This window comes from Acomys russatus, chromosome 22 (assembly GCF_903995435.1).
Source record: "Acomys russatus chromosome 22, mAcoRus1.1, whole genome shotgun sequence".
NCBI classification, from domain to species: Eukaryota; Metazoa; Chordata; class Mammalia; order Rodentia; family Muridae; genus Acomys; species Acomys russatus.
Genome location: NC_067158.1, coordinates 42459254 through 42520201, shown reverse-complemented (window position 1 = coordinate 42520201; position 60948 = coordinate 42459254). Strand labels below are relative to the sequence as shown.

The 60948-nt window shown below is 44.2% G+C and overlaps 1 non-coding gene and 1 pseudogene across 1 annotated transcript; one reads left to right on the top strand and one right to left on the bottom strand.

Moving 5' to 3' along the window:
* Window positions 1–6681: 6681 nt before the first annotated feature.
* LOC127206095 (small nucleolar RNA SNORA70) lies at window positions 6682–6815 on the bottom strand. The gene has a single exon (XR_007832777.1). It is a non-coding gene; the product is annotated as a small nucleolar RNA SNORA70 (small nucleolar RNA).
* A 7601-nt stretch (window positions 6816–14416) lies between these two features.
* On the top strand, window positions 14417–15424 carry LOC127205744 (ATP synthase subunit d, mitochondrial-like; annotated as a pseudogene).
* Window positions 15425–60948: the final 45524 nt, after the last annotated feature.

Genomic DNA, 60948 nt, shown 5'->3' with positions numbered 1-60948 from the left:
GGATGTGTGGTCTTAGTAAAAGACCTCTTTTTGATGCATGGCTAAAATTTTGAATATATACAAAGTTGCGTTAAAAAAAGAAAGAAAGAAAAGTTGCCCTTGCCTTATCTTTCAGGTACCTTCTGTTCTCCAGAAACACTTTATCGGCTTCTATTGGTAGCCTGCCTGCGGTTTGAGGGTTTGTTTCGTCAATTGAGATGAAGTTCTTGCAACGTGCAATTCCTTTTTCTAAAGTGCTTGCGTAACATGGCCCCCGCCCTTTTCTCTAGTATCAAAATATTTTTATCACTCTGGAAATGAAACCACAGAAGCCAAAATTACCAGTTGGGTAATGGCTCCCTGTTGCTCCTCCTCCCCACTTCGGCCCACCTCTGCTTTCTTTCCCCCATGGCTCTGTCAGTGATGGGCTCACTGCATGGAAGCAGAGCTATGATAAGGGGCCTTTTGTGTCTAGATTGTTTCATCATCATCCATCCCCTCCCCAACCCTCGCTTTCCTCAGAGTAAAATGTTTCTTTGCCAAGTTGGTGCTGTTTGGTTTTGTATGTGTTGCTGATGATGGTTTTTGTTTTAAATGCATTCTTACTGGGCATGTTGGCCGGCCTTGAGGAAGCAGAGGCAGGTGGACCTTTTCGAGGAGAGCTTAGTTTTTATAGTGAGGACTAAGCCAGACCAGAACTTGTATCAAAAACAATATAAACAAACAAACAAACAATCCACTGATATACAGTTTCACTATGTAGTCCAGGCCGACTTTGAATTCACAACTTTGAATTCGAGATTTGTATTGCCTCAACCTGAGACTATAAATAGGCACACGCCACACCCAGTTCTTAACATGTTTTTGAGGGTCACTCAATTTGGAGCATTCATCAATACCTTACTCATTTTTATTAATATATTCTAATTAACATGGAGTAATTATGCATTTTACACAGTACGTGTGACATTTCAAGACATGGCTACAATGTATTACAATCAGATGAGGGCTATTAGCATACCTATCACCTCAGACACATGTCAGTGCTTTGTGTTGAGAGCATTCAAAGTCTTTCTTATTAGCTCTTTTGCAATATTTAATTGACTGTTGGCCACTGTAGCCACCCTCCTGTGGGATGGAACACTGGGTGTTATTCTTCTCTCCAACTGGGCCCACCTGTTGCCATGCATACCCTTTCCAGACTCAGGGAAACACTGTTCTAGCCTCTGTGTCTTTGAGATAAACTCTGGCTTCCTCATATAAATGAGTGCATGCAGTATTTGTCTTAGTGTGTCAGGCTTATTTCACCTGACACTTCCTTCCTTTACAGGGATGACTGACATTCAACTAGGCATGGGTACCACAATCTGCTCCTTCGTCCACTGGTGGACATTTTCACCCTGTCGCTGTTACGGATAATGCTTCCATAAGCACCTGTGTACAATTTTCTGCGTGACCAGAGAGTTGTGATTCTTATGATTATATATCTGTGAGGGGAATTTCTAGGTTATATGCTAATTTATGTTTGAATGTTAAGAAATGATGCTAGGTGTGGGTATGTGTTTGTTTTTGCAGTGCTCCGAGCCAGACCCAGGCTTCATGAATACCAACAGGACTTACCACCACTCACTCGCCTGTTTCCCCAGTACATATAATTGCCCCGTCTTACACATCTGCAGGCATACTCCACACCTCATGCTGTGCTTTGTTTTATTCGCCTGACAATATGGTTTAGCGTTCTTTGCGGTGGTGTGCTGGTAAATGTTTAACAACCTGCTTTTGTGAGGTGCAAATTCCTCTGGGAAAACTCCCGGTGTGGTGTGGCTACCTTCAAGCCATGCAAGACCACTGCTTGCAATGTTAGAAAGAGACGCTGGCAAAATATGCTCGTGAATGGATCCAAGCTGGCTGTGGCAAATGCTAGATCCTTCCATATCTGAGCAGGAGGAACTGCCTCATTCATTTTTATGAGTGCGTAGCACACACTTTAGGATGTACTATAACTCTTTAACCTATCCCTGATGGCAGACACTTAGCTAGCTTCTACTCTTTGCCTTCCACAAACTAGGCTTTAATGGATAACCTCGTGTGTGTATCATTTTGCTCATGTGCAAATATAGCGGTAGACCAGGCTTCATGACATCCTAAGGATCACCACGGGAAGGCGTTCTTAAAAGGCAATTTATTCCTTCCGTGGACTGCTCTGGCTCTTAGAACGAATGGATGCTGTGTGAAGCAGCGGCTGCTTCTGTCCCACTTTTCCTGTGAGTAAGGCTGATGTAAATTAACTAGCCACTTGCCTGCATCAAAGGATTGTCATCACACTTTGAAAGGAAAGAGAAAAGCACACTTTTCTTCTGGAAGATGGGAATTAGTGTTAGTATAAAGTACCATCAGAGCTTTTCTAGTACAACAATGGAAAAAAGTTCCTACCTGCTGTAGAGAGGTGGCAAGGTGAGCCTCCCAGCAGAGGGAAAGAAACAATGTGTTTTAGCTTTAGTTCTTATGCAGATTTTAGAATTCTAGACAAGGTTTCTCAGTGGTGCTTGTGCTTGAGGAAAAAATCTAGGAGGTCCTTAAAAATCCTGATTCCCAGACCCCACAGCCACAATTCAACCAACCAGGCTGTCCCCAGGTTAGGTAAGCACCTAGGCACCTGTGTGTTTCAGAAGGCCTGTGGAGGGTCCACTCAGGCAAAGGCTGAGAAGAAATGGAAAGCAAGGCTTACACATCTGTCAGGGTTAGCTGGGGCAACAGAACCAATTTTGAATGTGTGCATAGATATGAAAAGGGATTGATTTTTAAGGAGAGTTAGTTACTGTCAATTCCCAATTTTGCAGAGTAGGGCCACCACAGGGTGGTCATCTAGTGAGAACCAGTGCTGCAGTTCAAATAGAAAAGCCACTGCCAGCTCTAAGGAGAGAAGGCTCAGGCGTTAGCACACTTGTTATGTAAGAGTGAGGATCTGAGTTCAGATCTCTGGCACCCACACAAAAGCCTGGCAAGATTCTCCATACCTAGCTGAGGGGAGGAGGCAGGAGCCTTGCTGGGATTGTGAGCTTCAGATTCAGTGAGCAACTCTGTCACAAAGAGTAAGGTAGAGCAGTAGAGTAATAGAGGGCAGTTGATGCCCTTCCAGGTCTCTGTGCAAACCTGTGCAAGCATACACCTGTACCCCTGTCTCTGTCTGTGTGTCTCTCTCTGTCTTCTCCGTCTCTCTCTCTCTCTCTCTCTCTCTCTCTCTCTCTCTCTGTGTCTCTCTCTCTGTGTGCCCCCCCCCCCCATCACCCAGAGTAATTTTTGGCCAAGCATCTGAGCCCTGCGAGCCAGCCAACTGAACACATAACATTAATCACCACAATTTAGCAACTCTTTGGGAACATCCAGCGTCATCTTACTGGAGTAAATATGGTTTAGTTGTGTGGTCCCTGGGGCTTTGCGGCGGTTTCTCACTTGGTTACAAGTAAACTTTCTCGAAAATGTTTCAGCTGTTCCCTCAGGAGCAACCACTGACTTTGTCATCCGTAGCCCTGTTTCTGGATCCCACAGACTTCATTAAAATTAAGGACTATGAGAAGATAAAGTTGTTGTTAGTTTTTGCTTGTTTTAATTCCCATTGTCTCTGAAGTGGATGGTTTTATTAAACGATTACCAACTCTTTTTGGCCAGTATCAGTGAATGCCTTTGATCATATAGGAAGATTCACTAGGATAGATACGAAAAGGTTGACATTAAATTGTGACTATATGCTTTTAAGAAAATCTGGACCTGCAAGATGGCTAAGCAGAAAAGTGCCTGCTGCCAAGCCTGAAGACACAAGTTTGGTCCCCAAGACCCACAGAGTAGAAGGAGAGTGTTGGGTTCATAGGATGTCCTCTGACCAACATACATAAATCATAGTGTACACATACACACACACACACACACACACACACACACACACACACACTCAGATAAATGTAATGTAATTTTTAATGAAAAAAAAGAAAGCTCTAATTCCATTCATCCTCTTGAAGAATCCCCAGTATCTAAAATCAGCCTTAAAGAGAATGACAGTGAGCATCTTCCTGGCCTTACTTGAAAGGAGTCTATGGATTATTGAAAACCCCAAGAGCAGCCTGACATCCCCTCTCCACTAGGAGTGATATCTGTGAGCGACTTTCAATGTTCCTAGCAGTGGGGTTTGCTTTCTTCGATACCTAGTGGCAGTTTACTTTAGAGTCTGCTCGTCCTATGCTGCGGTCTACTACACTGAGTGAATATCCTGAAGAGTTTTGTCTCAAGTCACAGAAGAAGAACTGGAGACCATATCTCTGTTAGCTACTTTACTTATTGCTGTGATAAAATGCCTGTAGAAGACAATGGAAGGTTTTGAGGATAACAATCCATCGAGACAGGAGAGTGAGGCACATGGAGCTTGTGAGTTAGGCACAAAGCTAAGCTTGAAGGGCCTTGATGGCTCTCATGCTGCGCCAGACAGGTTCTTTAGAGGAAAAGAACAATAAAAACACATATGTATGTTATGAATGGGCATTTGTTGGGTTGGTTTCCATGACAGGATGACTGATAGACCAGCAATGGCTGTGTATATGTTGGAGACATGGAGACCACAGCAGATAATCTATGAAGCCATCTGCCTCAGCAGTTCTAATCCAGTGCTGAAACCCCTGGAAGCTTCCCAGAGAGGCCCTGGTATTAAATCCATGTTGAAAAGTCAAAGGAACTGGGGTCTAAAGCCTATGGACAGTGCCAGCTGCTGTAGGTGTGCACAGGAGGAAACGGGCTTGCACATGGCCTAACATCCAGCCCATTGGACGGTGTGACCCCTGCTCAGGTTGGGTTTCTCCCCATGCTCCGTCTTATGTGTTATCTTAGTTACTTTTCTATTGCTTTGAAAGATACCATGATCGAGACAACTTATAGAAGTAAAAGTTTATCTAGGGCTTACAGTTTCAGAGGGTTAGAATCCATGTCTATTATGTCAGGAGGCACGGGAGCAGGCAGGCAGGCATGGCACTGGAACATTTAAGCTGGGAGCTTACATCTTAATCCACAAGCACAAGGGGTGGGGGTGGGGGGAGAGACAGAGAGAGAGAAAGAGACAGACAGACAGACAGACAGACAGACAGAGAGACAGAGACAGACAGAGACAGAGACAGACAGAGACAGAGAGACGGAAAGACTGGTAAGGTCACAAACCTCAAGCCATCCCCCATTGGCCCTCTGCATTGGTGAGAAGCTACATCTGCAGCAGGTCCTTTGAGATCAGAGAATGTATTGTGAGAACCATCGTTCCCTTGGCTCCCAGCATTCCCCTCACTGCAGACATCCAGGAATTCCTCTACCATTTACTTTAAACCCACCCATGGCAATGTTGGGCCATCCCCGCTTATCTCTGCTGTGCAGAGACAGCGAGAAGCAAGCCGTTCTCACCCGAGAAACAAATCTTCATTCCTGCGAATTTCAATTAGGAGTCCTTTCAATGCTTCTTTCAATGGGCAAGAATACAAAAGTGTCTTTTCAAAAACTTTCTTATTGGTCCTCATGGAAGGCAGTTCTGTACAGACTGAATACCATCAACGCGTTCACGAGTTTGTAGGCTTACCTTTTCAGAGAGGACCATTGGTCTGCCTGCTATAGCCAAGAAAGAATTAAATGACATACAACACCTTGTGCTAGAAAACAGAGAAACGCTCAGTAGCTGCTGGGGGGCAACATCAAAGAGGTAGCAGGAGTGCCTTGGATGGCTGTGTGGGAGTTGGCTGCCATGGCAAAACACACAGATTAGATGGACGAAGCCAAGGAATTTATTTAGTCACAAGGAGGCTGGGAATCCAAGTGAGATGCCGGTAAAGCTGGTCCCTCCGGAGGTCTCACCCTAGCCTGTAGATATCTTCCTTCTAAGTGTCATTACATGGCCTGAGACAGAATGACAGATATTTTGACTGTCTTTTTGTAATTGTTAATTTTTTTATTAATTCATTCATATTACATCTCAATTGTTATCCCATCCCTTCAATCCTTCCATTCCTCCCTCCCTCCTGCTTTCCCCCTACTCCGCTCCCCTATGACTGTGACTGAGGGGGCCCTCCTCCCCCTGTATATGCTCATAGGGTATCAAGTCTCTTCGTGGTAGCCTGCTATCCTTCCTCTGAGTGCCACCAGGCCTCCCCATCAAGGGGACGTGGTCAAATTGTTTATATAAGCAGTAGGGGTTATTGGTGGGGGAAGGATGGGAAGCATAGAACCCCACGAGAGTGCAAGGCCACCCCTTTCCAGGGCACCATTCTTAGGAGCCAGCCTGGCCTTTCAAACACAGACATCCCAGAGCCACTCCTCAGCCGCCCTCTCCTTTGTTTGCTTGTTTGCTCTCCCTGAGACGGGAATCTAATCATTCATTCCAGGCTGGCTCAGAAGTCACCATCCACCCGTTCTCCTGTCTCCCAGGTGTTGATGTTACAGGTGTGTACTGTCCTCATCAGCATCCTTGGTAAAACCCCCACTCTGAGATGTGGAGACCTGAATCAGACCCCATGTGGAGCATCAGTAGTCCCTTCCTTCTTCTGTGGCTTTCTGGGGATGGGTGGGAGCAGAGGCCATCCTACTCAGGAGCTTCCCAGAGGCTCCCTGGCATACCACATACCTGCCAGAGCTTAGATTAGGAACAGCATGAGATCGGCTATGTGAGCATCCCCTGGAAAGGGCTGTCTCCAGGGTCGCTTGAGACAACCCCTACAAGTGGCAAGGTGGATGTATTGGTGAGCAGGCTGCTGTTTGCAGCTGTTGCACTCTGGCCTCCTACAAGGAAGGGACCTGGATGGTAAAAGGATCTGTTGCCTTTTCATCTTTTAACAATACCAGTGCTATTAGAGAAAGGTGCAAGGAATATACACACTCTTAACCTTAGTGACCTCTGACAATGCGTTACCTTCAAATAAGTCATATTTGGATGAGGATTTCCACCATTGTGAACACAGGGGCCACAGTGTAGCCTGTTATGTGCCTCTGTTCTGTGTTGCTACTCAGCACCTGCTATGTGAGCAAAACCAGGTCAATAAAGCACTCTGGATGTCACAGTATGGAGAGCAAAGTAGGTGAGGGTTGGCATATATAATGACACACATAGCTGGCTTGGATTCTTTGTTGCCTCAGGGGCTGAATGTAAGCACATTCTGTTCGGACAGGTTGGTCCCCCTGTCCAGTTTTATTGTTTGACCTATTTCTCCTGTTAATTGTTTCATAGAACAAACAGGACTGGAGGGCAGCAGAGTGTGACAATGCTTTGGAGGTCCTGACCCTGCAAGTAAGTTGATTCTACCTTTGGGCTTCTTCCCGACCCTGAAGGAGATGCTCTGTGAAGTGTGTCATAGCCCACAGTGCAACCCATCCCTGCTAGGGCCAGGGACGCCTCCATGTCCCAACAGGTGAATTCTCAGTGCTTCACGGCACCTCCAAAGCTGAATCCCCACAGCCAGCTTGAAAGGATTCTCACAGCTCCTAGACATAACACATAAAATAGAACCTGGGTGATAAATCAAAAATATAGAATTCCTAAGGCGTGCATTACCTTCCTTTTTAAAAATATATTATAAAACAAGCAGAGAAAATTATCTACAACAGAATAATTTTTTCTTTTTTCTTTTCTTTTTTTTTTCTTTCTCCCCCCCCCCCACTTTTGTCCATTGTTTCCTGTCCTCCTGCCCATAAGTATTATCATTTCAACACAGGGTACGTGAGATTCTATTCTGCTTATGGTCCTTGACCTTGGCTGTATGAACGCTTGAGGGGTGCTATGACTTGAGCGGTGAAATGACTTTGTGACCACTTTCTAACCAATACCACACAGCAGAGAGATGTCATTTAATTTTCAAAAGTAGGCCAGAAAGATGCCACCAAGTTTCAATCTGTTCTTCTGGGATGTTAGTTCCAGGGGAGACTAGTGCTAGCTAGCACTGTGGAAGAAGGCCAACTGCCCTGAGACTGCCCAGCCACAGAGCCCGCATGCTGGCATAGTGATGGGCAGCCCAGCCAGACTCCTAGCTGATAGCCAGCATCAAATCCAGACTGTAGGCACGAGCCATCGTACACGGCCAGTCCCATCAGCTCAGCTGATGTTTGCAGCCGCAGCTGACATCTTACCACCACTGCATGAATGACCTCAACGGAGTCTTGCCTGAAGCTCAAAATCGCCAACAAAATAAAATGGTTGTTCAAAGACACTTAGATTTTTTTTCACACAGAGATAATAACCAAAGTAAATTCTGGTGTCTGCAAATGAAGGGTTGCTATAGGAAACATTTAAAGCACGTGGCAGTGTCTTAGAGATCAGACTACAGACAAAGTCTGAAAGAACTGAAATCGGGGAGCAGTTGGGGTGGTTGTTAGCGAGGGCATCTGGGAAAGCCAGACAAACATCACAAGCATTGTAGGCAAAGGAGAGCTTTGTTATACAGCAGTGGAAAGTTCAGCCAAAGGCTCACCTGCAGTATGGGAAGGAGCAACTGTACCAGCTGAACTCCCTGATCTCCTCAAGGAAATTTCCAGGCAGTGTGTGGAAGACACCAATAATAAAAGAAGAAAGGAGAGGCCAGAGAGATACCTGAGTGGGTACAGATGCCTGCCACCAAGTCTGATGACCTGGATTTGATCCTTAGGACCCTGCAAGGTGGGAAGAGAGAACTAATTCCTTTGAGTTGCCCTCTGACCTCCACATGCACACCATACAATGTACATGCACGCAGACACACACACACACAATAAATAAATAAATAAATAAAAGTAAATAAATAAATAGCAAAGTAATAAAATTGAAGAAATAGAAGGGGGAGCTGCAAATAGAAAAGTTAAGAGGAAAAAGAAAAATTTCCTTTGCTTTCAGTTAAAACTTGTAAGAAATATGAGGCATTGCAGACTATTTTGCTTTGTGTGTGTGTGTGTGTGTGTGTGTGTGTGTGTGTGTGTGTACATATATATGTATACATGCATGCAGGTGCCCCGAGGAGGCCAGAAGAGAGTTTCAATTCTCCTAGACCTGGAGGTCCAGCTGTGAGCCACAGGATGCCTGTGCTGGGTTAGGAGTGGGAAGTATTTTTTCTGGGTTGAGCATCTCCCTAGCCCCCACTTCAGCAATCTTGCATTTCCTTGTCAGCCTTCCCATTGGCCACTGAAGTGTGCCCTCTTCTTGAGTTTTCCCTGGGCTTAGTGACACACGTGTGACCAGAAGAACATGTGGCAGAATATTCTAGATGAGATCACAAGCAGCCGTGATGTTCTTTGCCCTGGGAGAAACCAAATCTGGGTAAGTGGCCACGTCAGAGAGGCTGAAAGCAGGAGCTCTGGCCTACGCCTTAGCTAAGATCGCAGTTGACAGCTGTCCAACTGTAGGTGAGACACTGTGGACAGCTGGCCAGGTCAAGCCGCTGATGGCGTCCATGCTACAATCTAAGCACAGTTTTTGACTGCCTCCAAGCAGGAGCTTGGACTCTTTCTGAGTTCCTGTTCAAGACGAAAACAAAAACAAAAACTGCGACCAAAGCAAAATGATTACTTCAAGCTGCTGTGTTTTAAGGTAATTTTGTTATGTACGGAGCGACTGGGACATGATGCTACTACAGCTGCTTTTGGGGGAGGGGTTCCTTTCCAATATCGGTGACAAAAGCAATCGTCTCCTTCCTATTCCTTCAGTAAGGAAAATAAGGACAACATGAAAAAGAACAAATATTTTTATAACTTCTAATCCTTACCACCAAATTACTTTTGAGAAACACAGTGCGGGTTTGCCACGCTGAGCTTACAGGCACAGCAGTGTGATCACCACGTCGCCAGCTTTGGGTACTGTAATTTTAAGCCGTACTTAAAAGCATCACAAATTCAGAAGCTGTTCTTACGTCGCTGCTGTAAAATTCTATTACTACGATCCTAAGAGGGAATTCATTTAAACCATAGCCAGGGCCTCTCCAGCTCAGGCTGACCCCGTCCCCACCCCCGCCCCCCTTCCACCCTCCTCCCTTAAATCTGCTTAGTGCTTTGTTTCTGTCAACAGCATTTTTTCTGCTGCTTTTCCTGCCTATTCCCTGCAAGTCAGCCAAAGAGACATTGCTTTAACGTCTCCCACAAATAATCCTGACCTGTGTGTGTGGGTTTTTGTCCATCCTGACACCAGTTTACCATTGATCATGACAGATGGTCTCCTCGTTCATTCTCAGCAAGTTAGCTTTTGAAAGTGTATTCTCTCTCTCTCTCCACCCCCTTCCCGCCCTCCCTCCTCTCCTCTATGCATGTATGCATGCATGCATGTGTAGTGTATGCGCACATGTAGGGATAGGCAAGAGGTTGGCTTCAGGTGTCTCTCCCTCACTTGCTCTCCACCTTAGTTTTTGAGGCAGAGTCAGTCATTAAGCTCAAAGCTCTCTAGTCCCAGTGGCTAGACTGAGTAGCCCGTGAGCCTTTGCACCTATGCTTCTGCAGCACAGGGACTGCCGACCCACACGGCAGGCTTTCCTTAACAACGTGGATACTGGGGATAGGACTCAGGTCCACATGCCTGCCTGGCAAGGACTTTACCAACTGAGCCGCCTCCCGGGCCCGACAAGGTAGATTTGTATCCCCTATTTTGAAACGAAGCAACTAAACCTCAGCAATACAAAGCGACTAGGCCAGTGTCATGCCTTGTGACTGATGGGAACAGGGTCCGGCTCCTATTTTGACCCCTGGACTTTGCTTTTTATCTAGACCATGTGAGTCTCACTTACACTCCCAAGAAGAAACACGGACGTGCAGGAATTCCCTGTTGGCTCCTTTCAAATAGTGCCCTCTTCTTCTGGACACTGTCCGGACTTCAGTTCTTTAACCACTTTAATTCAAAACTCAATGTCTAAGCTATGACTGCTTCCATATTTCCATGTGACAATAGCATTAAAGTAGTCTTGATGGGTGCTTAGTTAGATAGTATTTGGAAGAAATAAGACTGTTTGTATTCATAATAACATTGTTAGGACAAATGTTTTGTGTGTGTGTGTGTGTGTGTGTGTGTGTGTGTGTAGATAGATAGATAGATAGATAGATAGATAGATAGATAGATAGATAGACAGACAGACAGATAGGTTTTTCCGAGACAGGGCTTCTCTATGAAACCTTGGTTGTCCTGGACTCACTTTGTAGACCAGGCTGGCCTCGAACTCACAGCAATCTGCTTGCCTCTGCCTCCCGAATGCTGTGAGTAAAGGCATGCACCACCATGGCTGCCTTGTATTTCTTAAGTAGCATGAGGAGAAAAATATTTTCAGTTTAAAGTTAAGTCTATGTTTCTCTTGCTCTTCATATTTCTTCTTCCTCAGAAAAAGACCAAAGTCCAAAGAAGACCTAGAGAGCAAGCTGGAAGCATGCCTTCGCTCCTCTACAGTGAGTTCAGGGCATCGAGGACTTTGTCCCTTGCTGTGTCCTTAATTCTCCAGCAGCACCAGGAACACATATTTGTGGAACGAATGCATGGTCTATCTAACTTCCTACCCAACAACCTCCTGATTTCTATAGCTAACATCATTTGTCCTGCAGCTCAGTGGGACCAATTGTAGGCTCTTAATAGTCAAAGCATGGCTGCCAGACTAGCCCCTGGGTACCACGGGCTGTGTGTCACAGCTATAGAACCAGATTCTGCGTTTTAATAGACTCTAACATTAAAGTTTTCACATAGCTGCCTAGGCTAGTGTGGACTCTGCATCAGCAGCAGCATCTGTATCCCTTGGGGACATGCTGGGATGTTGATTGCATCAAAGATTCTTGGCTCAGGTCCAGTGACACGTCCTTGTAGCCTCCAGGTGTTCTGATGCCTACTTATGTTTGCGGACTGCCTTCCCAAGTTCAATCTCAACCAGCTTGGCTCTGGTTTGGGCTTTTGGTTGCAGTAAGAGAGCTGTTTTCTTACCCCTCTAATATGGGGAAATCACTTCCCATTAAACCTTTCTACTCAAAATTTAAGAAGCTCTGAGAATTCTCCCTTGCTAATTGTATTCCATAGGTCATACTCCAAGCACAACAGGTCATCTCATTCTTCTAAGCTAAAGAGCCCCAACGTAGCCTTCTGGAGATGGATTCCAGAGCATATGGACAGATGGAGTCAATGTTATCAAAGGATGCGAATGTAGCCATTTCTTACTCCCCAAGCAGTTCACCTACAGAGCTTCACTGTGCAGGAGGGCGCCTGTTCCGAACTGACCTTGAGGGTCTTGTACCTGCCAGCTGTAGCTCTGACTCTCACCTCTGCAACTTACAATCACTTACATGGCTGTGCACTCTATGGTACTTCTCTCCAAGATTAGAACAGTGCATGTGGTTCTAGCACTTTCTATGCTGTGCCTGCCCATCTTAACTATGGCTGATGGATCAGGCTCTGCTACTGATTTGATTCTAACTGAGAGTCATAGGGTGGGCTGTTCTTCCTTCAAATGCCCAGACCTTCCTCCAGGCTTCACTCTCAGTTGTTAGCTATTTGCTCTCGACAGTTTTGTGAGTATATCTTCAAGCAGTGTTTTTTTTTTTTTTTTTTACAGTTTTCAGAAATATTTAATGCACTTACATTATTTACATGCTATCCCCTTAAAATATGTTGCAATTACTTCAAGTGCTTATCATACAAAGACTGAGTTGTTTGTAATATTTATTTTCCACTTTCTTGCCACCACAGAGAATGAAAGTGAAGTTCAGAAAGTTTGCAAGCCTGAAAGGTAAACCCTTCCTCACTTTTCTTTTCTTTTCTTTTTTTTTTAAATTTAATTAATGTATTCAGATTACAACTCAATTGTTATCCCATCATTTGTATCCTCCCGTTCCTCCCTCCCTCCCTCTTTCACCCTATTCTCCTGAGGGGGGAGACCTCGGGGGGAGGGACCGAGGGAGACCTCCTCCCCAACTATATGGTCATAGGTGGCACTCAAAGAAAGAATATGTCTTCAAGTTTTGAGAGCTTCGGAGTGTATCCATGTGCCGGGTCTAGCTCTGAATAATGACACGGAGACTTATATTTATTTAAAGATAGTTTTAGGCCTTAAGCTAGGCTGTCGTTCCCAACTAGCTGACACATTTGTCTTAATCTATGTTTAATCTATGCTCCACCACGTGGTGCTTCACCTCGCCTCTGTTTCATACACTTGGCTCCTTCGTATCGATGGCGACCCATCTCAAACCCCTTTCTTTCCAAGACTTCCCTCTCTCTGCCCAGAAGTAGGTCCACCTCCTAATCCTACCTCAGTTTATTGGCCACCAGATTTTTATTAAAGCCAATCAGAAGGTGATGGAGATCAATGTTTGCAAAACACGAAGACCAGGAGATGCTTCATAATAGTGACAGTGCCAAAGCCAGGCCTGTGCTCCACTTTCTGGGTACAGAGAGAAAGTCAGGCCTGTGCTCCACTCTCTGGGTACAGAGAAATCAGCCTTTGAATACAGAGTGCACAAGAACATCGCTCCAACATCACAGTTCTCCAAATTTGTTAAATCAAACCCCTAAATCTTCTTGAGCAAGGGAATGCTCGGAATTCAAATAGAGGCTTTATGTGTTGTTGGCTTTTTGAAATGGAAAATGCATATTTGCGATTACAGGTTACAACCTGAAAAAAAAAAAGGTGTTGAGTATAATTTTTAAAAGAGTAAGTGAGCAAATCATTACACATAAATGCATGCAATTATCCAACCATGTCCACCCTGCCACTTACTGACATAAGTATTTGTAATGATCTTCACAATGATGCTTCCTTTAACTGGGACATTAAGGCAACAACCTATTTCCAGGTTACCTTTGGAAAACACATGTAAGTGTTTTCTATAGCGGGATATGGAACTAAAATGTGTCTTCTTCTGGGTTTTCTCTGGATCCTAGACCTATCTCTGGGAGCAGAGAACAGATTTTATTCTTCTCCCACGTAGAGATCTTGTAGAAGTGTTTAGGTATCTCTATGCCTCTGCACCTCTGCTGTTTCCCCTCTAAAACTAATGTTCTCCCATTGCCCATCAAAGGACAGCCCATCATAGGCCAGAAGAAGTCATCATCGGATTCCCTACGGTTGGAATTCCAAGCAGTTGGGAACTACCTTAGATGGGCATTGAGAACCAACTGTGGTCCTCTGCAGCAGCAGTGAGTGTTCTTAACCACTAAGCCATCTCTCCAGCCCTGAGACATGATGTTGAGTGATTTGAAAACACGGAAACCATGACTGCCTCCTTATGGCTTGAAGGATGTATAGACATGCTGAAAACTTGGTCCCCAACATGCAGTGTTAAAAGGTGGTTAAAGCAGTAAGAGACAGTTTAGGGTGAGATCACTTGAGGGCTCAAGGTTGTTCTCATGGGACCCTTGAATTTGTCTTCACAGAGCTTATTGTTATAAATAGTCAGCCTGGCTGCCAGAGACACTACTCTGCTGGGGTCGGTGAAGGATCCCAAGATGGCTAGGCATAAACTTGCTCTAAAAATCATCGACTGGGTAGCTTTTGGGGAGATCACACCCTGAAACAAAAAGACAATTGCAACTCCCCTAAAGTCCTGGAGTGAGACCCTCCACACCAGGTTGGCGAATCTGTCTGAGAAACCACAAGGCCAATGTAACCAAAGCGGCTTGGTGGATGATTTTGAAAAAAAAAAAAAGTATAACATCCTGAAGATGCCTGTGCCTGAAGATAAATACATGGCCCTGGTATAAGGAAAAGGAGGAAATGAAGAACTGTGCTGAGTTCGTGTCCGGATCCCAGGTCAGTTTCCAGGAATATGAGAAGCAGCTGGAAAAAATGAAGAACATAATTCCCTTTGACCAGATGACCATTGATGACTTGAACGAAGTGTTCCCAGAAACCAAGCTAAACAAGAAGAAGCACCCATACTGGCCCCACCAGCCCTTGAGAACCTGTGAGGCAGGCCAGGAGGGAGACCCAGCTGACATTGAAATAAAACATTTACATAGTGAAAAAAATAGTGAGCCTGCCTTTGAACCGCTCTCTAGTGTCCTGTCTTGCAAAGGGCATTTTCCATCGCACATATGGCCCTGCCCTTGTAATGCAACCTATCACAGTGACTTCATTCACCCTAAGACACGAGCAGAAGCCAGCACCTTATCCTTGAACATCTAGAACAAAGAACAAAATAAGACTGTTCTTCTTGGACAACACCCACCTTTAGGTATTTTTTGTTACGGCAACCCAAAGTACACTTATACATGGCTGCCTGCCATTGAATACCGTCACATACTTATGTTAGCAGAAGAAATGTTTCTATTAGTGCTGCTTGGAAGGCCAGTTTGATAATGTTATTGGCCACTTCCTGTGCTGGTCCACAGAAACCAAAAGTCACAGATTGTTGTGACACACGGTATCAATAGAGAAGCCATTGCTACCCAGTTCTCTTTTGAATGTTCCTTTCTACCACAGACTTCTGGAACTTTCCCTCTTTAACCTCCTAACTTTCTAGAAAAGATGGCCAGCAGCCACATCTCACCATGCCCACATTCCCAGGTCCTGTCACAATCCTTTCCCATGACAGTGTAGGATATCCTTTCTAACTATTGCTGGCTGCTTATTTACCAGCAGACTTGAAACCTGATTTTTTTAACAGGAGCTTCAAAAAAAGAGCCATTCTATGTATGAGGAAATCTGGTGACGATGATTTGTTATTATTACTGCTATTCCCAGCCCAGATGGTTCTCCAGATGAAATGGATAAAAATTGGAGCCTCTTTGTGGCTGGTGACAGGTGCAGGCTTGGCCCCTCCGGTGGGATTTCATCAGGCACACAGCTCACCGCTGGGGCAGGAGCTTCCCACAGCTCTTGTGTGTGTTGTAGCAGTCCCGAAAACTGTCAAGTGAATAATTGGCCTCTTATCTGGAGTCTTTAGAAGATTCCCTTCTGCACATCCTTTGAAAAGCCACATCCGTCAGGCCCTTTGTTTGCAAGCAGCAGAAATGGGCTCCGGCTAACTTGAATGGGAAAAACCTTTATTGGGGAGACGTGGGGGGTTCTTCCAGAACTGACGAAAGACCAGAGAGCCAGCCTTTGAGCATGTTGAGAAGCAAGACAGCCCTGCGAGGGAGGAAGCAGGGGGCAGGGGGACACTTAGAATCTTGTCAGGGTGAGAGAGAGAGAGAGAGAGAGAGAGAGAGAGAGAGAGAGAGCTCAGCCTCTTATTTTCTGCTTTTGGATCATTCCCCAACAAGCTTTTTAGGTCATGGCAACAGCATTTGATGGCTTAGCTTTGTCTTAGGAATGTTCCCCGGCTGCAGCACAGTTGGGCCTCTGGTTGGCAGGGCTGGCCAAGGAACATCAATAGTGCATCGAGGATGAGATGACCCTGAAGAAGGAAGACTTCCTGGAAAGTAGCAGGGAGGACCTCATCAAACACCTCTCCATGGAAACAATCCTAAAGTTGGGAAAGACTGACCAAGATGGGAACTTAAGGATACTGAAAATTAACCAGAGGCATACTAAAACCTTTCCATGTGAAAACCTGCTGGTACTTGACGGAGGGTAGTAGGACTCTATGATGTGTTAGCCTGGCGGTTCCTCATCTTCCAGCCAGTTACATGCACATGATAGGTCTAGCAGGGCAAGAAATGCTAGGAAAAGCAGAAACATCTTGGGTTGGGGAGATGGCTCCATGGTTGAAGTGCTTGCTGCGTAAACATATGAGCGTAAGTTTAGATCCTTAGCACCCACATAAGACCGGGGCACTGAGTGTATGCATCTGTAACCTAGTTCTGGGCAGGTGGAGACAGACAAGGCCAAAGGCTGGGTACCTGGTTAATCTAGGTGTAAGGGAGAGCTGTAGGTTCAGCGAGAGAGCCTGACTCAAAAAAGTAAGTGGAGAACGATAGAAGAAGACATGCAGGGGGCTAGAGAGATGGCTCAGAGATTAAAAGCACTGACTGCTCTTCCAAAGGTCCTGAGTTCAATTCCCAGCAATCACATGGTGGTTCACAACCATCTTCACTGTGATGGCTTCCTCTGGCATGCAGGCAGAACACTGTATAAATAATAAATAAATAAAATCTTTTTAAAAAGACATGGAGACATCAACCTCTGGTCTCCACATGCACCTATACTCTCTCTCTCTCTCTCTCTCTCTCTCTCTCTCTCTCTCTCTCTCTCTTTTCTCTCTCATACACACACACACACACACACACACACACACACACTCACTCACACTCACATACTGGTAACCTTTCTCACTAAAGAGGCCTTAGACTAGACCATAGAAGAAACCCATGCTTCTAAATATCAGGGGGATCCATGCTGATTAACAATGGGCATGACATTAGTAAGTAGAAGGCGAAAGACTCATGTCAGTGACTCCAACATTACAATGGCAAATGGAAGACTGGAAATGTAGACAGATTTTTGAGAGGGAATTCTAAATAACTGAGGCTCCATAGCAGATCTTGCTGATGGGTTGAGGTTGAAAGGCTACGGCCTGTGGAAGGCTGAAGGCATGCTCAGAAGAGATTGAAGAGGAGTTTCTAGCTACTGACACATCACTGACTAAATGTGAGACCCGTGTCCTAGCAGAGAAGACACAAATGCCCAGCAGAAAGGAAGAACAGGGGCATAATTTAAGTTACTTGAAATTTGAATGCAACAAATGGTAGATGTCTTACGGGCATGGTATATGTGAACACAATCCCTAGTCAGCTGGCAAGCCATGGTGAATCAAGGGCTAATGGTCAGAAACAAGGTTAGAAATAATAATAATAATAATAATAACAACAACAACAACAGGGCTGAAGAGCTGGCTCAGCTGTTGAGAGCACTGACTACTCTTCCAGAGGACCCAGGTTCAATTCCCAGCTTCCATATGGCCACTCACAAATGTCTATAACTCCAGCATTGACACCCTTACACAGGCATAAATGCAAGCAAAACACCAACGCACATGAAAAAATAAAAATAAATAATTTTTAAGAGAAATAAAACAATTAAAACAGAAATGAAGAAAAAGAAAAGGATAAGGAGGAGGAGGAAGATTAAAAACCTAGCAGGGACATGAGTAGCCATGTTCTATGGCAGAGTGCCCTGACAGACTCAAACCAGACAACCAACAAAACAAACAACAAAAAACCCTCAAGAACAAAGCAAAACAAAAACTAGAACGAATGTAATATCTCCAAGAGAAGCTGTGAGAACCATAGAAGAGTGGTTACAACAGCTTGTCTAAACTTTCTAGTTTTCAGCTGAAAATGACTAGATTCTCATATAGGCAGAAAGTGAATAAAGGCCCAAGGGAAAATCTGTCAGCAGGAACTGTCTCTGAGAGGTCCTCATGGGTGTTGAACTCAGGGGGGAAATATCACACAACATTGAACAAATGTGTTTAAAACCCAAAGAAAATTATATTTTAAAAATTAGGAGAAAATGTGATGACAGTGACTTATCAGAGGTCAGCAAATAATATGCTAATATTTGTATTAATTCTTTGAGAAATTTATAAAAGCTTATGGTGTGTTTTGCTCGTATTTGTCTTCTACTCTTTTCCCCAACTTCTCTCAGATCCACCCTTCCAACTTCCTGTCCTATTTTTTATAAAATAATCTACCATATCTATTCTGTGTTGTCTATATACTCATGAGAATGGGACCCCTCACTGGGGTATAGCTGACCGACTAGAGGCCTCACCCCTAAAGAAAGCTGACTCAATTTTTCCGCAGAAGCCATCCACCGTGTTCCTCAGCCAAATGCAGGACTTCCTGAGCTCTTCTTCCATCCAAGCCTGTGTCTTGGCTGCCTTGACCTGGTGCTGGTCTTGTGTTGTGAGGTAGCTACACCAGAGAACACACACAGGGACTCTTAAAACCAAGTAGAGAGTCTTTACGGCTGGGCCAGTAGATGCACGGGGAACTCACACAAATCACACAGATCAGGCAGCTGCACACCTGTTCTTGGCTTTTCAAGTGTAAAAACCACATTCTGGGTTAATGCTCCTCAGTTAACAAAACCAGTTAGCCAGAGGCAGGTCTACAGAAACCAAACAAGCAAGGTCAGCACACTGAGGGATTTTTGCAGAACTGTGGACCATAATGGATTATAGGCCTTTGTTCTTGTTTTGACAAGTGTTGGGGTCTAAATGCTGCCTTGGTTCCTAGGCCACAATAGTGCCTCTTATGTAGCATCTGTTGTAATAAGATCTGGGGGCCTGTTATACTTATGCAGGCCCCCATAGGTGCTGTGTTCTTGAGCGCAGAGGTCCTATGATGTCCAAAAGGCACTGTTTCAGTCCAGTGCTCTCTGACCGACCTCCGACCCTTCTCATCCTTCCATGCCCTCTTACCTGATAATTCCTTAGCCCTGGGGGCAGAGTGTTAATAGAGATATACCATTTGTGGTTGAGCACTCCATAACCGCTTATTCCCTGTGCTTTGACCACTTGTGAGTCCCTGTGCTAATTGCTTTCTGCTGCCCAAAGGAACTTCTCAGATGAGGTCCAGAGCTGCACTAATCTATGGGTATAGAGATGTAAATGTAGAGGGTACTTTGAGGAAAGATGAGGGGGAAGGAGAGGAGAAAGAAAACTAACACTAAGGACATTTTCAAAAGTCATATGGGTTTTAGCTCCACATTCACTGGCTACTAATTGTGCTGCCTCAAAGACGAAGTTAAGCCTCTGTGATAAAGTTTCAATTACGGATTTGTCATTGGTTCTTTTTAAAAGATAATATGGAGACTATCATTTTATCACACACACACACACATGAAACACATACACACATGTACATCACACACCACTGAGAAAAAGAATACAGAAGAGCAGTAATGAGGAAACCTAATATCAACAAAACTTCACTTGGCTACAAGTATCAGGAAACTCAGACCCAAGTGTTGACACAATAGAGGACACATTATCTCATGTTGCAAGAAACTTAGAGGTTAGGGAATTCCCAAGCTGGTTTATGCTGGAGTTCTCCAAAGTCACCCATGACCTAGATGCTCTGACTTCATGGTAACCCTATGTCCTTGTGGACATAGCAATTTTATACACACACACACACACACACACACACACACACACACACACACACATATATATATACACCAAATCATCAGACACTGTACAGGCTGCCCTAGCGGTGTGCCACAACTGGGTGGCAAACCCAGTAGAAATGCATTGCCTCTTTGTCACAGTTCTGGAGGGCAGAAGGCCAAGACTAATGTGTTTTCAGAAAATTTCTTCCTAAATAGGATCCTGAAAGAATATGTTCCAGGCATTTCTCTAAGTTTCTGGCTTGAGTGAGTCTTGGTTTTCCTTGGCTTACAGCTATGTAATTCCAGTCTTTCCTTCTGACATCTGGGTCATGGGTCACTGTGTCCAAATCCTGCTTCTTGAAGGACCCAAGTTATGTTGTCTTAAGGCCATAGTCTGCGCTGGGAATGGCCCACTTTAACTAACTATATCAGTACTGAAGCCATGCCAACTAACATTAGGATTTTGAGCACCCAGAGTTAGGACTTAAGTATATATTTTGGGAGGCGCAGTCCAAACCCATAGACACATCAAGGCAAATCCAGCAGGATGGTTAATTTTACATGCTATTGTGGTGGGGTCTGGGATAGTTAGTCCATCACTGTTCTATTGTTTCCGTACTGGTCTTTTTGGTCCAGATTAATGTGTGAATAGGTACACTGCTATCTCATGTAGAAGGTCCTCGTCCCGTCAGAGGCCAGAGCAGAATAAAGTGACTGACTGACCCTTCTAGGATGAAGGGCCATTCTTTTTACCTATCTGCCCTTAAACTGGAACACTTGCTCCCCACCCCCCACCCCCGTCCATCTGATTCTGACTGGAACACGCTTGCTTTTTTCCCCATCTATCTGATTTTGAGTGGAACACTGGCCCTCCAAGAGTCTAGAGGCTGCTGTTCTTGGATCTGAAGCTTTCCCTTCCAGCTTCTCTGACTCTCAGGCTTTCAATCAGCGACTGGGCGTAAAGCCACAACTCTCCTGGGTGTCCGTTCCAGCTTTGCAGAGTTTAACATGTTACCTTGCCACGAGCCAATCTCTTGTAATACACACATACATAGTTAAAAATACACATGCTCACACACATTGGCACACACTCTCACACTCACATACACATAGGCAACCACATGTAGCACACATAAATACTTTCACACACACACACACACACGAAGCAATCTCATGTAAAACACACACACACACACACACACGCACGCACAAGCATGCACACACACGCACACAGTCTTGTCTTTGCTTGTTAGGTCTCCTGAGTAACTTTCACTTGCTTTTGCAGACCTAAGAAACCCTGTATAAAAGCTGTTCTCTTGGCCACATATGTGGAGTGAGACACAATGGCTGCCTTAGAGCAATGATTCTCAGCCTTCCTAATGCCTCCACCCTTTAATACAGTTTTTTTTAAACCCTCATGTTGTGGTGACACCCCAACTATAAAATTATTCTGTGGCTGCTTCACAACTGTCATTTTGCTACTGTTATGAAGCATAATGTAAAGATCTAACATGCAGGCTATCTGATCTGTGACCCCAAAAGGAAACCACAGGTTGAGAATCACTTGCCTTAGACCCATCTGCATTTATTGAAGCAGCCTGAAGGAGATGTGGGTCCAGGGACGAAAGCAGGAGTACCAGCATGGAAGAAGCAGAAAAAGGATCTGTCCTCTTGAAGCAGAGGGTGTAGTCTAGGGTCAGACTCAAGGCAGATAGGAGTGGTAAGGACCAGTGAGCTGTGGGGAGGAGCTAGTCAGGTGAGGCCTTGTCCTAAGTGTCGCTGCTATGGCTCTTGAGCCTCCTGGAATTTCTAGATGTGTGGCTGGGGGCTGGGGTGGGGGTGCTGAAGGCAAATCCTGTCACCTAGTCCTAACAGAAACATTCTCCCTGCACAGAAATAGGGATGCCTAGAATTTGCCTAATCCATGTCGGTTCCACCATTTATTCCTTTCCTCCAAACAAGCCCAGAGGTGCTGTCACTCTCTGGGAAGGGAGAGACAACACACCATCACTCTCTGACAGACCTGGGAGACCTCTAGGAGAGGCTGCAAAGATGAGCTATTATGGAAGATGGGCCCATTGTCTTCTGCTGGATGCTGAAATGAATAGAAAGAGCATTGCCTCTTTCCTTCAGGACTACATATTACGCTGTACCAAAAACCCAAGACTGTAATCAGGAGGATTTCCTCAATGTTGGTTGCTGTGACAACAATGCAGCCTCCTGCTGTCATTTATGCCCACAACAGCTCAGTGGCATTGATACGTGTGTTCTCTTTCTCGTCCTCCCTCTCTTCTGCCCTCCTTCTCCCCCTCCCTCCTTCTCCCTTCTCTCGCCTTCCCTGCCTCCCCTGTAACTTACTCAAGTTAATACAAACAGTCCTGGACTCACACCTGGCTCCATCTGACACTGACACCTGTGACCTTGCCCTTAGTGTATGGGAAGGGCACCTCTGTCAGACTGTGTGAGGGAAGACTTGGAGAGAAGGGCAAACAGCAAAGATCTTCAGAAAGGAGAGCATGGAAGCTCAGCGTGAGCCACGGGGAGAATTTATTATACGCCTTTTTACCTTTCTCAGAGCCAGATAAAGAGGCACAGGAGAGGGGGACAGTGAATCTTCCAAGGTCATGCTACAAGTCACCAGTCAAGCCTAGCCTGTCACTCAAAGTTCTAAATTCCCAGCTACTGAGCTGAGCCAAGGAAGCACCATGATGGGGCCCTGTCAGCACAAGTCTGGGAGCAGCTATCTGCACTATTCCCCTGCTCCCTCCCTGCTGTGCCCCCTGTCCCCTCTGCAAACAGCCCTCTCTTTGCCCCTCCTGCCAATCCATAAACTGACCCTGGAAATGCCAGGATGGGAACATCACGTTGGCCATGAGGGACTCGGTCAACTTCTTTGCCTTCTGGCTGTTCTAAACAAACAAAGGGCAGTGCACAAGTTATTAGTAAATACCAAGGCTTAGTTTATTGTATAAAACTTCAATCCAACAAATAAATGAGCCATCAAGTTTGAATTTATGTAGCATTCAAAACACATTAAAGCCATTTGACCATGACAAAGGCCCTTTCCTGCTTTGAATGATGAAGCCAGCTCTGCAAATACCCTTCGGATGAGACATTAAGCAGGTCCTTTCAGTTTGTCTTCAGGGACTGTCAAGGTGGAAAGGAGAGGTCCTGGCATTCCTTCCAAAGGATTCTTTGGGGGAAAATCCCATCCTGGCTAACATCTCCTTTCTCCAGAAAAGGGTTTGTAACCATGTAACAGTCAGAACAATGACAGCTACTTGACTAGGGGTATCCAGATGGCCACCACCACACTGCTATTAACCTTGGGGTACCTCCAAAGTCACTAGGGGATACCTGGGTTCTCACTGAAGCATGAGGAGAACTCATGCTAGAAGGTTCTGATTGCTTTTGAGGCCTGTCTTTGAGCATTTTCTCCCTTTGCAAATCAGTTATGATAATACCTCAGAGGGGGTGGTGAAAAATGAAGGTGACAAGGCAGGAAAGAGGCTCGGTTCAATTCAAAGTCGGCTCCTCCCCACTTTCTCTCATTTTAGCTAGAAATGATACAAAGTTCCACGTTTTGTTTTTTTGCGGCTGCCACCGTTTGTTCCAGGAGGGGGATGGCAGTTCCATTAATAGAGGAGAGACTTGGGATCTGGCTTTCAGGAGTTGAGAGCTCCATCCATCCCCGATCAAGGACTGAGACACTGTCAAAACATGGAATCCTTTGACAGGAATGCCTAGAGACATACAAAGCTTAAGAGAGAGATTTTTGCTTGCTTCCCAGTGTGTCTCAAATCCCCTACTTAAATGAAGAGCAAAGGAAACCTCTAAAAATGTTCCCTTAAGAAACCACCATCAAAAATTGAAGGACAGGTCCAGCAAGATGGCTCTGTAGGAAAAGGCATTTACCACAGGAACCCGGAAACCTGAATGTGATCTCTACAACATGTAAACGTGAATAAAGAGGGCGAACTGTACAAAGTTGTCGTTTGGCCCCCACATTCTCAGTAGCACATACACCCTCCCATACATTATGGAAACACTAACAACAGCATTTTTAAGGCAGATGTACAATGAGGCGTCTGGGGTGAGGGGTAGGAAGAATGTATTCGCTGATCAAACGGCATCTGATTAGTCAATGTGCTAGCATCGTGTTAGCTACAGAGCACCAATGACAGGTAGCATCACTCAGAAAGCTAGACATAAGCAGTGGCATGGGGTGAGCACTCTGGTATACAGTGTGATTGTACACCCAACCCTTGGCAGAGTCCCGTCTACTCCCTTTGTTGAAAGAGCTCTAGGAAGCCAGCCACAGTGGCGCATGCCTATCATCCCAGCACTCGGGAGGCAGAGGCAGGCAGATCTCTGTGAGTTCAAGGCTAGCCTGCTCTACAAATGAGTCCTGGACAGCCAAGGCTACACAGAGAAACCCTGTCATGAAAACCAAAACCAACCAAACAAATAATTACTTTAAGGTTAGGACTGATTTATATGCAGAAGTTCCTGATGATTCCAATGAATATACTTGTATATATGAGTGTATGTGGTGGCTTATATGTATGGTGGCGTGTGTTTTTATGCAAGTGCAAATGCGAGTGTGTGTGTGTGTGTGTGTGTGTGTGTGTGGGCTGAAGGTTGACACTGAGTATCTTCCTCAACCACTCTCCATTTTATACACTGGTACAGGTTACCTCTCTTGAGCCCAGAGCTCACCGGGTCTGCTAGTCTAGTTAGCCAGCCTGCGCTGGGGATTCTCATTCTCTGATCATGAACTGGGAGTGCAGTTGGGCTGCCATTCCTACCCCAGCATTTATACAGCTTCTGGGGATCCAAATCTTTGATTTTCATGTTTGTAGAGCAAGTGTGTTACCCACTGAGCCACCTCCCCAGCTCGTCTGGTCACTCATTTTTCTTCCACCTGTGGGATTCTTGGTCATAGCCTCCTCAGCGTCAACTCTGATGACTGATCTTTCTAGATGTACCATAAGGACACCCCCGGTACAACTCTTTACTGGAAGGAACATTGAGTGACACAAGAGAGCTAAAGTAGCCAAGGGCTAGAGGAGGGCTGTGGAGAAGTGAGAGAACAAATCTGGTCCCTGGTCTCAGGAGTCCGACACCTGTAGGGTAGAGATGATTTAGCAGCTACACTTGCAATTTGTTTCATCGTCACAACCACCTTGAGAAACAAATAGTCACATGCTCCGGTTTCAGTGCAAGTAAAGCGGGGTCCGAGTAAGCTTCTTTTCCAAGATCTGGAAGGTGAAAAGAGAGGATTTCACGCCAGACTCCATCCACGCAACAAAGCTTTCCAGGACATGGTGCCTGTGCCTGGCACCTAATGTAAAGTGCTCATCAGATATGGATGCACTCCCATGAAAGCATAGATGGGAAGGGTAGAAGAAGTAACCGTGTACGTGAAAAGATGTTACCTTGGATTTGTACAGCATGAATGGATGCCACGTGGGGAGGTGCCTTCTGGAGAACAGTCAAGGAAGGACTCTGTTTGGTTCCAGATGGCCACAGATGGCCGATGTGAAGAGGGACCAATTTTGGCTCAACAGTAAGGCACACTTGAGACTCCCTCAAGTTGTCCTGAGACCTCCACATGCGCGCGCGTGCGCGCGCGCGCGCGCGCACACACACACACACACACACACACACACACACACACACACACACTGGGTAAGATGTAATACCATAGCCTTGAAGATGAGAAAACAACCAGGACACGGAATGGATTGAGGCAGGGCTCGATCTACCCTTCACAGAGCTCCTCAGTGGTCTAAGACCATGACACCTAAGCAGTGAGGTTTCTGCCAATGCTGAAGAGAAAACTAGTAAATGGCACTCCTCATGCTGTTGTTATGATTTAGGCCAATCAAAGGACAGCCATGGAAGTAGACAGGTGGCCACTGTCCAAACTCCTGGCAAATTCTCCCTGAGATGCATTAAGTAAGAACACGAAGACCTGGTAGGGACTGACCATCCAGTGACCTCTAGTTAGCCTGTTTTCTGAAGCCCCCAAAAAGAGCACTACTGCTATTTACATTTTAGTGTAAATCAAACTAGCTTCAACCAACGAGGCTGTGTAAACTTGTGTTTAATGTCAGTTTTATATTAATATTTACTTTCCCAAGATTGATCGTTTACATAACAATGCATACGTAAAGTCTGGGCTACGTTTGGGTTTGCACACATTTGCATAGTGTTTACAGATTGATTGATTAGCCCGACTGTGCATAAATCCAAGTAAACTGCTAGTTGTTTGTTTATTTTTTCCACTGGGCTTGGTAGCCTATATCTTAATAAATGGCTAAACTGAGCCTAAGTCCTCTATTATAACCTTCACAGAAGATTTAATAATTTTGAAAAGTAATTTTCCTTGAAAAAAAAAAGAATGAGATGAAATCAGAGGGTTTTTTTTTTTTTTTTTTTTTTCTGTTAATCTTCAGTATTGAATAGTTCAAAAGGAGGGCACCAGCTCAAACTGGATCTAACAGAGATAAAAGCAGGCCAGAGGGAAATCTAGAGTCAAGACTCTGACCTTGGCCGTGAGCTGAGGGTTTCCCAGAGAAGAGTGGCTTTGGCAGTGGCCTTGACAAGAACTCAGCACCGCTGTAGGAAGTGAAGCCTGGTGGCGGGGGGGGGGGGGGGGGGGGGGGTATTGCTGCTTCCTTCCTGTGATGCCGTGAGCATCTCCACCCGGCTGAGGGATAGTCTGGGGATAGGTCAAGCACATGGCAGCCTGGAAAGAGGAGTGGTTGGAAGAAAACTCCAAAGGGTTGAAGACAGAATCTTTGAATGGTGCCTTACACTCTCTGGTCAATCTCTTTGCATGTGACTCACAGGTGTCCTAAGCCATCTTTGCAAGGAGAGGGAGGATATACAACTTACCAAACAAGAAAAAAAAACATGCTTTCTTTACTCAGAGCTTGCTATAGCAAAAAGAGCCAGCCGCTGCTGATTTTGTTTAGGCTCAAATGCAGACAGAAGGTCAGAGATCTTCACAGTAGCAGGCAAGGGTCCTGCTCGGAGCCCTTGGCCTGAGGAGTTGCAGGCAGCCTGACCAGACGCAAAGCATCCTAGTGGGCCACCTCCTTCCAGTTTAGTTAAACAAAACTTTTATTATTATGTGTAATAGTATATGTTGGTTCTGAGTGTGTATTTCTCCCTAAATGAGGAATAGGATAAAATGGGACTGCCAGGGACTAATGGAGACCTGGATATTATGTTATCAAAGTCGCTTCTTAGCCTCTTGGATCCATTCTGTGGGTAGCAACTGGGCTTCCTGCAAGTCCAACAAAGAGACGTTTGGCATGCTGGACCCACTGTTGAAGTTGAGGGGCTGTTTATTAGGCAGGTGGCTGCAGGCTGAGGGCCATAGTTCTGCTTTTACCTTTAATTCAACCTTTGTCTACATGTGTATCGGTTTCTCAAGATAACAAGTGTCTTAACAAATATGTCATGTTTTCTGTGGCAGGTTTTTAATTTACTAAATGGTATTATGCTAAAAAAAAAAAAAAAACTTGGCATTCTTAGCTTCCTCCCACCCCTGTTTTTCGAGACAGGATTTCTCTGTGTAGACTTGCTTGTCCTGGACTTGCTTTGTAAACCAGGCTGGCCTCACAGAGATCTGCCTGCCTCTGCCTCCCTGAGTGCTGCGCCACCTCACCCAGCAGCTTTTTTTTTTTTTTTACCTTAACTAGGTTTCATTAGATAAGATTGTATCTGGAAGACTGGGTGTGGTAGTGAACACCTGTAATCCCAGCACTCAGAAGGCAGAGGCAGGTGGGTCTCTGTGAGTTCAAGGCCAGCCTGGTCTACAAAGTGAGTCCAGGATAGCCAAGGCTACTCAGAGAAACCCTGTCTTGAAAACCAAAACCAAAACCAAAAAGGTGTATCTGGAATGTTAATATAAACAGTTTGTTGTCCTTTGGGGCTGCATTGTCCTGGAGCATGCAATACTGGCATCCATCCCTGTCCCCATGGGTCACATCAAGTTGTCTCCAGTTTCTAGTAGTCCTAGCAATACTGAGGGAGTCATTTTCCATGTTTGTTTAAGTAAAGAATGTTTTTGCAGTCTCTCTATTCAGACCCAAGTGTTGAGTCATAAGAAGTGTATTCCCATATGGTACCTCTGGCTGGTTCTTAGGGTGGCCATCAGCAGTACATGAGATTTCTCATTTCCCTGCATCCTTGCCAATACTTCATAGCACTTGACTTTCTAGTCACAAAGCATGTGCTGTGCTGCACTGTATGGTATCTATTTCAGTGATGGTTCCACTTTTCTCTTCGCCATCAAAGGTAAGGCTGAGCATCTGACCACGTTTTCCTTTTCCACAGTTTGCTCTCATGAGCCTTCTACTTGTACCATTTGTCCATCCTCTCCTGATTTTCTTTTTCTTTTCTTGTCAATTTACAGAGGCTCTATGAGCTGTTGGTTTTTGAAGGCTTATGGGCATTTTCTCCTAATCGGCCACCTTCTTCCAGTTTTGTTAAACAAAACTTTCAAGTTTATATAGATTAAAAACAAATTTTAGTACATGTGTGATATGTTTGTTTGTACAAATATACATCCATGTCAATACCCACAGAGACCTACAGAAGAGAACATCAGATCTCCTGGAGCTGAAGTCACAGACAATTGTGGGACACCCAACATGGATGCTGAGAACCAAACTCAGGTCCTTTGCAAGAACAGCAAGAGCTCTTAACCACTGAGCAACTCTACCCTTATTTTTACTTTTAAGGGTTTTCTCTATGTGTCTGAGTGTCTTCCTTGCGTATGTCTGTGCGGTGTGTTCATGCAGGGCCTCAAGAGGCCAAAAAAGGCTTTGTGTCCCCTAGGATTGAAGTTAAAGACAGTTGTGAGCTGCCGAGTGGATGCCGGGAATGGGACTTGGGTCCTTTACACAGGTATCAAGTGCTCTGAGCCATCTCTTCAGCCCCAAAACGTCTAAAAGTTAATAAAGTTAATTTCATCATTCTTTGTGTGTTGGGATGCTACTATTTTAAAAGATTCTCCCTTAGCCTTAAGAAAGGAAAAACCACCCTCTCAACATCTATCAGCCTTATTAGAAGGTTGTTTTGTTTATTTAAACTGGACAGCATTGACTTAGGAGTCAAAGGGTTGGTCACCTTTGGGCAAAGAAAAATTTCACTTCAGTTCTAGCCAAGTTCCAGCAGACATTATTTCTTTTTAGTATAAATGTGGGCACCAAATCATAGTGGTATTAACAGACTGTTGAACCCGTCACCAAAACAAGTTAAGTATAGTTTTATTTTAAATCTACAGTTGTGGATATGCCTTACATTTTTTGTTTTGGCTCATCACGATTTTTAAATTGCTGTAGTTTTTTTTTCTTTCAGATTTCATACTAGGTCTTATCACTTCATGATTTAGTTTAAAAAGCACGTATTTCATTAGACATTAAAATGTCTACATAATTGGGTTTCCTTAGTAATCATATTTCCTTTTATGCATTTAAAAACTTTATTCTGAGAAGGAGTGTGTAGGTGTCTTCAGACCATCTAGAGGATGTGTGGCAAGGACACTGCTGTAGAGCTGTGCCCGCTCACTTGGGTCTGTATCTGTGTTCACCTTTGTGGATGGCTTGAATCGGATCCCTGCCTCACACCAGAGCCAAACACCATGTGACAAATAATGTACCTCTTACTCGCTGAGTTGGCCAATCGTTATTCCAGCATTCTTCCATAGATGCTGTATCTTCTCTTGAGTTTATGTTTAGCCTGTCGATCTTCAATCCAAGTAAAAAGTTTAAAATATAAGATCAGGGGTCAGAAGGAGTGTATTATGTCACACCCAGGAAGTTTATATTAGAAGTTTTAGGCTAATTTTCTCTTTTTTTTTATTATCACATGTTAATTCGTCCTAGAACAGTGGTTCTCAACCTTCCTAACGCTGCCCCCCTTTAACGCAGTTCCTCATGTTGTAGTGATCCCCCCCAACCATAAAGTTATTTCCTTGCTGCTTCATAACTGTAGTTTTGCTGCTATTCTGATATAAATATCTGAAATGCAGGGTATCTGATATGCGTTCCCCAAAAGGGTTAAAATTAGAATTAAATAATACACATAAGGTATAAAGCCAGAGTTATAAATACATAGAGACCAGGGCATGGTGTTATACACTTATAATTTCAACAGTCAGGGTGTTGAGGTAGTAGGACTGTGACTGGGGGCCAGCCTGGGCTACATAGTGAGACCCTGTTTAAAAAACTGAAATGAAATAAAATAAGGGCCAATGAGTATATGCAGGTAAAGATGGTTTGTCTTTTTCTCTGACTACTTTTGTGGGTTCTCTGTAATTTCTCCAATGGGGTTGCATTATTTTGTAAGAAATGGATCTGAAGTGTCAAAAATAATGGCCACAGAATCCACAGTATTTATGCAAGGCAAAAAGTTTGACTTCTGCAGAAGACTGCGGAGCTGTGCAAAATCAAGCAAGGAAGCACATCATCCAGCGGGTTTTCACTCCTAAAGCAAACAGGTCCTGTGCCTCACAGGAGTGGCCAGCGCTCATAGGGCATTCTCATAGGACTGGCTAATACAGAGGTACAGTGCCCAGGGAGAAATGAAACTGGATAATTTAGTTTGATTTCAAGAAGTTCTGACCCTGGAAGAATTTGATTTCTTGCCAAGTGGCTTCTTTACAATTTTTTTTTTTTTTTTAAGAATGGAATTTTGTGTTATTTAACCCTTTAATAGAAAAAAAGAAAGAAAGAAAGAAAGCAGAACAGATGTTTACATTTCCCACAGTTCTAGCTAAAAAACAAAATCTGAAAATGCTTAAAGAATCGCATTTTGAAAGTCTGTGTGATTTTCCCTTTAACCTCAGGAAGCACTGGGCAGATAAGACAGCAGATGCTCACTCTGGCATTTCCTCTTAATTCGGAGCTCATGATAACGGTGGCTAAAGCAAAGCCATTTGTGACTTTAATCTCTGAGTGGAAAACAGCAAGTAATCATTAGTGGATAAACATTCTAGAAACTGATTTATAAACCTTTGGGGCTCTTGTCAGGATGGGTCAAAGGATGTAAGAATTTGCCAGGGCTCTCTGAAGGCCTTTCCAGTAGCTGGGTATCTACTGCCACCATCAGCATCCCCATTTTACAGATCAGAAAACAGAGGCTCCTGGTTCCTTAGAACATTGCCCAAGCTCCCCGTATCCAGGAAATAATGGAGACTGGATGTAAGCTGAAGCCTTTCTACTCTCTTATCTGAAGACTGTTGGTAGGATCTCGACGTTTCCTGATGCTCTAGCATTCACAAAGTGGGGTTCCAGCCCCACACTGAATGAAGAAAACAGAAGGCAGAGACAAGTGGTTCCACCCACTCACTACAGCAGGTCTCAACCCATTCTCTATTAGTCAGAGTCCGTGAGGCTTCTTTATTTTTCCCCCCATCAATTATTTTATTTTTTTAAATTTTATTAATTTATTCATATTACATCTCAATGGTTCTCCCATCCCTTGTATCCTCCCATTCCTCCCTCCCTCCCATTTTCCCATTACTCCCCTCCCCTATGACTGTGACTGAGGGGGATTTCCTCCCCCTGTATATGCTCATAGGGTATCAAGTCTCTTCTTGGTAACCTGCTATCCTTCCTCTGAGTGCCACCAGGTCTCCCCATCCAGAGGACATGGTCAAATATGGGGCACCAGAGTTCCTGTGAAAGTCAGACCCCACTCTCCACTCAACTGTGGAGAATGTCCTGTCCAAGTGCGGCTTCTATCCATTTCTGAATGGGCTGTTTCCTTTAACACCGTCTCACTGCAGATATTTCACTAGCTTAGACAAGAAACCCTATCTCCTTCCTCACGTGGGGGAGGTCCCCTCTTTGCCTAGTTCTCATGTAAATTCCTGAGCTTGTATCTTCCTGCAAAGCACTGTGATGGTTGTCTGAGGAACTTTGACCTTGGGAAGATTTCCTGTAGTTGGTACCCAGTGTCCCTAGGGACTATGGGTGACTATTGGTGGCCTCCGTTGTTTTACTCTTCAGCATTACTGACGACTTTCAGGTTCCTCCAATATACCTGCTTAGCCCTCACCTTATGTCATTTGCACTGACTGCTCCCTCCTGGAATCTTCCAATGGTTGAGTTCTCAATGATTCAGAGTTCATAATTTGATAACATTCCTGTCTCAGCAGACCCCACCAATAACTGGATCTCACCCTGTCTTGACTAGTTTTATGTCAGTTTGACACAAGCTAAAGTCATCTGAAAGGAGGGAACCTCAATTGAGAAAATAGCTCTATAAGATTGTGCCACGGGGCATTTTTTTAAATTACTGACCAATGGGGATGGCGCAGTTCACTGTGGGTGATGCCATCCCTGCGGTGGTAGCCCTGGGTCTATAAGAGATCAGGCTGAGCAAGCCATGGGGAGCAAGCCAATAAGCAAGCACGCCTCTATGACCTCAGTATCAGTTCCTGCCTCTAGGTTCCTGTCGTGTTTGAGTTCCTATCTTGGATTCCTTCAATGATAGACTACAGTGTGGAATTGTAAACCAAATAAACTTATCTTTCCTCCCCCAACTTGCTTTTTGGTTGTGGTATTTCATCACAGCAATAAGACAAGTTGGTACCAGGCTAGTGGGATATTACTGTGACAGACCTGACCATGTTGTTTGGGGGAGGACTTTGGAATTTTGGGCTAGCAAAGCCATCGAGCATTGAGAGTTCAGTGAGCTATTCTGTAGGAACTTGGACGATAAGAATGTTGAGAACAGTGCAGATGGTGGAGGCCTGCCTTGTGACATTCACAAAAACTCTACCTGGCCTTTTGTGTGAAGAATCTGTGGTGTCTGGTTAGCTGGAACAGAAAGAATTGGCTGTGGTTAAGAGGAGACCAACACCACTAAAGTGAAACCTTCGCTTTGTTGGGGCTGAAAAATCAGCGGTGATTAAGAAGAGACCAGTATCACTGAGATGAAGTCTTCTGGGAAGTGTTTCCTCAGAGTCAGTCAGCATATGCAAGCTTGTTCCATAGGCAGCCAGAGTTGTGCCTTGGGCAGGCAGCTGAACTTGGTAGTGTAAGAGTCACCCTGGTAGGCCAGGCATGGTGGCACAGGCCTTTAGTCCCAGCACTCAGGAGACAGAGGTAGGCAGATTGCTGTGAGTTCAAGGGCAGCCTGGTCTACAAAGAGAGTCCAGGACAGCCAAGGTTAACACAGAGAAAGCCTATCTCGAAAAACCAAACACCTACTCACATACTGCCCCACTACTGATCTCATAAACGATTTTCCCCTTAATGCTTCATACTATTTCCATGTCTTTCTAAATATTTTGTGCCATATCTATGTCTTTCTAAATACTTCACACTATATCCATTCGTGTTTTTTGTTTGGTCGGTTGTTTTTTGATTTTTTAAGACAAGGTTTCTCTGTGTAGCCTTCCTTGGCTGTCCTGAACTCGATTTGTAGACCAGGCTGGCCTCAAACTCACAGCGATCTGCCTGCCTCTGCCTCCCCGAGTGCTGGGATTACAGGCGTGTGCCACCCACACCGAGCTATCCACTCATTTCTAGATGTGCACTGTTTGTTGCCCCTCGGGAGTATCAGTTCTCTGTGGCCAGAACTCCAGGTCCCATTTATCCTATAAATCCTCACAGAAGAATTGTTGAAAAATTACCCCCATTAGCTTCCCGGCAACTCATGAAGCTGGTGTTGGTCTACAATCCAGACAGCTCAGTCAGCCTCGGGGAAGCTGAGCAATTCACCCAAGTCCTGCAATTAACACTTGGGGAGTGTAGACTGGGCTTGGTGTTTGCCTGTATTACTTAATAACCATTTACTGAACTTTCTGGTGAAAGAAAGATTCCCTTCCTAGGGCTTAGGGACAATGAGATACCTGACTCCAGACACTGAACAGATAATAGAGGTGCCTCATTAGTCACAAGTACTCCAAGAGAGGGAAGACTGCCTGGGATAGTTGACGCAACTCTGGATGTGTCTCTGTGGGAATTCCAGAGGAGCTTAACTCAGGACCCTCCTTGAGTGCAGATAAAATCATCCCAAGAGCAAGGCTCTTGACCTGAAATAAAAGTGCAGGGAGGTTAAAGAGACCCCAGCGCCAGCGTTTGTCTACTTCCTCACGGCAGACGCAACGTGGCCAGCCTTCTCATGTTCTTCCCAGCATGCCTTTCCTGCCGTGACGCACTGGACCACGGAGCCCTTCCTTAAGCCTCTTTTGTTAGGTATTTGTGTCAGCAGCAGGAAGTGATAACACTGACCCATGCCAGTTTCATAACGACTGCAATCCGAAACGGTGAGCTACAGGATTTATGGCATGGGGACAAGGTGGCGCCCTCATTCCCTCGAGATGATATGGTCGGCTTGTTCGGATAATTCTGCAGGCTAACAAGAGAGGGAAACGCACGACTCAGGGGCAAGCCAGAACTCTGCTTGGTTCATTTCATGAGAAAGTTGCTAGGGGGACCTTACCTATGGGAACAGAGTGGTAAGGGGAAGCCTATAGCTAGGCCATTTTAGGCCCTTTCTATTTCACTAGAGACCACAAGGCACACCACGTTGGGGGCTTAACTTTCCGCCTCACTCCACTCATTAAATGCTGTTGAATGGAGGACATAGAAACCAGTAGCCCGAGACTCAGTAGGCAAGTTGACAGGGGTGACCTGAAATAAAGAAGGTTATCCAGCACCCACTGAATGAAGAACCTGGCTCTTTCCAAACTGCTCGGCAATCCTCAGGAGAGGCGTCTTATTCCAAGGTATTGCCAGGCTGACAGGGCCAGCTTGTCTAGGGAGCCTCAAGGGCAGTATTTTAGGGCATTCAAGCTTATGAGGAAAATGAATGTTGGCAGCCTGGCGTCCTGGAGTCAGGTCAGCACCTCCCTACAAGGCCAGTGTGTTTTGCTAGTGTGATTTTAAATGCCCATAAAAATCAAGCTGTGATGAGGGATAATATAGTATCTTCTTGGAAGGGGGAGCCCCATTTAGGGCAACGAGCACTGAGACAATGTTCCAACTAGAGAGAACTGACCCAGGAGTGCCCCCTCAAGATCATGTGGCCTTGACTATCAACCTGATTGAAGAGTTCATTTAAAACAAACAAACAAACAAACAAACAAACAAAAACAGTATGCTTACATCTTTAATTCCAGTACTTAGGAAATCAAGGGAAGAGGATCGATGAAGCCACAGAGTGATATCCTTTCTCAAAACCAACAAAATCCAGCATGCTTGGCCTCTAACATCTAAGCTGCATTATTTGCGTCTTTGTTTAGATGTGTGGTTGTGCTGAACATTAAGTCATTCCATTTTTTTTATTATTTATTTATTTATTTTTGGTGCACATATATCGTCATTGTTTTTTCGTTTGTTTGTTTGTTTGTTTTTTTAATCTCCACATTCTTGAGGTTGAATGCTGTCTGTTCTCTTTCCTGTCCCCACAGGAGAGAGGATGTAATCTCAGAGCTGCCTGATTGGGGAGGTATGTAGATCATCTTCCCCTCCCCCCCACCCCCCAGAAAGCATCTCCTGTAACAGTCTAAACCCCCTGCCCTCTCCCCCTCCCTCCCCCAACCCAACCCCCAGGTGTTTGCACTGCACTGCCACTTGCAGGAGGCTCATTTTGCTGCCGGCTCCTCCTTCCTTCGCACCCACCTTGTTGACCACACACAGGCTGGTTCACCACAGTTCTTTCATGGCCTTGGTCCCCTCCTGATCGGTTTTATCCTCTTGCCTTCTCCTCTCTCCTTCCCCTCCACACTGCCCTCCCTAACTGGCTCACCTACACTCACACAGAAGCCCACTCTTCCCCTTCTGTCCCCTTCCATGTTTGGGGATCCCCGAGCCTGGGCAGATGCCAGGGCAAACTGAGGCACCATCTGAGAGGGCCATACCTGTACATTTCATTTCCTACTTGTTTTTACATCTTTCCCTTCAGTCTCATCCCCTTCACCTTGGTTCAGACCAGCACTGACATCCCATGAACAGCCTTTGTAACTGGCCCTACCCTATGTCTTCTTCCCACTCTAACCAGGGAACAAGGAACATCCTGGCCTTGAGTTCTCTGGTGGTCAATTGGCATTGTCTGCTTGATTGAACTGAGAACTTTGGAGACTGGAAATGCACACATGTGGACGTGTCTGTGGAAGCATGCCCAGGATGGATTAACTAAAGGAAGGAAAATAGGGGGTACAACATCTTATAGGTTGGGGTTCTGTGTGGAATAGAAGAGGGGGGGTGAAAGAGCTGGCCATTCGGGCATCTGGTCACCATGGTGTGAACTGCTCCATTTGGATCGGTCCTCCTTCGTGATGTACTGACACCTCTGAAACCATGAGATAAATAAGTCTTTCCTCCCTGTAAGTTGTTTGTGCCAGGCACCTGGTGATGATAAAGCCCACACTGTTTCTTTTCTGGTATATGCTCTGGATCCAGCTCTGTTTCCCTGCAGCTGGGCCTCTGCTCACAGGACCACAAGTGGCTGCTCCCACCCAAGAGCACTGACAACCCTTCCTCCCACCTGTCCCTCTCCCACACAATTCTAGACCCAGATCTAGATATATAGGATCCTGCATCTCTGTGCCTTCTAGCCCAGTGCAGGGCTCTTCTGAAGATGGAGTCGTAGCCAGGCCTGCAGTGCTGTCAAGGGATGGCCTCTCACCTAGAAACAGGATGTGGACAAAGCTGACTGGAGGCTTGGAAAGTATATACAGGCAAGAAGCAGAGAGAGAAATGCCAGCATTTGTCTCAATTTCTTCTTTTTATCCAGTCTCAGACCCTAGCCCTTGGTACACATTAGGTGTAGATCTTCTTTGTTAGTCCACTCTGGAAACACTGGTGCAGACACGGCCAGAGGTGTGTCTCCTAGGTGACGTTTAAATCAAGCCAACTTGACAAAAAAAGATTGCTCAATACTAGAGGGAAGAAACGAGAGCAGATGGCTGGCTGTAGGCCCTACAGGTAGAGCATAGGCCTGAGAGCACTCCGAATCTCACCACGAAGGACCTCACGTTGCCTTTAAGACGCCATCTAATCTCATGAAGCTGTTGTGTGGAGCCCAGGAAGATCCCTCCCTGAACTTGGGCTTCATTGTGTCTCCTTGGTCCCCTCTCATAGTTGAATTCTGTACCTACTAAACAATGCATCCCTTTAGCAGGTAATACACCACGCTTTCTTGCTGTGTCTTTGCCTTTTTGTTCCCTGTTACCCAGTAGACAATGTGAAAGGAGGCACCACAGCTTGCCTTGGCTTCTCCTTACACTGGGACTGGACCTGGCAGAGAGTAGATACTTGGGAGAAGCTGATCTGAGTTTCTGCTTGCTGGTGGGATTGGCAGCACCCCTAAGAGCAATCTTGTCTCCACTGTGCTGCTCTGAAGATGCTTCTGAGAGGCCTCTGACCTGGCTAGGTTTGGTGAAAGAGGGCAGCACAGGAACACTAGCCTGGAAATACCAAGAACAAGCTCAGGCTGAAGCTATGGATAAGGGTGCAAAGATGGGAATTAGACTGATTTTTTTCAGACACATAGAAAGACATCTTCAGAGTTCTCCCTTCTATGGGCTTCCACCATGTCTTTTTCTGCTGAGAGAAAATGTGGTCCCAGTGTGAATCCAGGCTAATGCATCAACAGATATGAGCACACTGGCTCCACCTATGATAACCCATACCATAGGTTATCAATTTCTGCCTTGGAGCAGAGACTAAACATTTTAGCTTTCAAGAGCATCTACCGCCCAACTTGGCTTTTGCAGCACAGGAGAGGCCACAAGCAACGTGGAACCAAATGGCCATAGTTGTGGACCAATAAATCTTTATAGGTAGACAAGGTGTGGTTGGGCACATCTGTAACCCCTGCATGAAGGAGAAAGAAGCAAGTGGGCCACTGTGAATTCAAGGCCAACCGGGTCTACAAAGCAAGTTAGAATCCAGCCAGACTTACATAGTGAGATTCAAAAAATAACTTTAAAAAATTATTGACAAAACAAAGAGTAAACTAAATTGGCCCAGAGGCTATAGCTTACCATTTTTTAACATCACTTATCTCCTTTTTTTATAAATGGGAATTATAGTGTGTGTGTCTCAACAGCAAGTGTTACATGAAGTAGCCTTGGAAAACAAAATGAACTAAAAACACTGGAGGTGTGCACATTAGGAACAGTTGTTCCGTTGACATAGCACCATCACTGAGCACTGGCGATGTACTAGGCACATTGTGTTCACGCATTGCCTTCTTTTGTTTGTTTGTTTTTAAGGTTTTTTGTTTTGTTTTTCAAGACAGGGTTTCTCTGTGTAGCCTTGGCTCTCCTAGACTGACTTTGTAGACCAGGCTAGCCTCGCCTGCCTCTGCCTCCCAAGTGCTGGAATTAAAGCCGTGTGCCACCATGCTTGGCTCCAGCATTGCCTTCTTAAAGGAAGAATTTACTTTCAGTCTCAGTTGGTGGGTTGAGTCCATCATGGCTGAGGAGGCACAGAGAGCAGGAACTTGAGGCAATTGGTCACGCTGCATCGTAGTTAAGAAGCAGAGAGAGACACACGCTGCTGTTCAAGTCACTTTCCCTTTCACTCCAGTCCAAGACCCCATCCCATGCACAGTATCACTGACATTTAGAGTGGCTCTTCCTACCTCAATCAATGTAATCTTAAAACCCCCTCACAAAGGTTTGTCTCCTAGGTGATTCTGGATCTCGTCAAGCTGACAGTCAATATTACCCATCATGCTGTCTTACTCAATCCTCACAAAGACTTGCAAAACAAGAAACTGTTATTTATGTGCCTGGAGAGATGACTCAGTAGTTCTGTGTGCTTGTTGCTCTTTCAAAGAACCTAAGTTCCCAGCCGCCATGTAGGACAGCTCACAGCTGTTCCCAGCTCCAGAGGACCCAGTGCCCTTTTCTGGCCTCCAGAGACACTTTGCACTCACATGCACACATAAATACACACACACACACACACACACACACAAATACATACACACGCACTTTGAAAATCAAATAAACATTAAACTAAAGAGAAAAAAGTTACTTAACCAAGTGATAATGGGGAAACTGAGGCCCAGGAGTTGTGGTCTAGAGGTTACACAGGCAGGCTGAAGCTGACCAGTGTCTACGAGCAGCTCCTGGATCTAAACGAGTCTCCTCAGAGAAGCAACACAAGTGCAGGCAGGGTGGAAATAAGAGAAATGGGCCCCAGGGTGTTCACATGATAGGCAGGATCAGAAAAGCCTCTCTTCACTGTGTCGCTGGTGACTCTTTGCTGGAAGAGAGGGGCTTTTCCTGGGTGAATGCCCAAATCTAAATCCTAAACAAGGCGAGCTCTCAACAGCTCGCTCTGCCAGTGGTGGAGGCAGGATCTTCTCTACAAGAGATTGCCTGAGTCATACGGCAACCTTCCAGAACTTTCTGGGCCTGCCTAACACCAGGCCTTAGCCCCACAGGGTGGCTGGAACAGCCAGCACTGCTTCGTCGTAGAATTTCCTGCCTCTAGGAAGCCAGATTTAGCAATCTGTCATCCACAGCTGGCCTCTCGGTGACACTGGGCTCAGAGAGGCAGGCAACATGGCAGGCAGCAAAGCATCTGCCGAGTTGCTGTGTGGACAGAGATTAGAGAGGGTCAGGGGATATTGACAGGCAGTGGCTTTCCTGTAAAGTTCATGCCAGGAGGAAAGGATTAAGGTAATTGCAGAAATCCCTGGCACTCCATCAGAGTGGTGGTGAGCAATTGCTTTGTCTTGCATGTCACTGGCTTTGGACAGCCCAGCAGAGGTGATCTGCCCACAACTTCACTCTGCTACCCTGCAAAGGAGAGAGGAGCTGGAAATCAGAACATGTAAAAGAAGTGCTCCAACTGTACTTTTCATTCCCAAAGCTTTCGGGGAGTTTCCATCCAAAGCATGGGGTTTCTCCATGCAAGAGAAAGACAGGCAACTGATTTTCCCCAAGGTTTCACATAATTGTGCAGGTGTAGTCCGACGGGTGAGATGAATGACACCCAGCTTAAGCACTGCACTGGGACAGGTGGCGGGCACATGCTCGCAGGCTCACCTGTCGTTTTTCATCTCTCGGGAACATCAGTTTGCACTCCCCGAGGACACAATACAGGCAAAGAGAAAGCGCCAGCTTCACATCATTTGTTACCATCTCAACCCTATGCTGCGCCACCCCATGTCCCCAAAACCTCCCAAACTAAAACCAAATGGAAAGAGGCAGACCTTTGTCTTCACCTCATACGTGGAAATTATATTTGCTAATCTGTTTTTTGAAACCCCACATGGCAGATATTGGAATCATTCTGGACAGACTTAGAAAAGACTTAAGCTCATAGAGTGTCAAGTCTCTTCTTGGTACCCTATGAGCATATACAGGGGGAGGAGGTCCCTTCAGTCACAGTCATAGGGGATGGGAGTAGGGGAAAAGTGGGAGGGAGGGAGGAATGGGAGGATACAAGGGATGGGATAACAATTGAGTTGTAATATGAAAATTTAATAAAAATGTATATTAATAAAAAAAGGAAATTGGGCTAAAATGCAAAAGAAAGAAAGAAAGAAAAAAGACTTAAGCAATCAGAATGGTTTCTGCCATCCCACATCAAAGCAGTCTACTACATGTGCCTAAATAGCACTCCATCAATAGACTATCCAGAGAAAATATCAAATCTGAAAGCTGTGACCAGCTGTGGAATTTTTGCCATGATGAGTTCTTGAGCTACTCAGAAGATAGATGGCCACTAAGTCTAGGATCATTTGGTCCAGCTTAGGGCTGGAAACCCAGCTCCATTCTTTGGCTCTTACTAAAAGCTTTCCCACCTTGGTAATTAGTACACCACAGTTTTCTCGTTTGTACAGTGGGGAACAAAGCTCTCTATAGAGTATAGTGTGGTCATTACATAAGGCACTCTCAAGGGCAGTGTCTACTAAGGGGTGGGCAAATCATACAGATACCAGCATCTTCTCCACTTCATCACCACTTTGACCATCTACCAGGAAGGCATCCGATTGGACATTGATCAGCATTCTTCAGGGGAGAAGACCAACAGGACACATGTGTATTTGCTATTATGAGTGACATAGATCCACAAAGAGAGATTTATTTTAAGGAATTGGCCCACAGAATTATGGAGGTCAGTGAGTGTAAAATATTGAGGACTGACCAGCCAGGTGAAGTGTGTTTGTGTGTGTGTGTGTGTGTGTGTGTGTGTGTTTTGTGTTGTTATGCTCAAATGTGTATGAGAGTATGCAGAAGCCAGGCGTTTAGTCTTCCTCATTTCTCTCCACCTCCTTTTTTTTAAGTTCTCTGACTGAACCTGACATTGATGGATTCAGCTATCCTGGCTGTCTGGTAAGCTCCAAGCATCCATCTGTCTCTGTTTCCTTTATTCTGGGTCGACAAAGTCCAGGGATGGTTCAAGATCAAGTCCTTGTGCTTACACGGTACTGGGGTTTGGGTTCAAGATGTCCACCGCAGGCTCTTGTGTTTGAACTCTTGATGCCCAGCTGTTGTCACGGCTTGAGATGGTGGTGGTGGAACCTATTGGAACCGCCTCCCTGAAGGAAGTGCATGTGGGCGTTGAGTTCTTACAGTCCTGACCCCCTGTTCACGCTCTGCTTCCTGACCTCCCATGCAATGGAACCAACTCACCTCCTGCTCCCGCCACCATCCCTTTCTTACCATGATAGACCCCATGGAACTGTAAGCCAAAAGAAACGCCTCTCCTGTTTTGGTGTTCGGTCAGATATTTTTCTCTCTTGTCAAGAAGGGAAGTAACTAATAATATACAAGCCACTTGCGTTCCTGGCCTGGTCACCTCCCCACACCCTCAGTCTTTTTTCCTTAAGGCTAATTATCTTGAGATTAGGAAAGGGTGAAACTCCGTTGATTTAAATGCTAATCCCAGATAACAGACATTATCACCACAACATCTGCACCGGTAATTGACAGAACAGCTGGGCACCATAGCCTTGGCAAGATGACACATAAAATTAACCTTCTCTTACTTTGGGGAAAATCTGGTTTGCCAAGACAATGAGTGATGAATAAGTCTTAAATTAACCACCCACTGGTAGAAACCAGCCTTGTAGGCTGATGAGGTGACTTAGTAGGTGGGTAAGGGTGCTTGTCACCAAGCCTGAGGACCTGAGTTCTATCCCCAAAACTCATGGAAGAAACAAAACCAAAATTGTTTTCTGACCTTCACAGGTGCACCTTGGTATGCAACTACACACACACACACACACTTAAACTTTTTTTTTTTATTTTCTAATGATGTTTAAAAAACAAAACAGCCTAACACTACTACAAAAAAGAATAACGCCCCTGTGTAGCTCCTCAGAACCTACCAGAATCACAAGGAAGAGGCATGATGGGAAACAGTCTCTGCTAGAAGTTGGAAGCCCAGGTTCAAATCCCTACTGCTCTTCTGTTAATGTGTGGCTTCCAGCAGAACCTAAAGAGTCACAAGCTTCCTCAGTTACAACTAACAATAAGGGTGTCTGCCCTTGGGCAGCACAGGGGAACTCTGAGGGCTGCACAAGGCCCTTTGATGAAGAGCTTTTAGAGTACACTGTGAAGCATCTTCACAAAAGGCGTTATCCCAAGACACATGATGCCTTGTTCAGACTGAATTCAATTATTCCTACCAAAGCAAAGAAAAGGAAATTCCACTATGCCTAAAGTTTGACCTTACCCTGATCGCACAATCATTAATGTTTTCAATTAGAATTAATTTTCTAGTCTGCTTGGGATTTAGAGTGGCTTTTTAAGATGTGAATTAAACAACTAAGATGTCTGAACACTAACCCTTTATTCCCCCCGTCATCAATAAAATTCACATAAAAAGCATTGTGTTTCATTTGCATACGTCTCCTCGAAGCTGGCTTAGCTAATATTTGTTGTAATTAATAAACTTATTACAGAAATATCAATGGAGCCCTTGCCACACACTTGGCATTGCTCCAGCCATGGAAGGAAAGGGTAGTGGTAGGATATGATTGTGGAATGTCCTCTATAGGCTCATGTGTTTGAACATGATGGTGGTGCTGTTTGGGAAGTGGGCTACCAGGGTTAGGCACTGAGGCTTGACATCATGGCTCCTCTTCATGTTCTTTCTCTGGTTCCTGACTGTGGGCACAAAGGTGGACAGCCTGCCTCCATTCTAAGCTGCTGTGCCTCCCCCACCATACTGGAATGAGCCCCTCAAACTATGAGCTAAAATAAACCCTACTACCTTAGATTGCTTTTTTTAGGTTATTATGCATGCATGCATACATACATACATACATACATACATACATACACACACACATACACACACGTTACTAACACAAGAAGAGTCTTTCAGCTCTGAACATGGGCAAAGGAAGTGTGCAGATGCCAGATGTTTAGTATATGGCCACACTATTAAGGAACCATGTTTGTCCAGGTGTGCAGACAGAGACAGGAAGATCTCTGTGGGTTCGAGGACAGCCTGGACTGCACAGTGAGAACCAGGACAGCCAGAGCTACTTAGAAAAACTGTCTCAGAAAACAAAACAGACAAAAAAGTAGCCATGTTTGTTTTTGTTATTTATTGATTTATTTTTGCATGTTATACAGATAGGCCCTGGAATGATCCAAACAGAATGTAAACTAGAAATGGTGGGGGGAAATATGCTTACTTAAAAAAAATTAGTACACATGTTTGAAAAACATGAAAACAAAGAAACAAAAGCCCCACCTTATCATCTTGACTCTAAATTTCATCGACAATCACCTATCTGTTCTCCTATAAAAAGGCACCAAATAGTAGAAAACTTCGCAGTACAACAAATAAATGGACCAGTGTAGCTAACCAATACCAAGACCAGAATCAGGGTTCAGGCTCTTTCTCCACGGCCCTTTTATTGAAGACAGATTTTCCCTCTCACATAACATATCCTGATTATGGCTTTCCTTCCTTCTACTGAAGGAGAGATAAACCTGTTTTTTAGGATCCCAAGTGCGGGATTGGAACGGTCTCCTTAAAGAACAGGTGAGATTAATCCACTAGAAGAGCAACCGCTTCATGCAGGAGCTCAATTGTTGCCAGCTGAAAAGATCCTGTGAGCAGACTCTGGGAGGAGATATATAAATGAGCCCAGAACTGGAGGCGGGGCTTTTTGGAGACTTGGGATAGTTTTGGCTGTTCATCACTGCAGTTCCGAGATGCTCCTAGAGAGAACTGCTGGAGGGAAGGCTTCAGGGCTCTGGCTCCTGCTGAGGTTCTAGGTTCTGGTTACTCTAGGTCCCAGCAGAAGAAATCCTGCTGATTGTGCCAGGAGAATTGCTCCTCAGAACTGATATCCTTACGGTTTTGTTATTGTGTCCATTAATCTTCACTTCCTATTGTTTTGGTTAGTCGGGTTATAAGTGACGTATGCTCGGTCACTAAGTTGTTAATAAAATATATTGGTTAAGAAAATTGAGTATACATTCTACTCCTTGGAGCCCTTCTTCCATCCAGATCCACTCCCTTTCTGTTTCTAATTAGGAAATAAACAGGCTTCTAAGGGATAATTATAAAATAAAATAGGGTAAAACAACCCTAATACATTGAATTAGACAAAACAGAAGGAAAAGAACCCAAGAGAAGGCACAGGAAACAGAATATTCACATACTCAGGAGTCCCATGAAAACACTAAACTGGAAGCCATAATATCTATGCAAAGGGCCTTTTGCAGATCTATCCAGGCTCTGCACATGCTGCCTCAGTCTCTGTGAGTTCATATGTGCATCAGTCTTGTTGATTTTGGAGGGCCCTGTTTTCTTGATTTCCTCCATTACCTCTGCCTCTTACGCCTTTTCTGCCTCCTCTTCCACAGGCTTCCCTGAGCCCTGCGGGGAAGGGATTTGATGGAGATATCGCCCTTAGGTTTGAGTGTTCTGAAGTCTCTCATTCTCCACATAATGCCTGGCTGCAGGTCTCTACATTTGTTTCCATCTGTTGGAGGGGAAAGTTTCTCTGATGATGGCTGAGCAAGGCACTGATCTATGCGTATATATGTTTTCTAAACCAATAGTATTTGGCTTTACCCTAGGTCCCTGGGCTTTCTAGTCTCAGGCTTTTGGTCATCTAAGCAGTGTAAGGTATAGGTTCCATCTCATGGAGTGGACCTTAGGTCAAATCAGATAATAGTTGGTTGCTCCCACAGGGTTTGTGCCACCATTGCTCTAGCATATCTTATGGTCAGGACACAATGGTTGATCCAAGGGTTCGTGGATAGGCTGGTGCTTACACTTCTCTTCTGGTAGTCTGCAGAGTTCCTTTCCATACCAAAGATGCTAGGACACAGGGGTGAAGGCTCTATGTAAGTACCAGCTCGACTTCTCCCTGCTCAGTGTGTAGGTGTTGTCTTCAGCAATGAGGCCTTGCTGTCAGTTTATAGAGAAGAACCTACAGTTTTGGCAGTGGCCTGGGTTGTTTGGGGAATTCCATGGGACCCCTTTTGGCCAGCAACTCAATTAGGTATATCCCAGGACTGAAAGATGCATTTGGTGAAAATAGATGGCCAGTTGGAGCTCTGTCTGACCTACTATTATAAGTTAGCTCAACTTCATATATGTGTGTGTTTTAGGAAGCTTCTACTGCATTAGGTTTCTATGCTACCTTTCAACTTGCTCTTAATTTCATCTGTCTTTCCTTGTATTCCCCTCCCCCTCATCCCACTCTTCCCACACTTGATCCTCTCATTCCAGGACACCACCCATCCATCCATAACTATGTTTTATTTCCGTTTTCTAATGAGATTTGTTCCCCCTAGTCTCTTATTGTATACCTAACTTTTGTGGTTCTATAGGTTGCCGCTGGGTTATCATTGACTTAATATCTAATATTCACATATAAGCTAATACATACCATATTTGTCTTTCTGGGTCTGGAATATCCTCGCGTGGTATGATTTTTTTTTTCTAGTTACACTCATTTACCTGAAAAATTCATAATTTTGTTTTTTAAGGGCTGAGTAATACCCCATTGTGTAAATATACCACATTTTGTTTATGAACATCTAGATTGTTTACAATCTCTGGCTATTACAAATAGAACAGCAATGAACACAGTTGAGCAAGCGTCTCTGTGGTAGGATGAAGTGTCCTTTGCGTGTCTCCCCAAGAGTGGTATAGCTGGATCTTGAGGTAGCTAGATTCTCATCTTTCTGAGAAACCAGCACACTGATTTACATACTGGCTGTACAAGTTTGCACTCCCACCAACAATGGAGGAATGTTCCCTTGTTCCACATCCTCATCAGCATGAACTGTGACTTGTGTTGTTGATCTTGGCCATTCTGACAGATGTAAGATGAAATCTCAAAGTAGTTTTGATTTGTATTTTTCTGATGACTAAAGATGTTGAACATTTCTTTAAGTGCTTCTCAGTCATTTGAGTTTCCTCTATTGAGAGTTTTCTGTTTAGATCTGTACTCTATTTTTAATTGGGTTATTTGTTTTCTTGGTGTCTAGTTATTTGAGTTCATTGTACATTTTGGAAATTATCCCTCTATCAAATGTGTAGTTGGTAAAAATCCTTTTCCATCCCATAGACTGTTACAGTGTCCAAATGATGGTATCTTTTGCCATACAGAAGCTTCTCAGTTTCATGATGTCTAGTTTATTGTTGATTTTTGTGCCTGTATTAACAGAAAGTCTTCTGTGCCAATGACTTCAAGGCTTTTCCCTGTTTTCTCTTCTATCAGGTTCAGTATATCTATTTTTATGTTGAGGTTGGTCCATTTGGAGTTGGGTTTTGTGCAGGGTGATAAGAATGGATCTATTTGGATTTGTCTACATAATCATGCAGTTTGACCAACATTATTTGCTGAAGATGCTATTTTTTTTCCAGCATGTATTTCTGGCTTCTTTATCAGAAATCAGATGTCCATATATATATGGACTTATGTCTGGATCTTCAGTTTTATTCCATTGATCAACATATCTGTTTTGGTGCCACTACCATGCTGCTTTTTATTACTATAGCTCTGTAGTACATCTTGAAGTTGAGATGGTAGTGCCTCCAGTAACTCTTTTATTATTCAGGATTATTTTTAGCTCCTCTCTCTTCTCTCTCTCTCTCTCTCTCTCTCTCTCTCTCTCTCTCTCTCTCTCTCTCTCTCTCGCGCGCGCGCGCGCGCGCGCGCGTGCTCTCTCTCTCCCTCCCTCCCTCTCTCCCTCCTTCCATCTCCCCCTCCCCCTATCTCTCCCCCTCTGTGTGTGTGTTTCCATAGGAAGCTGAAATTGTCATCTCAACATCTGTGAAGAAGTGTGCTGGAATTTTCCTGGGAATTACACTGAACCTATAGATTGCTTTTGGTAGAATGGCCATTTTACTATGTTAATTATATGGATCCATGAGCATGGGAGATCTTTTCATACTGAGATCTTTTCCTTCTTCAATGTCTTAAAGTTTTTATCATAGTGTTTAACTTGCTTAGTTAGTTACCCTAAGATATTTTATATTATTTGAGGCTACTGGTTTCTTTCTGTGTGTCTTTTGTATATAAGAGGACTACTGATTTTTGTATCTGGATACTTCACTGGAAGTGTTTATCTGTGGGATTTTTAGGGTCACTTGTGTATGCTATTGTATCATAGAAGAGTTCTTCCTTTGCAATTTGTATTCCCTTGATCTCCTTCAGTTGTCTTATTTCTGTAGCTAAGACTTCAAGTACTATATTGAGTAAGACAGATAGAGTGGATAACTTTGTCTTGTTCCTCATTTTACTGTAATTTCTTTGTGTTTCTCTTTATGTAAGTCTATGTTAGCTATAGGCTTGTTTAGTTAGAGACGAGGTATGTTTCTTATCTCTAATCCATAATCTATCCAGGGCTTTTATCATGAAGGGGTGCTGGATTTTGTCAAAAGCCTTTTCTGCATCTGATGAAATGATGATATGGTTTTTGTCTTTTAGTTCATTTACATGGTGGATTACATTTAACAATTTATGTATGTTGAACCATCCCTGCATCTCTAGGATAACGCCTACTTCATCATCATGGATGAGTTTTTTTTTATGTGTTCTTGGATTCAGTCTGCAAATATTTTATTGATAATTATTGTATCTCTGTTTATAAAGGAAATTGGTCTGGAATTATCTTTCTTGGTTTGGTCTTTATATGGTTTGAATATCTGTAGGTAACTGAGACCTCAAAATAAATTGGGACTTGCTTCTTCTGTTTCTATTCCGTGAAATAATTTGAGGAGTATTGGTATTAACTTTTCTTTGAAAGTCTGATAGAATTCTGTGCTTATGGCTATACTATAATGCTATACAGTTCTGGGTCATTGTTGCAAGGAGACTTTTTAATGATTGCTTCTATTACACTAGAACTTATGGATTTGTTTAAATTAATCATCTGATCCTGATTTAACTTTGGTAAGTGGTATGTATCAACAAAAATGTCCATTTCTTTTAGATTTTCCAATTTGGTGAGGTACATAATTTTTAAAGTATGCCCTTATGATTCTCTGGATTTCCTTAGTGTCTGTTGTCATGCCCCCATTTTATTTCTAATTTGGTTCATTTGGATATTCCTACTCCATCTTCTACTTAGTTTGGATAAACACTTGTCAATCTTATTGATTTTTCTCAAAGAATTGACTTTTTGTTTCATTGATTCTTTGTATTGTTTTCCCCCTGTTTTATTAATTACATACATGAGTTTGATTATTTAGTGCCAACTACTCCTTTTGGGTGTGATTCTTCTTTTTGTTCTAGAGATTTCAGGTGTGCTCTTAAGATACTAATGTGAGACCTCTCCACTTAGTGCTATGAACTTAGGACTTGCACCATTGTGTCCTTAAAGTTTGAGTGTGTTGTGTATTCATTGTCATTCACTTATAGGAAGTCTTTAATTTCTTTGTTAATTTGTCTTGGCCCATTTTTCCTTCAGTAGAGAGTTGTTCCATTTCCATTAGTTTGTAAGCTTTCTGGTGCTGTTGATGTCCAGCTTTAATCCATGGTGGTCAGATAAGATACAGGGGATTATTTCAATATTCTTGTATCTGTTGAGACTTTCTTTGTGTTCAGATATGCAGTCAATTTTAAAGAAAGTTCCACGAGGTGCAGAGAAGGAAGTATAGTCTTCTGTGTTTAGGTAAAATGTTCTGCAAATATTTGTTAGGATCATTTGATTTGTGATGTCAACTTGCTCCAGCATTTCTCTATTTAGTTTTTTGCTTGCATAGCTTGTCTATTGGAAAGAGTGGAGTATTGAAGTCTCCCACTATTAGTGTATGAGGGTCAATATGTGATTTAAGCTGCAGTTGTGGATTTTGTTTGGTTTTGTCTGTTTTGTTTGTTTTATGAACTTGGCTACCCTTGTGATTGGGTATTGTAAGCTGGGTGGTAGTGGCGCATGTCTTTAATCCCAGCACTTGGGAGGCAGAGGCAGGTGGATCTCTGTGAGTTCAAGGCCAGCCTGTTCTACAAAATGAGTCCGGGATAACCAAGGCTACACAGAGAAACCCTGTCTCGGGGCAGGGAGGGGGGAGGGGAAGAATTGTAATGACCTCTTGGTGGACTTTCCCTTTGATGAGTACATAGTATCCTTCCCTGTCTCTTCTGGTTGGTTTTGGTTTGAAGTCTATTTTGTCAGATATTAAAGTAGCTATACCACCTTGCTTCTTAGGTCCATTGGATTAGAATATCTTTTCCCATCATTTCACCCCAGGTGATGTCTATCCTGGATGTTAAGGTGTGTTCCTTGGATACAGCATATGGATGGATATGGTTTCTTAATCGATTCTGTTAGTCTGTGTCTTTTAATTATGTAATTGAGATCGTTGGCTTTGAGATACATAATGAAGCCATGTTTTCTGATTCTTGTTATTGTGTTGTGGTGTGGTGTATGTGTGGTCCCCTCTTTTGATTTAGTGGTCTAGGGCTATTTATTTCTTCTGTTTTCTTGGATATGGTTAACCTCTTTAGGTTAGTGACTTCTGTAGGGCTGGATTTGTACATAGATATTTATTAAATTTGGTTTTGACATGAAATGTTTTACTTTCTCTGTTGTGTGTCTATTGTGATTGAAAGTTTTTCTGGACAAAGTAGTCTGGGCTGGCATCTGTGGTCCCTTAGAGTCTGCAGGACATCTGTTCAGGCTCTTCTGGCTTCTAGAGTCTCCACTGAGAAGTCAAGTGTTATTCTAATAGGTCTGCCTTTATATGTTACTTGCAGCTTTTGATATTCTTTCTTTGTTCTGTACATTTAGTGTTTTTATTATTGTGTGTCAAGGGGACTTTCTTATTTGGTCCAGTCTATTTGGTGCTCTGTGTGCTTCTTATACTTTAATCAGCATCTCCTCCTTCAGCTTATGGAAATGTTCTTCTACAATTTTGTTGAAAATATTTTGTGCCTTTGACCTGGGTGTCTTCTCCATTCTCTACTCCTATTATTCTTAGGTTTTGCCTGTGCATACTGTCCCAGATTTCCTGGAGATTTTGCACCAGGAATTTTTTAGATTTAACATTTTCTTTCACCAAGGTATCCATTTCTTCTATCATGTTTCAGTGCTTGAGATTGTCTCTTTCATCTGTTGTATTCTGTTGATGAGACTTGTCTCTCCAGTTCCTGTTGGATTTCCTAAATTTGTCATTTCCAGATTTCTCTCAGTTTGGGTTTGGGTTTATTGATTCTATTTCTACTTTCAGGTCTTAAACTACTTTAGTCATTTTTTTTCTACTGTTTGTGTTTCATAGATTTCTTGAAGGGATTTATTCATTTCCTCTTTAAGGACCTCTATTATATTCAGAGAGGTTATTTTAAGGTCTTTTTCTTGTGTACCAGCTACGCTGGAATACTCGGGGCATGCTGTGGTAGAGTTTCTAGGCTCCGGTGGAGACATACTGTCCTGACTGCTATTGATTATGTTTTTATTGCTGGAGTCTGGGCATCTGGGCTTGGGAAGATTGCAATTGTAGATGCTGATATCTACTCTTGTCTTTTTGGGTGGGTGTTTCGTTCCTTGGTTTCTGTTTCCTTTTCTGGTTTTTTGGAGAGTGTGGCAGCTGTGTGTTTCCTGATATGAAATTCTTCTGGGATCCTGATAAGTGTGGCCACTAGGGAGTCCAAGTAAAATGTGTTTCTAGATATTGGGAGCTGACACTGAGGAATAGGGTCGGGGGAGGGGGGCTGCGTAAAGGATCCACGGGAGGGAGGGAAGCAGGGTGTTCTGCTTAGTCTTCTATGGAATGGGGCCAGAAAGAGAGGAGAGGCCCCAGGAGTAGTCTGCTATAGAGCTGGGGATGAGGCTGGGGAATTAGACTTGGAGGAGAAGAGGAAGAGGTGAAGATCTGCAGTTGGCCTCGCTGCTTCCCTAGCCTGAGTGTGTGTGTGTGTTTGTTTGTTTGTTTGTTTTTTAAGGACATGATCCATGCTTTCAAATAAACAAGGAGCTGGAGAAATGGCTCCATAGTTAAGAGCACTGGCTTCTTTCCCAGAAGACCTAAGTTCAATTCCCAGCACCCACATAGAGGTTCATGATTCTTTCTTACTTCTGGCTCAGGAGGACCTGATACCCTCTTCTGACCTTCACCTTCTGGCCTTCTGGCAAAACACCCATACGAGTAAAACAAACAGATAAAAAATTTAAAGTATGATAAAGATCAGGCTGAGCGAGTATTGGCCCTAATTTCTTCAGTTTTTCTGACGTTCCAGTCAGTCAGTCAGCTCAATAACATGCCAAGGCCAGGGCACCGGGAGTGGGTCTGGGGAGCGTGAGGCAGTCATTCTTTGGAAAACTTCAGCATCAAAGGAAATTGTCTTGTGTCTTCTCTTAGAACACGTCACACTTCATTGGGAAGCAATAAAAACAATTACCAAGTCATTAGTAAAGGTTATTATTTTTCTGAAGATCCAAAATCACCTCCCAGAGTGACCTTCTCACACTTCAGCAGAGGTGGTGGCCACATGAAGAGGAAGGGCCTTGCTGGAGGCAAATGGCCTTTACTATTCCTGAGCCTTGGTTTCTTCAGGCCTGCATGGAAGCTGAAGGTTTCTGCTCATCTCATTGGCTGTGAGAGGCTGAGAGATAGTAGCTTGGAAATAAATCTCAGTATGCAGAAAAAAATGCAGCATAAATACACCAATGCCTCCCTTTCCCAAGTCCCACTGTCTGTGTCTGGGATTGAAGGTATGAATGGAAAAGGTAGGAAAGATGGAGGTGCCCCCCCATTCCCCCCCCACCCCACCCCTGTCCATCAGGGTGGGCTAAGTGGCTCTCAATAACAGCTGGAAGCCTCAGCTACAGAAAATCCAAGTTCATTTCTGATTAACAGCCCACGCCTATCATGGGCTGACTGGTAAGTTCCATGGACCACAGTCACCTGGAAACTCATTTTGGCAGAGACTCTGTCTTGACCTCAACTTGATCACAGAAGAAAGGCTAGCCCTCATGTTTGACCCAGAAGTGATGTGAATATTCCCAGTCATATTCTATGCACCGACGCAAGCTGTGCTGCCACACCTGAGACTGACAGGGTGTCTGTGTAACTTCCCACCACTGCAGCAAAGACTGCATCGCTAGCGGAGAGCTGAAGTTTAAGAACCTGGCTCCAACCAAAGGTCACACATAATAAACCAAAGGCACGTCTAGCAAGCATTCAGGTCCAGTGTCAGTCACATCCATTCAGATTATTTCCTTTAATCAATGTTTTCCTCTTAAACATTTAATTCTTGACTTACCCACTTATTCAATTGTGGACCTTCAGTGCAGTACACACCGTCCCCAGCTCAGTGAACACGACCGAACACCCACCCTGAGGTTTTCCATCTAGAAAGAAGACAGACAACAACCAAACACAACACATCAACTGCCATTTCGAGGCAGAAGTGCAAGCCTTAATCAGAGAAACCTCTCTTGGCAAGGAATGGCTGTAAATGCAAGAGACTCGTGGCTACCCAAGATGCAGAAAGTAAGCAACAGCTGTGGGTCCAGATCTAGACAAGACTTTCATACCACCCCCACCTAAGGCTCAAGGAACATCATGAAAGCAAGTGTGGGAAGGAAGGGAGGCAGGGTAAAAGGCTGTGAAATGCCATCTTCTAGATACGATACACACAGTGCAAATATTAGCCCATAATATGGTTACCTGCACTGGGTCCACACAAGAGCAGCCCTGCCACCCATCAGTCAAGGAAGTGGGAGGGGCTTGTGGGGCCCTGCCCACCCTTTCTCTCTGAGCTCCACGGTCTTCTGTTGTGTGCCCACTGCCGAGCCCATTAAGCTCCAGAAGATAGTTCCAAACTCATGCTCGCAAAGGCACTTTGTGATCCACTCGGTGGATCACAGACAAAATGAATAGTCATTAATGTGAGAAAAGAGAGAGAGTTGCGGGGCAGAGAGAGGGTGTGACAAGGGTAGTGAGGAGGTGGTAGGTGAGAGTAGCCTGTATTTCTGTGTGCATGAGCATAACTGCTTAAAAGTACATTTAAATAATAACAAGTAAACAAAAATAAAGTACAATAAAAACAAACAAACAAAGGAATGCAAGAAAGAGCCGAAGGTGACTAGAATAAAACGGGGTTCGAGATGCACATCTAGAATGTTGAATGAGTTCGATTATTTTCCCAAAGTTTTGTTTTATTCTCCACTACCTTTCTGTCCCACCCTCTTAAAGATGTATGACCTCCTCAGAATGGCAAGTGGCAAGAGGGAAACAGCAGCTACAAACGCAGAAACTGTGATGGCTCCCTAATCAGTGCCACATAACCAGCCCCTCAACTTAGTGGAGGCAGATCCTGGGATGTGGCCAGGTCCTGCTGCTCCATGGCCTACAGGGACACAGATGCGAACCAAGAAGCTCCAGGCAGGGCAGACAAGAGCAAGCCTTCACCAGCACCTTCCACTGTGACCAAGGGCTAAGCCTCAGCCTTCCGGTGTCTCTATACTGATCTAGAACATTCTATGTGTTCACCAACAACATCTAGGTCACTGGTTAGGAGCCAAAACAGGACTCGAGTGGTATAGGTGGCCCAAGAAATGGGAGACTTCATTCATTAGCTAGCTACTACTGCCCATCACCGAGTCCCTCCAGGGCCACCTTCCTGGTCCCTCTTTTCCATACCCCTTGAAGGAGACATTAGCTGGCACCCAAGTTCTCAGTCACATGAAATGGTACACTGCACATTCATCCAGAGCACCCAGTGACTCGAGGTTCTTTGGTTGCAACAGGGTCTCACTATGTAGCCCTGGCTAGCTAAAAACAGGACTAGGGCTCTTGGGGTTACCTGCAGAGCCTGTGGTCTCCCATGCTGCTTTAAGTCTGCTGTCTGGAGTGACACTTGTTCCTCAGATTCTCTTCTACAAGCTGGGAGTGGCAGTGCACACCAATCTCAGGATGCAGGAGGCTGAAGGAGGGGGACTTCAAGTCCAAGTCCAATCTGGTCTCCTCTTGTAATTGATATACTCTGCTGAAGACAGAGCTAGAGGTCCAGGGGAGACATGATGTCACTTTCCAGCCTGCTGCCTCCTCCAGCCCAATTTCTCTGTCCCCTGCTCTAAAAGTCCTCACACCTCAGAGACAGCCTTGGGACCTCTCATTCTCTTTTCTTAAATATATTCCTCTTAACAAATGTCTCTCAAACACACACACCTGGAATCAGCCCTCTACTCGGACTAACAAGGTGTCCAGAGCCCACCCTCCTTTAGATGACAGTGTGACAAGTGCCCCTCCCACTCAGTTCCTCTTGGGTCCCTAGTGTCTACAAAGATAAGTCATAGCTCAGTCTCTCTTGCCCATGGGGCACTGACAGAGGACAAGAAAGAAAACCCAGAATCATAAAGCTGTATCAAGTCCCCTTTAAGAATCATCGCAGAAAATGCTGCTGCTTGCAGCCTCCCTGCCTCTCTGTATCACCCCGTTTCCCTCCGGCTCACTCTTGTGATAAGCTCCATCTCAGTGCTGGTGTTTCCATACAATTGCTCCTTGCTGAATCCCCAGAAAGCCAGTGGCAGAGATATTTTTCAAAAATCTGGCCACTTTGATATTAACGGTGACTTGGGCCCAGTGGAGAATGTTACCTCCTACTGCCAAATTGCAAAGATGCCTCTTGAGTTTCCAAAAATACCTCCATGCGGAAAAAGTTTTCTGCCTCAGAGGAGAAGGGTGACGGGTCACATCAACCACTGAGTAGAAGGCAGCAGGCATTAGTCACGCTGGAGGAAGTTGCAGATAAATTTTAAAGAGTCGCTGTAAACATGGGACCATATGGTGTCCGGGGGCATTTTTTGTTTTAGCAGACATATCTGGGGATCTCTGAAGGAACGGTTGTACTGCCAACTCGTCAATTAATCAACCTTCCCAAGGTCACTAGGGACGGTGTGGATTGGGCCTGGGCAACAGGGGCCTGGAGGAACAGGCTTTAATTAAAGGATTTGTGCAGGAATGGAATCCTCAGATCCCTCGAGCAGTGTTGCATGAATTGGGCCTGCATCAAGTCCCTGGGTGTGTTTTCCATGGCTGCAGAAACGCGGCAGATCTCCTGACCAAGCACTCCGAGGGAGGAGGATGTTAACCCGGTTAGAAACTTCCCCCAAAGGCACGCCAACGGGAAAGAGGCACAAGGAATTGAGGACAGAGACTCTGCACCTTAAGGAAAGAGGTTCCACTCCGAACTCGAAGAGTCATTTATCTTCCGATGAGGAACTGTTCTGTGAGGCCTGCTGTGCTTTACGGCATGACAGTATCTACAATCACCCAGGAAACAGACTCCTGGGCGTGTCTATGAGGGGGTTCTAGCTTGTGTTAACCGAGATGGGAAGACCCACCCTAATGGCGGATCACATCTTTCCCTGGGCTGGGATCCTGGACTGGATTAAAAGGACAAGAGCAGGACCGGGAGGTGGTGGCGCACTTGGGAGGCAGAGGCAGGTGGATCTCCATGAGTTCGAGGCTATGCTGGACAACAGAGGGAGTTCCATGACAGCCAGAGCTGTTGTACAGAGAAACCTTGTCTCAAAAAACAAAACAAAACAAAACAAAAGACAAGCGATGAACACCCACGTTTGTTACTTTCTGACTGCAGAAACAACATGATCAGCCTATGAACTGCACCCTCAAACTGTAAGCCAAAATAAGTTCTCTCTTCTTTAAGTCACCTTTAACGACTACGCGGTCACAGCAACAAAGAATTATTATAAAACCGGAAGTGTTCCAGCGTCGCTTGAAGCATCGCCAGGCTTTCCTCTGGTTCACACCGGATAAACCCAACCTCGATGTTGCTGTTTCCAGACACACTTGCTTCTTGCTGGATCCCCAGGAAACCAGGTCAGAACTATTTCACCCCCTTCAACACCCCCTTTCTTCATTGGAACGGTTTCTTAGGATTTCCGTGAGGTCACTGGTAGCCGGGAACTAAGAGTTTGCAATTTGTGAACCTCTGGTAGAATTCTGTTCTGAGATATTTTCTGAATTTGCATTTGTGGATACAAAACCTTCTTGCAAAACATCTGCTGGATTTTTGAAAAGGTCGGATCCCCACTAGCAGCCAGATGTGCACTCTCTGAGCCCCATCCTCAAGCAGCATCATTGAGGACCCTTGAAGATACGTTGAGTTTGTGACTCTGATCAGACACCCCCCCCCCCGCAAAGCTTCACCCTGTCATTTAGGGTGCGTGAAAACGGCGCGAACACAGCTTCTCCGTGCTTTTACATTGCCCCAAAGTATGAGCTGCAGCTCAGAAAAAAAGAAATGGGTTAAGAGAAATGGCCAGCCCCTGGTCCTAGACAGAAATGCACCTGGCTGCTAATCTCTCTCTGTCTTTCATAGAGTCCTGCAGCAAGAAGTTCAGAGCCTCCGCAACAGAAAGTCTTTTTAAAAACCTGTGATTCGATTTTCAGACATCAGCTTTATATAGGGAACTGATATAAGGTCATCTTTACATATTCTGAGGAACTGCTTTCCAATTCAAATATATTGCTCCACCTTTTTTTTTTTTTTTTTTTTTTTTTTAAATCAAAACAACCTACAGGCTGGGTTACCCTGAAAGCTAGGAGCTAAGGTAACAGTCTGCTCTCTCCATTAGATCTGTGCAGACTCAGGTCACAGTCTGCTCAGGATGACCTAACAGACTCCACTGACTTATGGCTGGCACTACGGACACTTATTTTCTACTGTTCTGGAGTCTGGAACTATGAAACTGGGATGGCAACTTGGTCAGTTTCTGTAGAGGGCTCATAAGCCTGGCTTATGGGTGGCCACTTCCTCTGTGTGTCCTCAGTTGGCAGGAGACGAAGACCACTCAGAGACCTCTTAGCGGCTACCAGTGGTATTGGACCAGACTTTATCCTAATGGCTCTCCTAATTTCATTATTTTTGTAGTGCTAGGATTTAAAACTTTTCTCTATCTCTCTGTATGTCAGCTACAGTCTTGTTTTTAATTAAAAAGAAAAAGTACATGAAACATCCTGAGTTAAAACAGTTGATTTTAAGATGATAACTTTTGCCAATAAAAAAAGCTACACATCTCTCTACAGTTTCCCTTCCCCTATCTTATGCTAATGATTTTAACATTTGCATTCTTTATATTATATAAAAGACACTGTAACTATAGTTTTAAATTCCATCTTTAATTTTTATACTGCAGCTACTCTCGATTTACATATATTCAATACAGTATCAGAGTATTCTGAATTTGACTATATTCTTAAATTTACAGTGATATTTATATTTATTTTTTATTTTTTGTTTTTTTTATGAGACAGGGTTTCTCTGTGTAGCCTTGGCTGTCCTGGACTTGCTTTGTAGACCAGGCTGGCCTCGAACTCACAGCAATCCGCCTGCCTCTGCCTCCTAAGTGCTGGGATTAAAGGTGTGCGCCACCACTCCCGGCTGATATTTATATTTCTATATGTATTTGGTTGTTAAAATTTTTTTTGAAACTGAGTGTAACGGCACATACCTTTAATCCCAGCACTTTGGAGACAGAGACAGGCAGTTTTCTGTGAGTTCAAAGCTAGCCTGGTCTACATAATGAGTTTTGGGCCAGCCAGGACTATATACCAAGATGCTGTCTCAAAAAAAAATCACATTAAATTTCCACCTTGGAGACCTTCTCTTTTTTTTCTTGTAAGTTGGTTATAGTGATGATGAGCTCCTCTAAAGCGTCAATGAGAGTAGACAAGAAAGGCTGCTGAGCAAAAGACCCAGAATAGGAAAGCCAAACAAGACAGAAATGACTGCCTTCATCTAGTTACACATACACACACACACACACACACACACACACACACTAAATAAGTGAAATTTAAAATATTTTTAAAAGTACAAATCCATCGAGTATAAAAAAATTTCAAACACACATTACCAAAACTCAAACTCTCAAATATAACCTATGTTGAACTGAAAATATAACCAGACAACTCCCCAACTATAGCTGGAGATTTTGGCATCTCTCTCAACACCTGATAGGCGTAGACATGGAGCCAGTACGTTTCTGGAACTCCACAGGGGTGTCAGGCCACAGGTGTGATTGGCACCCGTGGAATCTTTGAGCCCCAGGCAGCAGAGGACATGGGATTTTCAGTTACCCACAGAACACACCCCAAAAGCAAGGCAGTAACCTGGACTCTTACAAACAAAAATCATGTTTCAAAGAAATTGTGCTGAATGAGTTCTCTGCGCACAGTGAAAATCAATCACAGAAGACACAAAAGGCAAAATCTTAAGGCACTGGTATATCCCATGCCTTAGGCCATGGGGCCGCTGTTTAAACAGTGGCATTTTCCCTTATTACAAGTCTGGGCAGAGGTTGGCAGGGCAGGTTTCTACGGGGTGCTTCCCTCTGGCTTATAGATGACCATCTTCTCCAACTCCTTTGTGATCTGCCTGGGGTGCTTGTCTGCACCCCCAAATTCTCTTCTTGGGAGTATATTAGCCATATTGCCTTAAGACCCGCCCCCAGATCATTTCATTACCACTTTAGTTTATCTTCAAAGACCCATACGAAGTTTTAGTCACATTCTGACTGAAGGTCATCAACATGAGAATTCTGTTGACCCATTAAGGAAGTATCTATGCAATCGGATAAGTTAGAATGAGAGGGAAGTTCATAGCACTGCATGTTTAATGCTAGAACAAGAGGGAGAAAGTCAGAATTGATAATGTGTGCCTTCCCTTCAAAAAGTAAGGGCAGAAATAGGAGAAAATAGTCCCCAAATAAGCAAAGGAATGGAAATAATGGAGAACAAAAATCAATTAAAAAAAAAAAAACCCAGAGAATTTTTATATATATATATATATATATATATATATATATATATATATATATATATATATATATATATATATATTTTTTTTTTTTTTTTTTAAATCAGCTGGGCATGGTGGTGCATTCCTGTAATCCCAGCACTCGGGAGGCAGAGGCAGGTGGATCACTGTGAGTTCGAGGCCAGCCTGGTCTATAAAGTGAGTCCAGGACAGCCAAGGATACACAGGGAAATCCTGTCTCAAAAACAAACAAACAAGTCAGTGAAGTGAAACAATCAATAAAATTAGCAAATCCTTAGCTAGATTGACAAAAACAAATCAACCACATCAGAAACAAAACATTCTAGGTTTCTAGTAACTAGAGTAGCCACACACACACACACACACACAAAAAAAAAAAAAAAAAAAAGACAACAGCACACATTTGTTTTTGCAAGCACCCACCTGATGGTTCATACCATCTGAAACTCCTGTTCTGGGATATACAGCACACCCTCTGACCTCTATTGGCACCAGGCACATCTGTGGTGCACAGGCATACATGCAGCCAAAACACTCACACATATAAAAAAATAAGCCTATCAAAAACAAACAAACAAAAACAAGAAAGATGGCGAGGAGGGTATTCTGAACAACTTCACACATGTAAACTTGACTTCAGACAAAAGCGCAAAAGCAATTCAGTTGACTGATGATGATGACCCTAATAAGGGTGCTTGGAAAACTAAATGTTCATAGGCAAACAAGAGAAAAGGAACCCAACTAAAATTTCCAATAGCACATGAAATTAATTCAAATGGCTCACCTATTTACTTCAACGTTAAACAATGAAACTTTGAAAGAGGAACACAGTATAAGGTATTTGGAACCTAGGTCCTGGATAAAGACTTCTCAGACCTGACTCCAAAAACACAATCTAGATCTTAAAAGGAAATTCATACATTGGAGGTCATCAGAATTAAAACATGTGCTCTGAGCAAGACCATTTTAAAAGATTAAGAGAGAGACAGGGACAGAGAACCTAGAGGCTGAGAGAAAACATTTATAAGCCACACATCTGGCAAAAGGTTCGCCTCTGGAAAATAGATGTTCCTTATTTTACAGTGCAATTATATCCTGATAAACCAACTGTGTATCAAAAATATTTTAAACGCAAACTGTATTTAGCATATTTACTTTACCAAGCATTATGGCTGAACCTACCATACCTTAATCATATGCAAAATACTTATAGTTTCCTACAGTTAGGCAAAATCTTCAAGCACAAAACCAGTAATTGTAATTAGAAATATTTTATTTATTCATTCATGAGGCAAGGGGTAGGCCTGTGTGGAAGCCAAGGAACAGCTTGTGGAGTTGGGTCTCTCCCTCTACCTGGGGGATCAAACTGGGGTTACTGGGCTTGGTGGCAAGCACCTTTACCTGCTGAGCCATCTCACCAGTCCATAGTCGATTTTTAATAAGGTATTGAGTATCTCATATACAGAAAGATGAGCATTCCATAGACACAATAGGCTGTGAATGCATGATATCAACTTGCACACGGTGAGGGCAGTAGCTTTCAGCGTTGGTTACTTGCCTCGTGGTTATGTGGCTGGCTAACACAGCAGCTCACAGCACAGCCCAACACAGGATTACCCCATGGTTATCTGTAGCCTAGCACAAGGCAAAACCCAAAATGGAAAGTCTGGTTTCTACTGACTGTATATCCCTTTCATACCATCATAAATCTGAAATACCGCCAAGTGGAACTGTTGCAAGTCAG